This window comes from Stomoxys calcitrans, chromosome 1, assembly GCF_963082655.1.
Source record: "Stomoxys calcitrans chromosome 1, idStoCalc2.1, whole genome shotgun sequence".
Classification (NCBI taxonomy): domain Eukaryota; kingdom Metazoa; phylum Arthropoda; class Insecta; order Diptera; family Muscidae; genus Stomoxys; species Stomoxys calcitrans.
The window spans coordinates 241039848-241111936 of NC_081552.1; the positions used below are offsets into that span (position 1 = coordinate 241039848).

Genomic DNA, 72089 nt, shown 5'->3' on the forward strand with positions numbered 1-72089 from the left:
TTCATTGAAAATCCATTAACAATCGAAATTTGATTTGGAAAACTTAATATGGCTGTATCTCCTAAACTATGCGTCCTAGAGGGAAATGGGCCTTAATTCGTGACACCATCAAAAAATTTGAAATTTCATTGAAAATCCATTAAAAATCGAAATTTCACTTGGAAAACTTAAAATGTCTGTATCTCCTGAACTATGCGTCCTAGAAGGAAATGGGCCTTAATTCGTGACATCATCAAAAAATTGGAAATTTCATTGAAAATCCATTAAAAATCGAAATTTCATTTGGAAAACTTAAAATGGCTGTATCTCCTAAACTATGCGTCCTAGAGGGAAATGGGCCTTAATTCGTGACACCATCAAAAAATTTGAAATTTCATTAAAAATCGAAATTTCACTTGGAAAACTTAAAATGGCTGTATCTCCTAAACCATGCGTCCTAGAGGGAAATGGGCCGTAATTCGTGACACCATCAAAAATTTGCAAATTTCATTGAAAATCCATTTAAAATCTAAATTTCACTTGGAAAACTTAAAATGGCTGTATCTCCTAAACTATGCGTCCTAGAGGGAAATGGGCCTTAATTCGTGACACCATCAAAAAATTTGAAATTTCATTAAAAATCCATTAAAAATCGAAATTTCACTTGGAAAACTTAAAATGGCTGTATCTCCTAAACTATGCGTCCTGAAAGGAAAAGGGCCTTAATTCGTGACACCATCAAAAAATTGGAAATTTCATCGAAAATCCATTAAAAATCGAAATTTTACTTGGAAAACTTAAAATGGCTGTATCTCCTAAATCATGCGTCCTAGAGGGAAATTGGCCTTAATTCGTGACATCATCATCACATTGGAAATTGTCTTGAAAATCCATTAAAAATCGAAATTTCACTTGGAAAACTTAAAATGTCTGTATCTCCCAAACTATGCGTCTTAGAGGAAATAGGCCTTAATTCGTGACACCATCAAAAAATGGGAAATTTCATTGAAAATCTTTTAAAAATCGAAATTTTACTTGGAAAACTTAAAACGTCTGTATCTCCGAAACCATGCGTCCTAGAGGGAAATGGGCCTTAATTCGTGACACCATCAAAAAATTGGAAATTTCATTGAAAATCCATTTAAAATCGAACTTTCACTTGGAAAACTTAAAATGGCTGTATCTCCTAAACTATGCGTCCTTGAAGGAAATGGGCCTTAATTCGTGACACCATCAAAAAATGGGAAATTTCATTGAAAATCCATTAAAAATCGAAATTTCACTTGGAAAACTTAAAATGGCTGTATCTCCTAAACTATGCTTCCTAGAGCGAAATGGGCCTTAATTCGTGACACCATCAAAAAATTGGAAATTTCATTGAAAATCCATTAAAAATCGAAATTTCACTTGGAAAACTTAAAATGGCTGTATCTCCTAAACTATGCGTCCTAGAGGGAAATGGGCCTTAATTCGTGACACCATCAGAAAATTGAAAATTTCATTAGAAATCCAAATTTCACTTGGAAAACTGAAAATTGCTGTATCTCCTAAACTATGCGTCCTAGAGGGAAATGGGCCTTAATTCGTGACACCATCAAAAAATTGGAAATTTCATTAGAAATCCAAACTGAAAATTGCTGTATCTCCTAAACTATGCGTCCTAGAGGGAAATGGGCCTTAATTCGTGACACGATCAAAAAATTGGAAATTTCATTGAAAATCCATTAAAAATCGAAATTTCACTTGGAAAACTTAAAATGGCTGTATCTCCTAAACCATGCGTCCTAGAGGGAAATGGGCCTTAATTCGTGACACCATCAAAAAATTGGAAATTTCATTAGAAATCCAAACTGAAAATTGCTGTATCTCCTAAACTATGCGTCCTAGAGGGAAATGGGCCTTAATTCGTGACACGATCAAAAAATTGGAAATTTCATTGAAAATCCATTAAAAATCGAAATTTCACTTGGAAAACTTAAAATGGCTGTATCTCCTAAACCATGCGTCCTAGAGGGAAATGGGCCGTAATTCGTGACACCATCAAAAAATTCCAAATTTCATTGAAAATCCATTAAAAATCAAAATTTCACTTCGAAAACTTAAAATGGCTGTATCTCCTAAACCATGCGTCCTAGAGGGAAATGGGCCTTAATTCGTGACACCATCAGAAAATTGAAAATTTCATTAGAAATCCAAATTTCACTTGGAAAACTGAAAATTGCTGTATCTCCTAAACTATGCGTCCCAGAGGGAAATGGGCCTTAATTCGTGACACCATCAAAAAATTGGAAATTTCATTAGAAATCCAAACTGAAAATTGCTGTATCTCCTAAACTATGCGTCCTAGAGGGAAATGGGCCTTAATTCGTGACACGATCAAAAAATTGGAAATTTCATTGAAAATCCGTTAAAAATCGAAATTTCACTTGGAAAACTTAAAATGGCTGTATCTCCTAAACTATGCGTCCTAGAGGGAAATGGGCCTTAATTCGTGACACCATCAGAAAATTGAAAATTTCATTAGAAATCCAAATTTCACTTGGAAAACTGAAAATTGCTGTATCTCCTAAACTATGCGTCCTAGAGGGAAATGGGCCTTAATTCGTGACACGATCAAAAAATTGGAAATTTCATTGAAAATCCATTAAAAATCGAAATTTCACTTGGAAAACTTAAAATGGCTGTATCTCCTAAACCATGCGTCCTAGAGGGAAATGGGCCTTAATTCGTGACACCATCAAAAAATTCCAAATTTCATTGAAAATCCATTAAAAATCAAAATTTCACTTCGAAAACTTAAAATGGCTGTATCTCCTAAACCATGCGTCCTAGAGGGAAATGGGCCTTAATTCGTGACACCATCAAAAAATTGGAAATTTCATTAGAAATCCAAACTGAAAATTGCTGTATCTCCTAAACTATGCTTCCTAGAGCGAAATGGGCCTTAATTCGTGACACCATCAAAAAATTGGAAATTTCATTGAAAATCCATTAAAAATTGAAATTTCACTTGGAAAACTTAAAATGGCTGTATCTCCTAAACCATGCGTCCTAGAGGGAAATGGGCCTTAATTCGTGACACCATCAAAAAATTGGAAATTTCATTGAAAATCCATTAAAAATCGAAATTTCACTTGGAAAACTTAAAATGGCTGTATCTCCTAAACTATGCATCCTAGAGCGAAATGGGCCTTAATTCGTGACACCATTAAAAAAAATTGGAAATTTCATTGAAAATCCTTTAAAAATCGAAATTTCACTTGGAAAACTTAAAATGTCTGTTTCTCCTGAACTATGCGTCCTAGAAGGAAATGGGCCTTAATTCGTGACACCATTAAAAAATTGGAAATTTCATTGAAAATCCATTAAAAATCGAAATTTCACTTGGAAAGCTTAAAATGGCTGTATCTCCTAAACTATGCGTCCTAGAGCGAAATGGGCCTTAATTCGTAACACCATTAAAAAAAATTGGAAATTTCATTGAAAATCGATTAAACATCGAAATTTCACTTGGAAACTTAAAATGGCTGTATCTCCTAAACTATGTGTCCTAGAGGGAAACTGGCCTGAATTCGTGACACCATCAAAAAATTGGAATTTTCATTGAAAATCCATTTCCTAAATTATGCGTCCTAGAGGGAAACGGGCCTTAATTCGTGACACCATCAAAAAATTCCAAATTTCATTGAAAATCCATTAAAAATCAAAATTTCACTTCGAAAACTTAAAATGGCTGTATCTCCTAAACCATGCGTCCTAGAGGGAAATGGGCCTTAATTCGTGACGCCATCAAAAAATTGGAAATTTCATTGAAAATCCATTAAAAATCGAAATTTTACTTCGAAAATTTAAAATGTCTGTATCTCCTAAACTATGCGTCCTAGAGGGAAATGGGCCTTAATTCGTGACATCATCAACAAATTTGAAATTTCATTGAAAATCCATTAAAAATCGAAATTTCATTTGGAAAACTTAAAATGGCTGTATCTCCTAAACTATGCGTCCTAGAGGGAAATGGGCCTTAATTCGTGACACCATCAAAAAATTTGAAATTTCATTAAAAATCGAAATTTCACTTGGAAAACTTAAAATGGCTGTATCTCCTAAACTATGCGTCCTAGAGGGAAATGGGCCTTAATTCGTGACGCCATCAAAAAATGGGAAATTTCATTGAAAATCCATTAAACATCGAAATTTCACTTGGAAAATTTAAAATGGCTGTATCTCCTAAACTATGCGTCCTAGAGGGAATGGGCCTTAATTCGTGACACCATCAAAAAATTGCAAATTCCATTGAAAATCCATTAAAAATCGAAATTTTGGTTGGAAATCTAAAATGGTTGTATCTCCTAAACTATGCATCCTGGAGGGAAATGGGCCTTAATTCGTGACACCATCAAAAAATTTGAAATTTCATTGAAAATCCATTTAAAATCGAAATTTCACTTGGAAAACTTTAAATGGCTGTATCTCCTAAACTATGCGTCCTGGAGGGAAAAGGGCCTTAATTCGTGACACCATCAAAAAATTTGAAATTTCATTGAAAATCCTTTAAAAATCGAAATTTCACTTGGAAAACTTAAAATGGCTGTATCTCCTAAACCATGCGTCCTAGAGGGAAATGGGCCTTAATTCGTGACACCATCAAAAATTTGCAAATTTCATTGAAAATCCATTTAAAATCGAAATTTCACTTGGAAAACTTAAAATGGCTGTATCTCCTAAACTATGCGTCCTAGAGGGAAATGGGCCTGAATTCGTGACACCATCAAAAAATTGGAATTTTCATTGAAAATCCATTTCCTAAATTATGCGTCCTAGAGGGAAACGGGCCTTAATTCGTGACACCATCAAAAAATTCCAAATTTCATTGAAAATCCATTAAAAATCAAAATTTCACTTCGAAAACTTAAAATGGCTGTATCTCCTAAACCATGCGTCCTAGAGGGAAATGGGCCTTAATTCGTGACGCCATCAAAAAATTGGAAATTTCATTGAAAATCCATTAAAAATCGAAATTTTACTTCGAAAATTTAAAATGTCTGTATCTCCTAAACTATGCGTCCTAGAGGGAAATGGGCCTTAATTCGTGACATCATCAACAAATTTGAAATTTCATTGAAAATCCATTAAAAATCGAAATTTCATTTGGAAAACTTAAAATGGCTGTATCTCCTAAACTATGCGTCCTAGAGGGAAATGGGCCTTAATTCGTGACGCCATCAAAAAATGGGAAATTTCATTGAAAATCCATTAAACATCGAAATTTCACTTGGAAAACTTAAAATGGCTGTATCTCCTAAACTATGCGTCCTAGAGGGAATGGGCCTTAATTCGTGACACCATCAAAAAATTGCAAATTTCATTGAAAATCCATTAAAAATCGAAATTTTGGTTGGAAATCTAAAATGGTTGTATCTCCTAAACTATGCATCCTGGAGGGAAATGGGCCTTAATTCGTGACACCATCAAAAAATTGGAAATTTCATTGAAAATTCATTAAAAATCGAAATTTCACTTGGAAAATTTAAAATGGCTGTATCTCCTAAACCATGCGTCCTAGAGGGAAATGGGCCTTAATTCGTGACACCATCAAAAAATTGGAAAATTTCATTGAAAATCCATTAAAAATCGAAATTTCACTTGGAAAACTTAAAATGGCTGTATCTCCTAAACTATGCGTCCTAGAGGGAAATGGGCCTTAATTCGTGACACCATCAAAAAATTGGAAAATTTCATTGAAAATCCATTAAAAATCGAAATTTCACTTGGAAAACTTAAAATGGCTGTATCTCTTAAACCATGCGTCCTAGAGGGAAATGGGCCTTAAATTGTGCGCCAACAAAAAATGGGAGATTCCATTGAAAATTCATTAAAAATCGAAATTTCACTTGGAAAACTTAAAATGGCTGTATCTCCTAAACCATGCGTCCTAGAGGGAAATGGGCCTTAATTCGTGACAATATCAAAAAATTGGAAATTTCATTGAAAATCCATTAAAAACCGAAATTTCACTTGGAAAACTTAAAATGGCTGTATCTCCTTAACCATTAGTCCTAGAGGGAAATGGGCCTTAATTCGTGACACCATAAAAAAATGGGAAATTTCATTAAAAATCCATTCAAAATCGAAATTTCACTTGGAAAACTTAAAATGGCTGTATCTCCTAAACCATGCTTCCTAGAGGGAAATGGGCCTAAATTCGCTTTTATTTGTTTCCATTTGGATTCATTTTCACTTGCAGCCACTGTTCCAAGGCTATTGCATTGCAATTACATCGAACTACCCATGTTCTTGTCAATCCAGTCTAAGTCATCAACTAAACGATGGCTCCATAATGCAGTGAAACCAATTCACTTTTTTTTGCTGTAAGTCGAAATGGTAATTTTTTGCTGCTGTGAAATATCACATCACATTTGCTATGACTTTGCAGAACGCCTTCTGCTGTGTTGCATGTAGTCTCAAAAAAAAAAAGTGAAACAACCCCAAAGTCATACACAAATCTATAATAAAGACATTCTAACATTGATAGTTGGTTGCCGGTTATTTGCCTACTACTGTTGGTGCATGGTGTTGCATAGATTGCAATTTGTCCAATTAATATCAATAATTGGCAACAATTACAACTACAATATACGCCAAACCAAACAATTGGCATGGCAAGGCAACACCAGCAGTTTAGAACGAAGTTGTTCTGTGAAATCCCCATTGGGGTGGAGTGAAAAGTTTTTTTTTTTATACCCACCACCGAAGGATGGGGGTTTGCAACACATCGCAATATCCATTTCTGACCCTATAAAGTGTTTATATTTTTGATCGTCGTAAAAATCTAAGACCATTTAGCCATGTCCGTCCGACTGTCGGTTGAAATCACGCTACAGTTGTCAAAAATAGAGATATTGAGCTGAAATTTTGGGCAGATTCTTTTTTTTGTCCATATGCAGTTTAAGTTCGAAGATGAGCTATATCGGACTATATCTTGATATAGCCCCCATATAGACCGATCCGCCGATTTAGGGTCGTAGGCCTTTTAGGATTGTAAATGGGCCATATCTCGGGCCAAGGTTTGATATAGCTGTTATATAAACCGATCTCGTATCCTGTCTTTTTGAGCCTCTAGAGGGCGCAATTCTTATCCGATTTGGCTGAAACTTCGAACGAGGTGTTTCCTTTTGACTAATAGCTATGACAAGTTTAGCTTAAATCGATTTATAACCTGATATAGCTCCCTTATATAGCGATCTCCCGATTTAGTTTTGAGCCTCTAGAGGGCGCTATCTTTCTCTGTTTCGGTTGAAATTTCGAATGAGATATTTTCTTTTGAGTTTCCACTAATTGTACCAACAATGGTCTAAATTGGTTCATAACCTGATATATCTGCCATATAAACCGCCGATATCGGACCTTGACTTCTTGAGCCTTTAGAGGGGGCAATTCTCATGCGATTTGGCTGAATTTTTACATGCGGTATTTTGTTTTTCACTTCCATTAACTGCGCCAAAAATAGTCCAAATCTGTTCGTAATCTGATGTAGCTGTCATTTAAACCGAACTCGGATCTTGACTTCTTGAGCCACTAGAGGGCTAAATTTTTATCCTATTTCGCTGAAATTCGCAACAGTGGGTTATTTTAAACCTCCCGATATCTGCCTCAAATATGGTCCAGATAGGACTATATTTAGATATAGCTGTCATATAGACCGATTTGCCGATAATGGGTCTGAAGCCCATAAATGCTTTATTTTTTATCCAATTTCGCTAAAATTTGAAACAGTGAGTAGGTTAAGACCTCCCAACATTAGATCGGTCCAATTTTTTTTTCTGAAACCCATAAAAACTTCATTTTGTACCCGATTTAGCTGAAATTTGGAACAGTGCGGAGTTTGAAGCCTCCCAACATCTGACCTAAATATGGTTCAGATCGGACTATATTTAGATATAGCTGTCATATAGACCGATCTCCCGATAAAGGGCCTGAAACCCATAAAAGCTTCATTTTGTACCCGATTTCGCTGAAATTTGGAATAGTGTGGAGTTTTAAGCCTCCCAACATCCCACCTAAATATGGTACTGATCGGACTATATTTAGATATAGCTACGATATAGACCGATCTCCCGATAAAGGGTCTGAAGCCCATAAAAGCTCGATTTATTACCCGATTTCGCTTAAATTTGAAACAGTGGTTTATTTTATGCCTCCCTACATCTAACCCAAATATGGATTAGATCGGTCCAAATTTATATATAGCTGCCATATAGACCGATCTCCCGATTAAGGGTTTGCAGCCCATAAAAGCTTTAAATTTCAACCGATTTCACTGAAATTTGAGACAGTGGGTCATTTTGAACCTTTCGACATCTGACCCAAATATAGTTCAGATCGGCCTATATTAAGATATAGCTGCCATATAGACCGATCACCCGATTAAGGGTCTGCAGCCAAAAAAGCTTTAAATTGCAACCGCTTTCGCTGAAATTTGAAACAGTGGGTCATTTTAAGCCTCCCGAAATCTGACGTAGATATGGTTCAGATAGGACTATATTTAGATATAGCTGCCATATAGACCGATCTCCCGATTAAGGGTCCGAAGGCCATAAAAGCTTTATTTTCCATCCGATTTTGCTGAAATTTTAAAATATAGGTAGCTTAAGGCTTCCCGACAACTGACCCAAATATGGTTCAGATCGGACTATATTCAGATATAACTGCCATATAGACCTATCTCCAGATTAAGGGTCTGCAGCCCATAAAAGCTTTAAATTTCAACCGATTTCACTGAAATTTGAGACAGTGGGTCATTTTGAACCTTTCGACATCTGACCCAAATATGGTTCAGATCGGACTACATTAAGATATAGCTGCCATATAGACCGATCACCCGATTAAGGGTCTGCAGCCCATAAAAGTTTTAAATTTCAATCGATTTCGCTGAAATTTGAGACAGTGAGTCATTTTGAGCCTCCCGAAATCTGACGTAGATATGGTTCAGATAGGACTATATTTAGATATAGCTGCCATATAGACCGATCTCCCGATTAAGGGTCCGAAGGCCATAAAAGCTTTATTTTCCATCCGATTTTGCTGAAATTTTAAAATATAGGTAGCTTAAGGCTTCCCGACAACTGACCCAAATATGGTTCAGATCGGACTATATTCAGATATAACTGCCATATAGACCTATCTCCAGATTAAGGGTCTGCAGCCCATAAAAGCTTTAAATTTCAACCGATTTCACTGAAATTTGAAACAGTGGGTCATTTTAAGCCTCCCGAAATCTGACGTAGATATGGTTCAGATAGGACTATATTAAGATATAGCTGCCATATAGACCGATCTCCCGATTAAGGGTTTGCAGCCCATAAAAGCTTTAAATTTCAACCGATTTCACTGAAATTTGAGACAGTGGGTCATTTTCAACCTCCCGATATCCGACCCAAATATGGTTCAGATCGGACTATATTTAGATATAGCTGCCATATAGACCGATCTCCAGATAAAGGGTCTGAAGCCCATAAAAGCTTTAAATTTCAACCGATTTCGCTGAAATTTGAAACAGTGTGTCATTTTAAGCCTCCCGACATCTGACCTAAATATGGTTCAGATCGGACTATATTTAGATATAGCTGCCATATAGACCGATCTCCCGATAAAGGGTCTGAAGCCCATAAATGCTTTATTTTTTTTACCGATTTTGATTGGATTCCCTGTGATATCGTCCTCTTATGGGCTAAGCTCTTCGTTCCACCCCAATATTTCCTAGAATTCTTTAGCTACAATTAAAACACAGCACATAGAATCACGAGCTATCAAAATAAAGGTTGCAAAAATGTGGCTACCACAATTTTCACCAGGGTATTTATTACAATTGCCTGCCAAAAATCTATCATTAAGGCAACTATCATCGCGCGCAATTGCTTGCTGATAATTGCTGACAATAATAGGTGCTGCCGCTGGTGTAAATGCTAAGTCGGCAGTGTTTTGTTCAAGTTTTGCAGTGCGATTTCGAATGATAGTAATTGTCTGCAGTGGCGGTGCTAATTTGGCCACCGTTGTCTTGACATTTTATGTTGAGGTAATATCCGCTTTTTACTAAACTTTCAATCAATGAACTGGAAATGTCATCACCACCATTTGTCTGGCTGTGAGGCTGTGAGGCTGTGAGGCTATCGATTTGGTAAAAACCAATATGCCGGCAACTAAATCCAGTTTGAACTGTTACACTGCCCAATGTGAAGATGATGATAATGCGTTAAATACGTTTCTAATTGAAAGGTGTTGATTTGGCTTTTGATCAAGATGCGGCCTAATCAAGAAATTATGATCGAAATCAATAGCTGAAAAACAAGTAAACACGGGCTTCAACATAACGTCAGCAAAATTTTAGGAAACATGGTTTGAATTGCCGACTGCAAGATAAAGGCATCACAGTAAAAAAATCTTTGCTTTACATTGAAAAATGTTCAAGCAATTCAAACCCAACCCAACCCAAACCGAATTCAATTTCTGTATACAAGTAAAATTGTAAAAATATTTTCTAAAAAATAAAACAAGTAAGAGCGTGCTAAGTTCGGCCGGGCCGAATTTTATATACCCTTCACTATGGATCGCATTTATCGAGTTCTATGCGCGGTATCTCTTTTTAGGCAAACAAAGAATATTGAATTGAAAAACTGTTGCGCTATTGGAGCTATATCAAGTTACAGTCCGATTCGGATCAAAAATGAATGCCGAACATTGTAGAAGTCATTGTGTAATATTTCAGCTCATTCGGATAAGAATTGAGCCTTGTAGGGACTCAAAAAGCATAATTGGGAGATCGGTTTATATGGGAGCTGTATCAAGCTGTAGATCGATCCAGACCATATTAGACACGTGTATTGAAGGTAGTGAAAGAAGCCGTTGTACAAAATTTCTGCCAAATCGGATGAGAATTGCGCCCTCTAGTGGCTCAAGAAGTCAAGACCCAAGATCGGTTTATATGGCAGCTATATCAAGTTATGAACCGATTTACGCCATACTTATCACAGTTATTGGAAGTCATGACAAAACACCTCATGAAAAATTTCAGCCAAATCGGATGAGAATTGCGACCTCTAGAGGCTCAAAAAGTCAAGACCCAAGATCGGTTTATATGATAGCTATATCGAAACATGGACCGATTTGAACCAATCTTAGCACAGTTTGTGGAAGTGATACCAAAACACCACGTGCAAAATTTCAGTCAAATCGGACGAGAATTGGGCCCTCTAGAGGGTCAAAAAGTCAAGACCCAAGATCGGTTTATATGACAGCTATATCGAAACATGGACCGATTTGAACCAATCTTAGCACAGTTTGTGGAAGTGATACCAAAACACCACGTGCAAAATTTCATTCAAATCGGATGAGAATTGCGCCCTCTAGGGACTCAAGAAGTCAAGACCCAATATCGGTTTATATGACAGGTATATCAGATTGTGGACCGAATTGAATCGTACTTAGCGCAGTTGTTGGAAGTGATACCAAAACACCACGTGCAAAATTTCAGTCAAATCGGACGAGAATTGGGCCCTCTAGAGGCTCAAGAAGTCAAGACCCAAGATCGGTTTATAAGGCAGCTATATCAAAACCTGGACCAATTTGAACCATACTTAGCACAGTTGTTGAAAGTGATACCGAAACACTACGTGCAAAATTTCAGTCAAATCGGATGAGAATTGCGCCCTCTAGAGGCTCAAGAAGTCAAGACCGAAGATCGGTTTATATGGCAGCTATATCAAAACATGAACCAATTTGAATCATACTTAGCACAGTTGTTGAAAGTGATACCGAAACACTACGTGCAAAATTTCAGTCAAATCGGATGAGAATTACGCCCTCTAGAGGCTCAAGAAGTCAAGACCCAAGATCGGTTTATATGACAGGTATACCAGTTTATGAACCGAATTGAATCATACTTAGCACAGTTGTTGGGAGTGTTATCAAAACACTACGTGCAAAATTTCAGTCAAATCGGATGAGAATTGCGCCCTCTAGGGTCTCAAGAAGTCAAGACCCAAGATCGGTTTATATGACAGCTGTATTAAAACATTGACCGATTTGAACCATACTTAACGCAGTTGTTGGAAATGATATTAAAACATTACGTGCAAAATTTCAGTCACATCGGACGAGAATTGCGCCCTCTAGAGGCTCAAAAAGTCAAGACCCAAGATCGGTTTATATGGCAGCTATATCAAAACCTGGACCAATTTGAACCATACTTAGCACAGTTGTTGAAAGTGATACCAGAACACCACGTGCAAAATTTCAGTCAGATCGGACGAGAATTGCCCCCTTTAGAGGCTCAAGAAGTCAAGACCCAAGCTCGGTTTATATGATAGCTATTCCAGATTATGAACCGATTTGAATCTTACTTGGCGCAGTTGTTGGAAGTGATGCCAAAACACTATATATATACTTTGTAGGGTCGGATATTGTGTTGCAAATGGAATGACTAAATGAATATACCCCCCAATCCTACTGTGGTGGGTATAAAAAAATTCCGAACCAATCGCCTTAGCAATCTCCGAGATCTGGTATTTTTGAAAATTAGGTTGCTTTTTAGGGAAGACATTTCGATAGCAAAAATGGATAGCAAATTCGTGCTCCACTCCCATATTCTTTTATTTTGAGCCCCATATTGCCATGGTCGGTAGGTAAGAGCCGCTTGAAGGGTGTTTTGGGGCTGGGGCGGCCACCGGCACTTTCCCCTGAAAATAGATATCAAATGCGTTCTTTATTTCCTAATACCCTTGATTTGAGCTCCATATTGCTATAGTCGGAAATGAATTTCTGTTTAGAGGGTGATTTAGGCCATACTCCCATACACTTGGCTCCAAAATTGGATATCAAATTCGTTTTCTACCCTCACTTTCATTGAGTCCCATATTGTCATAATGGGTCATTTAACTTATCCGACTTTTTTTTGGAGGAAAATCCTCACCTAGATTTAAAAGCAAATTTTAATGTCATATTTGTAATGTACACCCAAATATCTTTCATTTGAATCCCATATAGCCATGGTGGGCTGATATGCCCATTTGCCCATTTTTATGCCATATTTGTAATCTACTGCGGAATACTTTTTCATTTAAGTCCCATATTGATAGGAACGTCGAGTATATCTGTTTGGAGGAGTTTACGGGTTGGGGAGGCCCGCTCAGGACTTGGCCCCAAAATTTAATACGATATTCGTTTTGTAGTCTCCAATACCCAACATTTGATACCCATATTGTGCCTATCAGTCCACTTTTGACTTTGGGTGGCGTTTTTTTGGGTAAAGGGGAGGGTCCGCCACCGATCCGATATCTAAAAATTATATAACCTATGTTTAGACAATCTGTGAAAGTTTAAGACAATCGATTCAGTCGTTTTTGATTCTATGGAACAAATTAACAAACCGAGTCTCATATAGTCATGATCAGTTCTAAGCCCACATTGGAGCATTTATGATGGGTGGCGTGACCCCCAACACTTCGATCTGATTTTGTATGGCAGATTCGTAATCTATTTGATCCCCATATAGATATGAACATTCAATTTGTCTGCTTTTAGAAGTATTCTACTCTTCAATACCTTTCACTTGATATCCATATTGCCTTTATCGGTCCAATTTTGATTTTGGGTGGTGTCTTTAGGATAACGGGGGAGGGCCCTAGAGGATCCCCCTTACGGCAACAAATTGTGAAGCCCATTATTCCATCTTTCTAACTTTATTCGTAATCTACTCCCGAGTAGCTTTCATTTGAGTTCCATTTTGTCATACTCGTCCAATAAACCTATTTTGGGTTTGGGGCGGCCCCCCACTCTACTCCTGTATCAAATTTTCCCTTTAGTTGCACAATGGTAACCTTGGCCTTAAGCATTCCAAACCTAATCATCAAGTGTTTTATCGCTACAATTGCATAAAAATATCTACATATTGTTTTTTTTTTCTTAATATTGGGTTGCCCAAAAAGTAATTGCGGATTTTTCATATAGTCGGCGTTGACAAATTTTTTTCACAGCTTGTGACTCTGTAATTGCATTCTTTCTTCTGTCAGTTGCTGTCAGCTGTTACTTTTAGCTTGCCTTAGAGAAAAAAAGTGTAAAAAAAGTATATTTGATAAAAGTTCATTTTAAGTTTTATTAAAAATGCATTTACTTTCTTTTAAAAAATCCGCAATTACTTTTTGGGCAAGCCAGTAAATAATAAAAACCAGCAAAATGTGAACCACTTGTTTAATTAAAACAAACCTCAACTTGGAATGTGTGCCAAAAGGCCTAGCAAGCATTGTTTTGTTGTTTTGCTTCGACATGCACTCGCACATCGGTGCCTACTGTTTATGCTTATCTTAGAATATGAGCTAAATATAGCAACGAAAAGGTTTGCTCATGCTTTGTTTATGCCTTAGCCCATCGAAAGCATGACGAGGTGGCCGAGTGGTTAAGGCGTTGGACTGCTAATCCAATGTGCTCTGCACGCGTGGGTTCGAATCCCATCCTCGTCGGCAAAAAAAAAGTTTTTATAAATGAAGTTGAACAGCAAAGAGTGTTAACAAATAAAGGAGAAATTATAATGGGCGGGGGTGGGTGGTGGGGGGTGTCATAAGAGAATCCCTTTCAAATCATTTGGGAAGAAAGATAAATGTGACAAATCGCTTGGGTTTGTGTTATGGTGGTTACTCAAGGTTACTCAAGAACAAAAGAAGCATTTTAACAAACTACTTAAGGAACAGTTATGACAGAGTTTGAAATTTTAACAGAACATTTTTCCTAAGTTAAATTTTTTTATCTATTTACACATACAGAGCTCATAAAAAATAAGTCCACACATAATAAAAACAACAAATTTTGACTTATTTTATTATTAAAATTTATTTGTGACCCCCTTGGGCCATCTTTTTGATGACAGTATATATGACGAGGTGGCCGAGTGGTTAAGGCGTTGGACTGCTAATCCAATGTGCTCTGCACGCGTGGGTTCGAATCCCATCCTCGTCGAATTATTTTAATGCTACATAAATAGCAAAAACTTTCACTAAGGTCAAAGGTTACTGTATATGAAGTTTCAGCTTAGCTTTACATAATCAATGGTCCAGCCAAGATACATGGTAATTAAGACTGACAACTATTGGGTTGCGCAAAAAGTAATTGCGGATTTTTTAAAAGAAAGTAAATGCATTTTTAATAAAACTTAGAATGAACTTTAATCAAATATACTTTTTTTTACACTTTTTTCTAAAAAAAGTTAAAAGTAACAGCTGATAACTGACAGAAGAAAGAATGCAATTACAGAGTCACAAGCTGTGAAAAAATTTGTCAACGCCGACTATATGAAAAATCCCCAATTACTTTTTGGGCAACCCAATATTTCCATAGAATTGATTAACTCCGTTTTTTACGGACTTTATTTTTGGACTCAAATATCTCGTGTTTTACTCTCAACTAGCACTGATTTCAGAGATCAAAATAAAGTTTTAATGACGAGGTGGCCGAGTGGTTAAGGCGTTGGACTGCTAATCCAATGTGCTCTGCACGCGTGGGTTCGAATCCCATCCTCGTCGATCAACTTTTTTGTAGGCCATAACATAGAAATATTGAAGCTAAAGTAAAGTAAAGTATGCTGAAACAATGCAGTGATCGGAGTTACCAAGAGGTGCAAGAGTATTAACTTCATACTTTCCAGCGTGTGAAGGTAAAAACAAGTAAAAGCATGCAAAGTTCGGCCGGCCCGAATCTTATATACCCTCCACAATGGATCGCATTTGTCGAGTTCTTTTCCCGGCGTCTCTTTTAAGGCAAACAAAGGAAAGGAAAGGATAAAGGAAAATAATTGCTATGCCATTGAGGCTATATCAAGTTTTGGTCCGATTCGGATAATAATGGAATGCATGTTGAAGGCCAGAGTAGACATAGTTGTGCAAAATTTCAGCCAAATCGAATAAGGATTTCGCCCTTTGGGGCCTCAAGAAGTAAAATATAGAGACCGGTTTATAAGGTAGCTGTATTAGGTTGTAAACCAATTCAGATCATATTTGATACGTATGTTGCAGGTCATGGGAGAAGGGGTTGTACAAAATTTCACCCAAATCAGATAATAATTACGCCCTATAGAGGCTCATGAAGTGAAAATCCCAGATCGGTTTATATGGCAGCTATATCAGGTTATACACCAATGTGAAACATACTTAGCACAGTTGTTGAAAGGCATGACGAAACACGTCGTGCAAAATGTCAGCTAAATCGGATGAGAATTGCGGCCTCTAAAGGCTCAAGAAGTCAAGACCCCAGATCGGTTTATATGGCAGCTATATCAGGTTATAGACCGATTTAAGCCATACTTAGCACAATTGTCGAAAGACATGACGAAACATGTCGTGCAAATTTTAAGCCAAATCGAACGACAATTCCGCCCTCTAGTGGCTCAAGAATTCAAGACCCCAGATCGGTTTATATGGCAGCTTTATCAGGTTATGGACCAATTTGAACCATACTTAGCACAGTTGTTAAAAGACATGCTGAAACACGTCATGCCAAATGTCAGCCAGATTGGAAAGAAATTGCGGCCTCTAAAGGCTCGAGAAGTCAAGACCCAAGATCGGTTTATATGACAGCTATATCAGGCTATGGACCAATTTCAACTATACTTAGCACAGTTGTTGAAAGACATGACGAAACACGTCGTGCCAAATGTCAGCCAGATTGGTTAGAAATAGCGGCCTCTAAAGGCTTAAGAAGTCAAGACCCCTAATCGGTTTATATGGCAGCTATATCAGGTTATGCATCGATTTCACCCGTACTTGACACACTTGTTGGAAATCATAACAAAACATCTCATGCAAAATTTCAGCCAATTCGGATAGGAATTGCGCCCTCTAGAGGCTCAAGAGTTCAAGACCCCAGATCCGTTTATATGACAGCTATATCAGGTTATGGACTGATTTGAACCATATTTGGTACAGTTGTTGGAAAACACCTCGTGCAAAATTTCAGCCGAATCGGATAAGAATTGTGTCCTCTAGTGGCTCAAGAAGTCAAGACCTAAGATCGGTTTATTTGGCAGCTATATCAGGTTATGGACTGATTGGAACCATACTTGGTACAGTTGTTGAAAGACATGACGAAACACTTCGTGCAAAATGTCAAATCGGACGAGAATTGCACCCTCTAAAGGCTCAAGAAGTCAAGACCCTAGATCGGTTTATATGACAGCTATATCAGGTTATGGACCAATTTCAACTATACTTTGCATAGTTGTTCAAAGACATGACAAAACACGTCGTGCAAAATTTCAGCCAGATTGGATAGAAATTATGCCCTCTAAAGGCTTAAGAAGTCAAGACCCTAGATCGGTTTATATGGCAGCTATATCAGGTTATGAACCGATTGGAAGCATACTTTTCGCAGTCGTTGGAAGACATGACGAAACATGTCGTGTAAAATTTCAGCCATATCGGACGAGAATTGCGCCCTCTAGAGGCTCGAGAAGTCAAGACCCAAGATCGGTTTATATGACAGCTATATCAGGTTATGGACCAATTTCAACTATACTTAGCACAGTTGTTGAAAGACATGACGAAACACGTCGTGCCAAATGTCAGCCAGATTGGATAGAAATTGCGCCCTCTAAAGGCTCATGAAGTCAAAACCCCAGATCGGTTTATATGGCAGCTAAATAAGGTTATGAATCGATTTCACCCGTACTTGGCACACTTGTTGGAAATCATAACAATACATCTCATGCAAAATTTCAGTCAATTCGGATAGGAATTGCGCCCTCTAGAGGCTCAAGAGTTCAAGACCCCAGATCCGCTTATATGACAGCTATATCAGGTTATGGACTGATTTGAACCATATTTGGTACAATTGTTGGAAATCATGACGAAACATGTCATGCAAAATTTCAGCCAAATCGGATGCGAATTGCGCCCTCTAGAGGCTCGAGAAGTCAAGACCCAAGATCGGTTTACATGGCAGCTATATCAGGTTATGGACCGATTTGAACCATACTTTGCAGAGTAGTAGAAAGACATGATGAAACACGTCGTGGAAAATGTCAGCCAGATTGGTTAGAAATTGCGCCATCTAAAGGCTTAAGAAATCAAGACCCTTGATCGGTTTATATGGCAGTCATATCAGGTTATGAACCGATTGGAACCATATTTTGCGCAGTTGTTAGAAGACGTGACGAAACACGTCGTGCAAAATTTCAGCCAAATCGGACGAGAATTGCGCTCTCTAGAGGCTCGAGAAGTCAAGACCCAAGATCGGTTTATATGGCCGCTATATCAGGTTATAGACCAATTTGAACCATACTTAGCAGAGTAGTTGATTGACATGACGAAACACGTCGTGCAAAAATTACAGCCAAATCGGACGACAATTCCGCCCTCTAGAGGCTCGAGAAGTCAAGACCCAAGATTGGTTTATATGACAGCTATATCAGGTTATGGACCAATTTGAACCTTACCTAGCACAGTTGTTGAAAGACATGACGAAACACGTCGTGCAAAATTTCAGCCAAATCGGATAAGAATTACGTCCTCTAATGGCTCAAGAAGTCAAGACCCAAGATCGGTTTATATGGCAGCTAAATAAGTTTACGCATCGATTTTACCCGTACTTGGCACACTTGTTGTAAATCATAACAAAACACCTCATGCAAAATTTCAGCCAAATCGGATAAGAATTGCGCCCTCTAGAGGCTAAAGAATTCAAGACCTCAGATCGGTTTATATGGCAGCTATATCAAAACATGGTGCGATATGGTCCATTTACAATCCCAACCGACCTACACCAATAAGAAGTATTTGTGCAAAATTTCAAGCTTTACTCCTTCGAAAGTTAGCGTGCTTTCGACAGACTGACAAACAGACGAACGGACATGGGTAGGGATACCTTATGGGGTCTGAGACGAATATTTCGAGGAGTTACAAACAGAATGACGAAATTAGTATACCCCCATCCTATGATGGAGGGTATAATAAAGTTATTTGGAAGTCAAGTCTGAAGCTGATATGAAAATCTGTTATCTAGTCTGCAATCCACACAGAATACACAGGAGAATATGGGGCTGAAGTTTAAGTAAGGGAGTAGAGTTTATATTTTAAATCCACTTTTCCGGGCAAATGACAGCATTCTTAAATTCCTTGCCCCACGGCTAGCTTAATGCGTTCGACCGCTATCGTGATTTTGACAGACGGACGGACGGACATGGCTAGATCGTCTCAGTACGTCGAGACGATCAAGAATATATATACATCATGGGGTCTTAGACGAATATTTCGAGGTGTAACCAACGCAATGACTAGATTAGTATACCCCCATCCTATGGTGGTGGGTATAAAAATAGAAAAACGACGTGTATACCGCTGCGCATTTTCATGCGTTGCTGTATCAACAACGACTGAAACAGTGACTTGCCATCAAAGCTACCGTAAAGGGCTGGCTATCGCTGGGAAGGTATAAAGTTAGGTTAGGTTAGGTTGAAAAGAGGGTCCCCATGCCACTATGGACATGTACTATCGGCTTGTTGTGGGCTCTAAAACTTAAAAAGTTACCTTGGAAAAAGAAAATTTTAATTAAGGAATTCATGGCTACTTTCAAAATCCTTAATTGTTTTCCATACCACTCCCCTAGGTTGGTTCATGTCTGGTCTGGCACCGGTGTCTGTTAGCCGCGAAAGCCGGGCAATGACATAGGAAATGCTCGAACGTCTCATCATCTTCCCCACATGCCCTATACCTGCTATCACTTGCCGCACCGATTTTGCTTAAGTGAGCTCGTCCTCTGTGTCCCGTTATGACAACAAAAGCTATACTGACCTCCTTCTTATTTCCTTTTAATAACAGCCTCGTCCTCTCACGATCCGGTTCACCCCATAGGATTTTCTGAAACATTTAGATCTAATCTGTATGGTGTTCATTGCTGTCACGAGAAGGGCTCGTCCACAGGTTGTGGATAGTGGAATGCTCCATACGGAGTAGCTGCAACGGCATTCGCGGACAATCAGCGGAGAGTCTCAGTGAGAAGTCGGGCGGCACCGGCTCTTGCACAAATACTGAGTGCCTGTGATGCTCGATATGACAAGGCGAATTAATGGTGCCTTTAAATAGCCAATGGCCAACCTGTTCCCACGGCGATCGGTCCTTTGGACCTTGACTAGGATCCTTACCTTCACATGAAATGTAGCTACAACAACAACGACGAAGCTCATTTCTGGCTCAATGGGTACGTAAATAAACAGAATTGTCGTTTTTGGAGTGAAGATCAGTCAGAAGCATTGCAAGAGCTACAAATGCATGCAGAAAATGTCACAATTTGGTGCGGTTTATGGGCTGGTGGCATCATTGGACCGTACTTCTTCAAAGATTATGCGCAACGTAACTGTGAATGGTGAGCGTTGCCGTGAGATGATATCCAACTTTTTTTGCCCAAAATGCAAGAGTTGGCATGACGTGTGATATCAACAAGACGGTGCCATACGCCACACAGCACACGTAACACTGGACCTATTGAGAGGCGAGTTCGATGAACATTTTATTTCACATTCGGCACCGGTCAATTGGCCGCCTCGATCGTGCGATTTAACGCCTTTAGACTATTTTTTGTGGGGCTATGTCAAAGCTCATGCCTATACAGACAAGCCCACTTTACCCACTTTTTTCAAAAAAATTGTTTTCGAAACTATTATGAAATTCAAATTAAAAGCGCACAAATCTGTGTTCTGACTACTAACTGACAATTTCGACCGATTACTTAGTGTTTATTTATTTACATTTATATCAGCTCCCGCTGTTAACAATCATCGTATGTATGTATGTATGTGCACATACATAAATAATTATGTATCTCTTCTCAACCCATTCTCAGCTTCCTTAACTAAAAAGATGGGTGGGTATGTTGTTGATGGTGGTTGGCTATACTGTTTTCCTCTCCCCTCTCATCATCAACATCAACTACTGCGATATGTGTGTGTATGTATTGCAAGATTGGCAATGTGCAATGCCAATTGGTACCAGGGCAACAGAATTCTCAGCTGGCCGACAGCAAATACGAGTTTCTAAAATAACGACTGAACTGGATACGAACAGCCTGCCAGCCAGCCAACCAACCTGCCAAGCCTGGCGAACTAAATGAATGAGCGCGCGTAAAAGCAAATCTGCCGCACAGCATAAGAAAAAGAAAACGAGACTCATTCACACTCCATACAGCCACCGCCATTCACTAACATCCACCATCCATACATCCACTGTCAAATGAATGATTCAAAACTATTTTTGCACTAAAACAATTTTGTTTTTGTTATGGAGAATATGGAATACAAAAACAAATCTATTACTAAGTACCGTTAACTTTCCAACTTGCTAAATGATGGTGATGATGATGATGATGATGACTGTCATTGTTAGGTCGACTGCGAGTGTGTATGAATATTTTTTGTTGGACTCATTCGTTATTAGGTCTCGTGTCGTTGTCGAGTGGGGTGTGTTGAGTTTTGATGGTGAGTTTTTGCGTTTGTTTTTATTTTGTTTTTTTTTTTTCAAAACCCCACATTTTAAGCTTCCCCCGTTGATTATGTTACGAGCATAACAAGCTGATGCTGCTGCCTGATTGTTTGCTTGACAAACCCGACTTAGTCACTGTGATAGCAGTGAGTGTGGCTGTGTGTGTTTGTGTGTTTTTGTTTGTGCTTCATCGATGGATGGCTGGCTGGCTGGCTGGCTGACTGTGCTTTGTTGTGATTGCGTTGCCACTCTTTTTAAGTATGCCCATTGGCAATATGTATGTATGTGACGAGGTGGCCGAGTGGTTAAGGCGTTGGACTGCTAATCCAATGTGCTCTGCACGCGTGGGTTCGAATCCCATCCTCGTCGTCTTGTCAATTGATGCTTTAATTAGCTCAACACCTATATTTTATTGTATTTTTTATTTTAAATATAATTTTAAGAGATTTGTTGAATCATTTGTCGCACAATTATCAACTCCTGGTAATTATTGTTGGTATAAATACATATTGGAATACACACACATACATACAAAAATACATGCTTCGTTGTTTTATTTATATTTTAGTTGATTGTGGGTGTGCGTTATCATGTGTTGTTGTGCTTTTGAAAATGTACTGCACTTTTGGCGTAGTGGTTAAATGTCTGGCCGCTGTTTTTTATGGGCGCTGGTTCAAGCCTCGTTTTGAGTGTTCTTTTTCTGCAATATTTCCAAAAAACCAAAATAAATAATAAAAACACATTAAATACTGGCAAAATGTTATTTATAGAATAATTGGCAATGCTGATGACTTTGTAAAGTCGATAAGAAATTGAAGAAACAATAAGCAGATCAAAAAGCAACAACTTAAACACTAGGGGTGTTAGCACTGTATGCCATGTCCGTCCGTCTGTCTGTCGAAAATATGCAAACTTTCAAATGGGGGCCTGAAATTTTGCCCAAATACTTTCTTTTAGTGTAGGTCGCTTGGAGTTTGAAATGGGCTATATCGATCCCTGTCTTGATAGGGCTGTCATTAACCGTTCCCGGATCTCCAGAGGGTGCAATTCTCTTCCGACTTGGCAGAAATTTCGCGTGAGGTGTTCTGTCCCTACTATCAATAACTGTGCCAAGAATGGTCTAAATCGGTTCATAAACTGATATAGGTGCCATACCGACCCGATAACGGAACTTGAATTCTTGAGCTTCTATATGGTGCAATTCTTTTTCGAAATTTTGCACAGGGAGCGAAGATAATCGCTTATGTGGACGACGTTGTGTTGCTGGTCCGAGGTAGGTTTCTGACGACGACCTTCTCGCTGATGAAGGGTCACTGAGAAGATTGTCGCAATGGGCTACCAGAATTCGGTTGAGGACCAACCCAAGGAACACAAAGCTGGTGCCCTTCACACGCAGAGACAAGATACTGGAGTTCAGACTCCCGTCCTTGGACGCGGTCACCCTGCAGCTGTGCCAAGAATGGTCTAAATTGGTTCATAAACTGATATAGATGCCATACCGACCCGATAACGGAACTTGAATTCTTGTGCTTTTAAAGGGTGCAATACTTTTTCGAAATCTTGAACGAGGCGCAAAGATAATCGCTTTTACGGACGACGTGTTGCTGGTCCGAGGCAGATTTCTGACGACGACCTTCTCGCTGATGAAGGGTCACTGAGGATATTGTCACGATGGGATACCAGAATTCAATTGAGGGCCAACCCAAGGAACACAAAGCTGGTGCTCTTCACACGCAGAGACAAGATACAGGAGTTCAGACTCCCGCTCTTGGACGCGGTCACCCTGCAGCTGTCGAAGAAGGCAAAGTCCTCGATTCCAAGCTGTCCTGGAAGAGGAATAGAGGAATGAGAGCTTTTTACTCCTGCAGGAGAATGTTCGGTTGGAAGTGGGAAGGTAACGCCCAAGGTGATTAATTGGATATATACGGCCATTGTAGCACAGAGGTTAGCATGTCCGCTTATGACGCTGAAACATGGGTTCGAATCCTAGCGAGAACAGCAGAAAACGAGTACAAAGGCATTAAGTTTGGCAGGGCCAAACTTTGGATACCCACCACTTCGAGTATATATGTAAACCCCCTTTCCTTACAATCCGGTGAAAATTGGAGAACTTATGTACCCAAATTGTGTGGTCTTATAAACATAAGTCACTGTTGAATTTTGTCTTTCAAATTTCAACAAAATTGGGTAATAAATAAAGCTTTTATGAGCTTCAGACCCTTAAGCGGTATATCGGTCTATATATACAGTCCGATCTTTACCATATTTGGGTCGGATGGCTTAAAACTACTCACTGTTTCAAATTTCAGCGAAATTGGATAAAAAACGAAGCTTTTATGGGGTTCAGACCCTTTATCGGGAGATCGGTCTGTATGGCAGCTATATCTAAATATAGTCCGATCCGAACCATATTTGGGAAGAATGTCGGGACACCTAACACTAACCACCGTATCAAATTTCAGCGAAATCGGTTAAAAAATACAGCTTTTATGGGCTTCGGACCCTTTATCTGGAGACCAGTCTACATGGCAGCGATATCCAAATATAGTCCGATCTGAACCATATTTGGGTCAGTTGTCGGAAAGCTTTAAATTACTCGCTGTTTTAAATTTCAACAAAATCTGAGGAAAAATAAAGTTTTTATGGGCATTAGACCCTTTATCGGGAGATCGGTCTATATGGCAGCTATATCTAAATATAGTCCGATCAGAACCATATTTACGTATGTTGGGAGGCGTAAAACTACTCTCTGTTTCAAATTTCAGCGAAATCGGATAAAAAATAAAGCAGTTATGGGCATTAGACCCTTTATCGGCCGATCGATCTATATAGCAGTTATATCATGTAAAAACTTCTCTTCAGTTATATCATGTAAAAACTTCTCCCCGAAAGATGTCGCCCTGCGGCACGCCGTTTGGACTCGACTATCAAAAGAAGAGTCCTTGTCATTGAGCTTACACTTGGATAGAACAGCACTCCAGCGACTCGCTAATGTCGGGGTCGCAGGGGCACTAAGATCAGCACCGCAAGATCGTCTGGAAGCTATGCTGGATATGCTGTCCGTTGGGACCTATTCTCGGAAACTGTGAGTACCAGGTATGTGGCAGATTATTTGGAGTCCCAAGTCCACGATGTGACGCTGACTTGGCTTCCCGGACATTAGGGGATTCCAGGAAATGGAGGGCAGGTGAAAACGCCGGGAGGAGTACGTCGGCGACGGGTAAACCAGTCACCGGTTTTGCCTAGATACCATTTGTCGAACTACTAAACAAAGTAGAAAAGATGGTCAGAACGACGTCGGTGGCAAGATGGGACTCAACGAGGGGTTGCAGAATAGCTGGGACGTTCTGGCTTGTCGTCGACCGGAAGAGGACGAGAGAGTTTCTGGCGTTCGATAATAGGTCGAGAATAGTTTAACAGGGATCATAACCTACACAGAGCCATAGGCCGCATGGCGGCGCGCAGGGGAATCCCGCACAATGACTTCTGTAGGAGTTGTCTAAATGAGGATGAGACTTTCGAGCACTTTTTCTGTGCATGGCCGGGCCGGAAGGTACGCAGGTCCTTTTTTTCTGGGGAGGCGGATTTTCCGTAATCTGGGTGATCTTGCAAATGTACTTCTGGGAGGTGTGCTGAGATTTTTTGACGGGCCCTTGTTGGCCCTTCGGCACCATCCCGTCCCTAGGCCTAGGTCTGTCGATAGATTTAAGATCTTGGGCCCATAAAAGACGCATTTATTGTCCAATCTTGTTGAAATTTGGAACCGTAAGTTAAGTCAGACCCCTCGACATCCTCGATTCAAATTTGGATATAGCTTGGGTCCATAATAGACACACTTATTGTCTGATTTCTCAGATATTTTTTATAGCGGGTTGTGTTAGGCTCCTTGACATCGCTGTTCAATATGGTCCGGATCGGTCCAAATACATACGGATTTGAGACCAGATTTGAGGTTTGATGCCCATAAAAGGTAAATTTATAAACAGATGTCTCTGAAATCAGGTACAACGAGTTGCGTTAGGCCTTTCGCCATTCGCATTGAGTGTGGTTAAGATCGGTCCATATTTCGATATAATTGTACTATAGATTGATCCCTCAATTTAGAGTATTGGGCTCATTATGGGCATATTTATTGTCCGATTTCGTTGAAATTTGCTATGGCAAGTTGTGTTATCCTCCTCGACATCTTTGTTCGATGTCACCATAGGATAGGGGTATACTAATTTCGTCATTCTGTTTGTAACCCCTCAAAATATTCGTCTAAAACCCCATAAAGTATCCATATTCTTGATCGTCATGACATTTTAAGTCGATCTAGCCATGTCCCTCCGTCTGTTTGTCCGTCCGTCTTTCTGTCGAAAGCTCGTTAACCTTTGAAGGAGTAAAGCTAGCCGCTAGAAATTTTGCACAAATACCTCTTATTACTTTAGGTCGGTTGGGATTGTAATTGGGCTATATCGGTCCATGTTTTGATATAGCTGCCACATAAAGCGATCTTGGATCTTGATTTCTTGAGCCAATGGAGGGCGCAAAATTTGTCCGATTTGGCTGAAATGTTGCATGAGGTGTTTTAATATGATTTCCAATAACTGTGCGGAGTATGGTTGAAATCGGTCCATAACCTGATATAGCTGTCATATAAACCGAACTGGGATCTTGACTTCTTGAGCCTCTAGAGGGCGCAATTCTCGTCCGATATGACTGAAATTTTGCATAGGGTGTTTTGTTATGACTTCTAGCAACTGTACGGAGTATGGTTGAAATCGGTCCACAACCTGATATAGCTGCCATTTAAATCGATCTGGGATTTTGACTTCTTGAGCGTCTAGAGGGCGCAATTCCTATCCGATTTGGCTGAAGTTTTGAACGACATGTTAGGTTATGACTTCCAACAACTGTGCTGAGTATGGTTGAAATCGGTCCATAACCTGATATAGCTGTCATATAAACCTATCTGGGGTTTTGACTTCTTGAGCCACTAAAAGGCACAATTCTCGTCCGATTTGGCTGAAATTTTGCATAGGGTGTTTTGTTATGACTTCTAACAACTGTACGGAGTATGGTTGAAATCGGTCCACAACCTGATATAGCTGCCATTTAAACCGATCTGGGATTTTGACTTCTTGAGCGTCTAGAGGGCGCAATTCCTATCCGATTTGGCTGAAATTTTGAACGACATGTTAGGTTATGACTTCCAACAACTGTGCTGAGTATGGTTGAAATCGGTCCATAACCTGATATAGCTGTCATATACCTATCTGGGGTTTTGAATTCTTGAGCCACTAGATGGCGCACTTCTTATCCGATTGGGCTGAAATTTCGCATGAGGTGTTTTATTATGACTTCCAATAACTGTGCTGAGTATGGTTGAAATCGGTCCATAACCTGATATAACTGTCATATAAACCAATCTGGAGTCTTGACTTCTTGAGCCTCTAGAGGGCGCAATTCTCGTCCGATATGACTGAAATTGTGCATGAGGTGTTTTATTATGACTTCCAACAACTGTGCTGAGTATGGTCCAAATCGGTTCATAACCTGGTATAGGTGCCATATAAACCTATCTGGGATCTTGACTTCTTGAGCGTCTAGAGGGCGCAATTCCTATCCAATTTGGCTGAAATTTTGAACGACGTGTTAGGTTATGACTTCCAACAACTGTGCTGAGTATGGTTCAAATCAGCTCGTAGCCTTATATAGCTGCCATATAAACCGATCTGGGATCTTGACTTCTGGAGCCTCCAGAGGCTGTAATTATTATCCGATTTGGCTGAAATTTTGTACAACGGCTTCTCCCATTACCTTCAACATACGTGTTTAATATGTTCCAAATCGGTCTATAGCCTGATACAGTTCCCATAAAAACCGATCTCTCTATTATGCTTCTTGAGCCCCTAAAGGTCGCAATTCTTATTCGATATGGCTGAAATTTTACACATGTACTTCTACTGTGGTCTCCAACATTCAATTCAATTATGATCCGAATCAGACCATAACTTGATATAGCTCCAATATTAAATCAATTCTTTCTTTTTTTATCCTTTGTTTATCTTAAAAGAGATATCGGGAAAAGAACTCGACAAATGCGATCTATGGTTGAGGGTATCCTAGCTAGAACCTAGCACGCTTTTACTTGTTAATATTTCAAAATCCCCACCCCAACTCTGACTGTATACTGCCTTAGAACTGACATCATTCAATGGAATGATTCTTTTTATCATCTTGTCCGTACACACTGTATGAAGTGGAATGTCACTCCTAACCATAAATTACAATAGACGATGCAATACTAATGCAAAACCACTTGGTATTTTATTACTGTTCGCAGTTACTTGACATTTCTGGAAAAATTCTTGGAAAAAAACAATCCAAATGTGTCGTTTTCGTCGCTGAAGCTGCGATCGTGATGATCTGTTTCGATAAAAATATCTCAAACATGTCATGCGGTTGTAGATTACAAAGAAATGTTGTCATGAAGCACCAGCATCAAAATCACCACACCACCACCACCATCAGCATCATCATCATCATCATCATCATCGAGACCACAAATAATTCGCACTAAAATTGGAGATGTCGCCTATTGTCACCGCTCGCACATTGTGACTGCCTTTATAAAAAAAAAAAAACGGTTCGCCATAGAATGCCCAGGAAGGGAAGGCACCGACGCGTCGGGGAAAGACTTGGCGTACAGATTTAAGTTATGATCGCAGCGCAAAATATCTCGATGCGTTGTGCCACAACAATGGTTAATTGGGTTGATGAAGTATTTACATATCGCACTCACTGATTCGATCCACTCACACCCACAAAGCAAGGGGAGACCCCGCCCCCTGGTATTATGATTTATTAGCAAATAAATACTTGCGAATACAACACCCAGACGCAAAATATTAAAATCATATGATGGTGATGGCATGACCGGGCACACATATGTTTGTGAGTGAGACCTGTTGGGGCATCACCCGTGGTGGGATGGGCGATGACAAATGCTCCAAACAAGTGTCAATGACTGCTCCAACCAATTCGGTTTCAAAATATTTGCTGTGTGTGTGTTTTTTTTTTTGGCTTCTTGTAGGCTTGACATATTGTCATTAATTGCTGACAAAACACCTCCAGTTTATGCGTGTTCAGATGGTCTAATGTATCGTTCGACACCAAATTAAATCGCAAGACACTGTTAGAATTATTTTTCATATTTGATTGAGAACAAGATAATGGTTTAATAGAGGAGAATACAAAAGATGGCGTTGCAATGAAAATTGGATTGGATTTTAAACGTTTAGAATGGTTAGCTCCAATATTTCAGTTAATTCGGATAAGAATTGCGCCTTGTAGGGGCTCAAAAAGCAAAATCAGTAGATCGGTTTATATGGGAGCTGTATCAAGCTATAGATCGATTCAGACCATATTGGACACATATGTTGAAAGTCATGGGAGAAGTCGTTGTACAAAATTTCTGCCAAATCGGATGAGAATTGCGCGCTCTAGAGTCTCAAGAAGTCAAGATCCCAGATCGGCTTACATGGCAGTTATATTAGGATATTAACTGATTTGCGCCATACTTAGCACAGTTGTTGGAAGTCTTAACAAAACACCTCATGTAAAATTTCAGCCAAATCGGGTGAGAATTGCGCGCTCTAGACGCTCAAGAAGTCAAGATCCAAAATCGGTTTATATGCAAGCTATACCAGTTTATGAACCGATTTGCGCCATACTTAACACAGTTGTTGAAAATCATAACCAAACACCTCATGCGAAATTTCAGTCAAATCGGATGAGAATTGCGCGCTATAGAGGCTCAAGAAGTCAAGATCCAAGATCAGTTTATATGACAGCTATACCAGATTATGAACCGATTTGGACCATAATTGGAGCAGTTGTTGGAAATCATAACAAAACAGTTCATGCGAAATTTCAGCCAAATCGGATGAGAATTGCGATCTATAGAGGCTCAAGAAGTCAAGATCCAAGATCGGTTTATATGACAGCTATACCAGATTATGAACCTATTTGAACCATACTTAGCTCAATTGTTGGAAGTGCTACCAAAACACTTCATGCGAAATTTCAGCCAAATCGGATGAGAATTGCACCCGCTGGAGGCTCAAGAAGTCAAGACCCAAGATCGGCTTATATGACAGCTATACCAGATTATGAACCGATTTGGAGCATCATTCGCGCAGTTGGTGGAAATCATAACAAAACACCTCATGCGAAATTTCAGCCAAATCGGATGAGAATTGCGCGCTCTAGAGGCTCAAGATGTCAAGATCCCAGATCGGTTTATATGCAAGTTATATCAGGTTATGTACCGATTTGCGCCATACTTAGCACAGTTGTTGGAAATCATAACCAAACACCTCATGCGAAATTTCAACCAAATCGGATGAGAACTGCGAGCTATAGAGGCTCAAGAAGTCAAGATATAAGATCGGTTTATATGGCAACTATACCAGATTATGAACCGATTTGGACCATAATTGGCGCAGTTATTGGAAATTATAACAAAACACATCATGCGAAATTTCAGCCAAATCGGATGAGAATTGCGAGCTATAGAGGCTCAAGAAGTCAAGATCCAAGATCGGTTTATATGCAAGCTATACCAGATTATGATCCGATTAGGGCCATAATTGGCGCAGTTGTTGTAAATCATAACAAAATAGCTCATGCGAAATTTCAGCCAAATCGGATGAGAATTGCGCGCTCTAGTGGTTCAAGAAGTCAAGATCCAAGATCGGTTTATATGCAAGCTATATCAGGTTATGTACCGATTTGCGCCATACTTAGCACAGTTGTTGGAAATCATAACCAAACACCTCATGCAAAATTTCAGCCAAATCGGATGAGAAATGCGCGCTCTAGAGGCTCATGAAGTCAAGACCCATGATCGGTTTATATGACAGCTATACCAGATTATGAACCGATTTCGACCATCATTCGCGCAGTTGGTGAAAATCATAACAAAACACCTCATGCGAAATTTCAGCCAAATCGGATGAGAATTGCGCGCTCTAGAGGCTCAAGAAGTCAAGATCCCAGATCGGTTTATATGCAAGCTATATCAGGTTATGTACCGATTTGCGCCATACTTGGCACAGTTGTTGGAAATCATAACAAAACACCTCATGCGAAATTTCAGCCAAATCAGACGAGAATTGCGCCCTCTAGAGGCTCAAGAAGTCAAGATCCAAGATCGGTTTATATGACAACTATACCAGATTATGAACCGATTTGGACCATCATTGGCACAGTTGTTGAAAATCATAACGAAACACCTCATGCGAAATTTGAGCCAAATCGGATGAGAATTGCGCGCTCTAGAGGCTCAAGAAGTCAAGATTCCCGAAAGAGGTGTCGCACTGCTAGACGCCGTTCAGACTCGACTCGTTTAAACTTGAAACTGGAAAGCACTCATTGCTATATGAGTATTTGCCCCTTCACGGTTCCTGGTGGTAATGTTCTTCCTTATGGCAAGGTTCTCATTAGGGGAGGGATGGCACCTTAGACATTTCGACTCAAATATGGATATCAAATTCGTGCTGCACTTCTAAATTCCTTTAATTTGAGCTCCATATTGCCATGGCCGGTAAATATGAACCGTTTGAAGAGAGTTTTGGGGCTGGGGCGGCCGCCGCCACTGCAAATAGATATAAAATACGTTCTTTATTCCCAACGGAAATGAAGTCCATTTTAGGGGTGCTTTAGGGCGTACCCCAAAACATTTGGCTCTACTTTTGGTCTTCTACTCTCAACTACCTTTCATTTGAGTCCCATATTGTCATAATGGGTCAAACAACCCACTTGACGTATCTTAAGGAGGAAAAGCGCCACCTAGACTTAAACGCAAATTTGAATATCCTATTCGTAATCTACTCCCTAACAAATTTCATTTGAGTCCTATATAGCCATGGTCGGCTAATATGCCCATTTGGGGGTGGGCGACCTCCCATTACTTGGACCTAATGTTTTATGCCATAGTTGTACTAGATTACAAATAATAATACTTACCTAATACTTTCATTTGAGTCCCATATTGACAAGAACTTCGAATGTATCTGTTTTGAGTAGTTTTGGGTTTGGGGGGTCCGCTGGGTACTTGGACCCAAATTTTAATACCATATTCCTTTTCTGGTTTCCAATACCTTTCATTTGATAGGCTTATTGTGCCCATCGAAACACTTTCGGATATGGGTGACGTTTTTAGTGGTTAGGGTGAGGGTCCGCCTCCAACCGATACCTAAAAATGATATGGGCTATGTTTCCTTCCAGACAAACGTACACAATCTATGAAAATTTTAAGAAAATTTGGTTCAGCCAAGTATCATATAGCCATAATGGGTCTAAAGATGATTTTGAGCGGTGACATGCCCCCCTATACTACGATTTGATTTTGTATGCCAGATTCGAAATCTACTCCAAAATAGCTTACAATTGAGCCCCATATTGAATGAATGAATGGGTCCAAACGATTTTGAGCGGTGACATGACCCCCTATACTTCGATCCGATTTTGTATGCCAGATTCGAAATCTACTCCCGAATACCTTTCATTTGAGCCTCATATTGAAATGAACGTCCAATATATCTGTTTCGGAGAGTTTTGGGGTTGAGGCGGTCCGATGTGTACTTAGACCCAAATTTTAAAACCATATTCGTATTCTACTCTCGAATACCTTTCATTTGATACCTATATTGTCTCGGTCGGTTCACTTTTGATTTTGGGTTGTGTTTTTGGCATAAGGGGGAGGGTCCTATCCTAGCCTATGTTTCCAGACTAACCTACCCAATATGCGAATATTTAGAGAAAATCGGTTCTGCCGTTTTTCAGTCTATACGGAACAAACAAACCGAGTACCATATATCCGTGATTGGCTAAAGTGGGCATTTTGGGCGCTTTTGTAGGGATAGGGTGACCCCCTATACTTCGTCATGACTTTGTATGCCAGATTTGTTATCGACACGCGCATTCATTTCATTTGATACCCATATTGTCCTAATCGGTCAACTTTTGATTACAGGTGGTGTTTTTGGAGTAACGGTGGAGGGTCCGCCCCCCTTCCGTTATCAATAAATTATAAAGCCTATTCCTGCTTCCTGACCATATTCGTAATCTACTCCCGAATACCTTTCCCATATTGTCATGATCGTCAAATAAACCTATTTTAAGGTGTTTTGGGGCCGGGGCGGCCCCCCAAGTACTTGGACCCATCTTTTATTATAAAATTCGTGCTCCACTCTTGAATACCTTTCATTTGAATCCCATATTGTCCCAATCGGTGCACTTTTATTTTTGGGTGGTACTTTTGGAGTAAGGGGATGGTCCTTCCCCCTTCCGATACCCAAAAGTTATATTGCCTATGTTTCCTTCCAGACCAACCTACACAATTTGAGAACATTTCAAGGTAATCGGTTCAGCCGTTTTTGAGTCTCTACGGAACAAACAAACAAACAAACAAACACAAATTGAATTTTATATACAAGAAAGATTTCTGTACATGTGTCATGATGATATCAAAAAATTATATAGCCTATATTTCCTTCCAGACTAACCTACACAATCTGTGAAAATTTCAAGGTAATTGGTTCAGCCGTTTTGAGTCTATATGGAACAAACAAACATACAAATAATCACAAATTGAATTTTATATATAGGAAGATTTCTGTACATGTGTCATGATGATATCAAAAAATTATATAGCCTATGTTTCCTTCCAGTCCAACCTACACAATCTGTGAAAATTTCAAGGTAATCGGTTCAGCCGTTTTGAGTCTATACGGAACAAACCGACAAACAAATAAAACTTTTGGTTGATTGTTCTCTTGCTTCAGAATCTCCACATCGTTGAGATTCGGTTTATGTCCTGTTACCATGCAATGAGCTACAAGTGCCGTTTTCTGTTCCAAGGGTCTTCCAATGGCATTCTGGTCAGATTTGTGTCTCGTGAGTCTTGTTCTTAATTCGGTTTTTGTAGGTCGTCATATACCTTTTGGCATATGTCGGATATGTCCCCATTACATGTTATTTTGTAGACTACGTTTGACTTATCTTCCTTCCTTATTTTGGATTTTGTTTTCCTGTTTATTATCACACACCGGGGATGTTGATGAGACCATCGGTTTTCGATGCCAATTCATCTTCAGGTATCTGCCGTATCTGTGGATAATCCTATCCAAGTATGTATCCCACTATTCATATCTGTTTGGTTGTCTACTCTCAAAGACTTTCCATTTGAGTCCTTAAATCTCCTGAATGCCATATTCACACCTATATCCTATTCGGAAGTTTTGAGGGTTAGGCGGTCCCCCAGATACTGGGTCCCTACCATTAAAACAATATTCAGGCCCTACTATCAGAGACTCCTCATTTGCTTTTAATATATTTTTTCAACCAATTTGGACATACAGATACGCGTCACAATGGTCCCCAAATTAATATGCCCCATCTATTATTTCCTTACAATAAAAGGTAAAAATAATATTTTTTCATGTAAAATCGTCATGGTTCGTTGAACCTTTTACTTGAGTTTTTATTTACTTGCAAATAATTGCCCCCTTTAGTTGGCATGTCCCACGAGCCTTAGTTGAGCACACAAAGTTTTGTGACGCGTGTTTTCGGAGTAAATTACGATAAATGGCAAATATTTGCATTTGGCCCCCATAAGCTGGCCGCCAATTAGTATCGAATTCAAATAATTTGGACTATGCAAATTTTCCATAGATGCAAGCAAATTTACAAATAACTTCCGAACTTTGGCAGGGCAAAGCAGGTATTCTAGCCACACTAAAGCACCTCACCAAAAAAAAAAAACACCGAAAAAAGAGCAGAGGAAAAAAACTTCACTACTCTCTGCATGTGCGCCACAGCCATAACAAGCCGGTCGCCACCTAACCGACCAACCAACCAACCAACCAACCATCCTAGAGTAAAGCTTAAAATTATTTAATTTCTTTGTTGTGGCGCCACACAACACATTTCTCGCCTTTAACACACAACACAACAACATAGAGACAGAGACAGTCAGAGAGACTTGGCTACGGACTGAATTGCTTTCGTTTGCATTTTGTTCTGTGTTGCAAAAGACCATGACGTGGCCGCATATTTGCACATCGGTCTGATGCTCCCCACACTCATACTAACAACAATTGGTGTTATGCTTATGATTCTTCTTCTTCGTCTTCTTCGTCTTCTTCGTCTTCAACTTGCATGACACCAGGTGATGGGCAAAGTGAGAGACAGACATTTATTAAGGCAAACAAGCACCGAGTGTGTGTGTGTGAGGGGGTGTGAGAGAGTGAGAGAGAGATGGGTAGGGAGGCATGGAAACTGAAATGTATAATTATTACCTTTAACGGTAAATAATACTGCCACTAACGATAGCAATTACAAAACTGCACTTCTTTCGCGACGCCTTTCTCATCTCTTTGGGACTCTGGCGCTCAGCTCTAGTAAACAAAACAAAGAATCCAACAAACGTATCAACAGCAACAACAACAACATTTAGACGACTCAATTAAAGTAAGCACTGTGGATTGTGGGGGTTCAGAGAGCGCCAAAAGTTGAGGGCATGGGAAAACTTGCAAAATTCATTGATCTAATTAAGGAGAGTAATAAATGTGTGAAAGTTGAAAGACAAAAGAACTTAAATGCCAAATTATTTTTAATAGAGTAGCTACCAAATGTTTAAAAAATAGAAGAAGGTAAATAATTAACTTAATGGAAAGAATTTATCTAGGGGAAGCTTAAGTGGTAGACTCCACCACTCCAATGGATATACATATGCTGAGACTAGCACTAGGCACAAATCCATATTTTCCTGTTTTGGGCTACCTAAAACCTTATTTGGGAACCTCTGCCCATACTATTTCTTGGCTAACCCTAATTTAACAATCCCTTTTAAACAATAGAACGAACAATCAGACAACAACCAGACCATGGAACCATTGCACCACACAACAAAAGTAGGAGAAAATCGTTGAAGAAACCTGCCTGAAGCTTAAAAATATGTGCATAAAATTTTGCCCCCTTGCCAGCCAGTCAGTCAGTCAGCCAGCCAGCGCATGCAATGTATCCATGATATCTCTCTGACACATTATCCCGTAACTAGCGTCACTCCTGCCCACCCCACCTGCGCCGGCCGCCACCATTGCTGTCTAATAAATAGAACTACCACAGAGGCTACCGCGAACTTTATCCACGAAGGTGCTAAACCATATTTCGACGATGTTGGCATTTCGCTTGCCTTGGTCGGTGCGACCGAGCGACAGTCACTTAAATTTACCATTTAAAGCGCCAAGTCATCAGTCCCACTTAGCAGATCCCCTGGCTCAATGTGGGCGGTCGGTATATGACAGCGGCGGCATTGGGCTCATTGAAATGGATACAGGGTTCCAGCCAATGTACCACTGGCGCCAGCTATAAAAATAAACTCTCTCGATTACAACCATTATTATAACACAATCACTTTTCCGGCAAGCGCAGAGGTTTGAGCTGAAATTAAGAAGTAGCAAAAGGCAAAAAAAAAAACAAATACACCCAAGCGAATGGGAAAGAGCCAAGGAAATGGTTACGTTAGCAATCCGGCCAAAATAAAATAATTAGCAAAGCCACGAGTTAAGGTATCCACTTACATTTCATCTCCGTGGAAAATTGGATGTGGCGAAAGAAAATGGTTGGTCAAAGAAAATTTTTCTTAGAAAAAAAAAAAATCAGAATTAAATTTTGGAAATTTGATTATAACAAAATTTTGGAAAATTTAATGTTGACTCAAGATGTTATGAAAATTATATGGAACATTTAAAAAAAAAACCCATCAGGGGCCTGGTCTGTGGCTAATGTGATATCACAACAGGCTTATTTGCCTGTTTAGAAAATAGACTGCCACTCTATGACAACCCACAAACATGACTTTTAAACCTGTAAAAAGGCATTAAGTTCGGCTGGGCCGAACTTTGGATACCCACCACCTCGGGTATATATGAAAACCCCCTTTCGGCACAATCCGGTGAAAATTGGATAACTTATGCACCCAAATTCGACACGGATATTGAAAGGGCTAATAAATATAAGTCACTGTTGAAGTTTTTTATTTCAAATTTCACCAAAATCGGGTAATAAATAAAGCTTTGATGAGCTTCAGACCCTTAATTGTAACATGGGTCTATACGACAGCTATATCTAAATATAGTCCGATGTGAACCATATTTAAGTCGGATGTTGGGAAGCGTAAAACTACTCACTGTTTCAAGTTTCTGGAAAATCGGATGAACAATTAAGCATTTATGAGCATTAGACCCTTTATCGGGAGATCGGTCTATAGGGCAGCTATATCTTAATATAGTCCGATCTGAACCATATTTACGTCCGATGTCGGGAGGCTTTAAATAACCCATTGTTTCCAATTTCAACGAAATCGGTTAAAAAACTAAAGCTTTTATGGCCTTCAGACCCTTTATCGGGAGATCGGTCTATATGACAGCTATATCTAAATATGAACCAATCCATATTCCATATTAGGGTCATATATCAAGAGGCTTGAGATAACCCTCTGTTTCAAAACGGGTAATAAATAAAGCTTTTATGGGCTTCAGACCCTTTATCGGCAGATCGGTCTATATGACACCTATTTCTAAATATGGACCGATCTAATCCATTTTTACGCCAGATGTGCGGAGGCTTTAAATAACCCACTGTTTCAAATTTCAGCGAAATCGGCTAAAAAAATAAAGCTTTTGTGTGTTGCAGACCCTCAATCGAGAGATCGGTCTATATGACGGCTATATCTTAATATAGTCCGATCTCAACCATATTTGGGTCCTATGTTAGGAGGCGTAAAGCTACTCACTGTTTCAAGTTTCAGGGAAATCGGATGATAAAAGTAAGCATTTATGGGCATTAGACCCTTTATCGGAAAATCAGTCTATATATAGCAGCTATATATTGGGTGTAGAGTACTACTTTAAACAAGTAAAAGTGTATTATATTCGCTCGGCTCAAAATTTCAGTCGAATCGGATAAGAAGTGAGCCATCTAGAAGCTCAAGAAGTCAAGACGGGAGATCGGTTTATATGGGAGCTATATCAGATTTAAGACCAATTTGTACCGTACTTTGCGCAGATGTTGGAAGTCATAACAGATCGCTATATACCAAATTTAAACCAAATCGGCCAAAATTGCGGCTTCAAGGGGTTCAAGAAGTCAATTCGGGAGATCGGTTTATATAGAAGCTATATCAGGTTATAGGCCGATTTGGACCGTACTTGGCCCAGTTGTTGAAAGTCATTACGGAACACTGCGTGCGAAATTTCAGCCAAATCGGATAGAAGTTGCGGCTTGTAAGGACTCAAGAAGTGAATTCGGGAGATCGGTTTATATGGGAGCTATATCAGGTTATGGACCGATTCGGACCGTACTTGACCCAGTTGTTGGAAGTCATAACAGAACGCTATCTGCCAAATTTTAGCCAAATCGGAAAAAAGTTGTGGCTTCAAGTGGCTCAAGAAGTCAAATCGTCAGATCGGTTTATATGGGAGCTATATCAGGTTATCTACCGATTTGGACCGTAGATCGTACAGCTGTTGAAAGTCACAAGCGAATTCTTTCTGCAAAAGTTTAGACAAATCGAACAAAAATTGGGGCTTCCAGGGGCTTAAGAAGTCAAATCGGGAGATCGGTTTATATGGGAGCTATATTCAGCCAAATCGGACAAAAATTGCGACTTGTATGGGGTCAAGAAGTCTAATCGGGAGATCGGTTTATATGGGAGCTATATCAGGTTCTTCACCGATTTGAACCGTACTTGGCCCAGTTATTGCAAGTCATAACAGAACGCTATCTGCAAAAATTTAGTCCAATCAGTCAAAAGTTGTGGCTTCAAGTGGCTCAAGAAGTCAAATCGTCAGATCGGTTTATATGGGAGCTATATCAGGTTATATACCGATTTGGACCGTGGATCGTACAGCTGTTGAAAGTCACAAGCGAACTCTTTCTGCAGAAGTTTTGCCAAATCGGACAAAAACTGCGGCTTCCAGGGGCTCAAGAAGTCAATTTGGGAAATCGGTTTATATTGGAGCTATATCAGGTTATAAACCGATTTGAACCGTACTTGGCCCAGTTGTTGGAAGTCATAACAGAACGCTATCTGCGAATTTAGCCAAATCGGACAAAAGTTGTGTCTTCCAGGGGTTTAAGAAGTCAAATCGGGAGATCGTTTTATAAGGGAGCTATATCTAAATCTGAACCATTTGCATTCCCCAACGACCTACATAGTAAGTATCGGTCAAATAGCCGTGGGGGATGCCCTATCTTAATATCAATATCTATATCAAGGGAGAGGTAATTGGAAGTAAAATACGAAACTTATATAAACATTTGGGGTCAAGTCCCAAGGAAGCTACCGCACCCTTAAAGCCATTTCTATACGGTTATGTAGGCCGATCGGGACAAAATGGGATACATGGGAAAGGTACATGAGAGTCGAATATGAAATTTATATAAAATTTTTGGGATCTATTCTCAGGCGGGTCGTCCCAACTCAAAACTGAATGCCTAGGTTCATCAGAAAAGTTTTCAGCGGTGATTATCCCCTTACTAATGCTGGCAACGTTTGTGAGGTATCCTGCCATGTTAAAACTTCTCTACTAAGTGGTGTCGCTATGCGGCACGCCATTCGGACTTGACATTAAAAAGGAGGCCCCTTATCAATGAGCTTAAACTTTAATCGGACTGCACCCATTGATAAGAGAGATGTATCCCCTATTTCTTAATGGAATGTTGATGGGATATTTAGTAAAAGGGGACCACAAACACTTATGGGTGTAGCAAAGCACATTGGCCCAGCTAGTATTCTATGACATCCAGTTGTATAAAAATTTTCTAAGAAGATCAAATTTCATCTCACGATAGCGCTTACCATTCACAGTTATGTTACAATTCGCATCATCTTTGAAGAAGTACGGTCCAATGATGCCACCAGCCCATAAACCGCACTAAATTGAGACTTTTTCTGGATGCATTGGTAGCTTTTGCATTGCATCTGGCTGATCTTTACTCCAAAATCGACAATTCTGGTTATTGACGTACCCATTGATCCAGTTATGAAGTTCGTCGCAAAATGGAAGAAGCGCGCGATGGACTTTCTTGCCAGAGCACTCATTTTTATACCCACCACCGAAGGATGGGGGTATATTCATTTTGTCATTCCGTTTGCAACACATTGAAATATCCATTCCCGACCCTATAAAGTATATATATTCTTGATCAGCGTAAAAATCTAAGACGATCTAGACATGTTCGTCCGACTGTCTGTTGAAATCACGGTACAATCTTTAAAAATAGAGCTATTGAGCTGAAACTTTGCACAAATTCTTTTTTTGTCCATAAGCAGGTCAAGTTCGAAGATGGGCTATATCGGACTACAACTTGCTACAGCCCCCATATAGACCGATCCGCCGATTTAGGGTCTTAGGCCCATAAAAGTCACATTTATTATTCGATTTTGCTGAATCTTTGGACAGTGAGTTGTGTTAGGCCCTTCGACTTCCTTTGTCAATTTGGCTCAGATCGATTCAGATTTGGATATAGCTGCCATAAGACCGACCTCTCGCTATAAGGTTTTGGGGCCATAAAATGCGCATTTATTGTCCGATGGCGCCGAAATTTGGGACAGTGAGCTGTGTTGGACCCTTCGACATCCTTCTTCAATTTGCCGCAGATCGGTCCAGATTTGAATATTGCTGCCATATAGACCGATCTCTCGATTTAGGGTCTTAGGCCCATAAGAGCCACATTTATTATCCGATTTTGTTGAAAATTTGGACAGAGAGTTGTGTTAGGCCCGTCGACATTTTTCTTTAATTTGGCCCAGATCGGTCCAGATTTGGATGTAGCTGCCATATAGACCGATCTCTCGATTTAAGGCTTTGAGCCCTTAAAAGGCTTATTTATTGTTAGATTTTGCTAAAAATTTGGGACGGAGATTTGTGTTAGGCCCTTCGACATTCTTCTTCAATTTGGCACAAATCGGTTCAGATTTGGATATAGCTGCCATATAGACCGATCTCTCGATTTAGGGTCTTAGGCCCATAAGAGCCACATTTATTATCCGATTTTGTTGAAAATTTGGACAGAGAGTTGTGTTAGGCCCGTCGACATTTTTCTTTTATTTGGCCCAGATCGGTCCAGATTTGGATGTAGCTGCCATATAGACCGATCTCTCGATTTTAGGTTTTGGGGCCATAAAAGGCGCGTTTATTGTCCGATTTTGCTGAAATTTGGGACAGTGAGTTGTGTTAGGCCCTTCGACACTCTTCTTTAATTTGGCACAAATCGGTCCAGATTTGGATATAGCTGCCATATAGACCGATCTCTCGATTTAGGGTCTTAGGCCCATGGAAGCCACATTTATTATCCGATTTTGTTGAAAACTTGGACCGAGAGTTGTGTTACGCCCTTCGACATCCTTCTTTAATTTGGTCAAGATCGGTTCAGATTTGAATATAGCTGCCATATAGACCGATCTCTCGATTTTAGGTTTTGGGGCCATAAAAGGCGCGTTTATTGTCCGATTTTGCTGAAATTTGGGACAGTGAGTTGTGTTGGACCCTTCGACATCCTTCTTCAATTTGGCGCTGATCGGTCCAGAGCTGGATATAGCTCCCATATAGACCGATCCTCCGATTTAGGGTCTTAGGCCCATGAACGGCGCATTTATTGTCCGATTTTGTTGAAAACTTGGACCGAGAGTTGTGTTACGCCCTTCGACATCCTTCTTTAATTTGGTAAAGATCGGTTCAGCTTTGGATATAGCTGCCATATAGACCGATATCTCGATTTAAAGTTTTGGACCCATAAAAGACGCATTTATTGTCCGATTTTGCTGAAATTTGCGACAGTGAGTTGAGTTAAACCCTTCGTCGTCCTTCTTCAATTTGGTCAAGATCGGTTCAGATTTGAATATAGCTGCCATATAGACCGATATCTCGATTTAAGGTTTTGGATCCATAAAAGGCGCATTTTTTGTACGATTTTGCTGAAATTTACGACAGTGAGTTGAGTTAAGCCCTTCGACATCCTTCGTCAATTTAGCCCAGATCGGTCCCGATTTGAATATAGCTGCCATATAGACTGATCTCTTGATTTAAGGTTCTGGACCCATAAAAGGCGCATTTATTGTCCGATTTTGCTGAAATTTGCGACAGTGAGTTGAGTTAAACCCTTCGTCGTCCTTCTTCAATTTGGTCAAGGTCGGTTCAGCTTTGGATATAGCTGCCATATACACCGATATCTCGATTTAAGGTTCTGGACCCATAAAAAGAAAAGGCGCATTTATTGTCCGATTTTGATGAAATTTGCGACAGTGAGTTGAGTTAAACCCTTCGTCATCCTTCTTCAATTTGGTCAAGATCGGTTCAGATTTGAATATAGCTGCCATATAGACCGATCTCTCGATTTTAGGTTTTGGGGCCATAAAAGGCGAGTTTATTGTCCGATTTCGCCGGAATTTGGGACAGTGAGTTGTGTTAGGCCTTTCGACATCTGTGTCGTATATGGTTCAGATCGGTCTTTATTTGGATATGGCTGGCAAAAAGACCGAAACCGAACAATGACTTGTACTTGTACTTGTACTCATGAACTAAAGTCTAATTTGGTCCAAATCAGACCATATTTCAATAAAGCTGCTATGGCAGCATAAATAAAGCATTTTTCACCGGATTATGACGAATGGTGGTTTACATATATACCCGAGGTGGTGGGTATCCAAAGTTCGTCACGGCCGAGCTTAACGACTTTTTACTGGTTTATTAATGTTTCGCCAAGAAAAACAGCCACCTAAATACAAGTTCTATTGACCTATACAAGGATGATATATGAGAATATGTTTTAGAATTTTTACTTGTCGCTGGGTAAGATGATAATTTGCGTTTTGTTTAAAAAAAATTCCTAAAGCACTTTTCAGGGCCGCCGCCAAATTCATTTCTTAATTAATTTTTGTGTTTTTTTTGACAATGTGTTCTCGAAAATGTCTCGTCCACAAAACGTTTTTGTAAATTTAGCGTAATAAAGCAAAACATCTTCCTTCTTCTCCGCCCTGACTTTGGGGCCCTAATTTTGTTGTTTTGGTTTCTTTGTGATTTTGCTTATCACACTCAACGGAATTTATTTTTATTTAATTCCAATAATATGTAATTTATTACCCGTTGTGTTTTTGTTGTTGTTTTTTTTTGGTGTGTTTATCGCCTTGGGTTGTGTGTAAAATGAAAATGTAAACAATTCATTGAACCTCCACAACAATGTGGTCGGGCAACAAACATTCAAAACAAACAAAAAAAAACAACAAAAACAAATGTATGGTAATTTTTTGGCAACAAAATATGGGACAATTCTAAATTGATGATACACTTTTTAGACCCACCACCATAGAATGGGGGGGTATACTAATGTAGTCATGGCGTTTGTAACACCTCGAAATATTGATCTGAGACCGCATAAGTGAAAACAAGAGATCGGTTTATATGGGAGCTATATCAGGTTATAGACCGATTTAGACCGTACTTGGCGCAGTTGTTGAGAGTCACAACAGAAGACCATGTGCAAAATTTCAACCAAATCGGATAAAAATTGAGGCTTCCAGGGGCTCAAGAAGCCAAATCGGGAGATCGGTTTATATGGGAGCTATATCATGTTCTCGACCGATTTAAACCTACTTGGCACAGTTCTTGGGAGTTATAACGGAACACCATGTACAAAATTTCAGCCAAATCGGATGAAAATTTCAGCTTCCAGGGGCTCAGGAAGTCAAATCGGGAGATCGGTTTATATAGGAGCTATATCAGGTTATAGACCGATTTAGACCGTACTTGGCACAGTTGTTGAGAGTCACAACAGAAGACCATGTGCAAAATTTCAGCCAAATCGGATAAAAATTGAGGCTTCCAGGGGCTCAAGAATCCAAATCGGGAGATCGTTTTATATGGGAGCTATATCATGTTCTCGACCGATTTAAACCTTACTTGGCGCAGTTCTTGGGAGTCATAACGGAACACTATGTACAAAATTTCAGCCAATTCGGATGAAAATTTCAGCTTCCAGGGGCTCAAGAAGTCAAATCGGGAGATCGGTTTATATAGGAGCTATATCAGGTTATAGACCGATTTAGACCGTACTTGGCGCAGTTGTTGAGAGTCACAATAGAAGACCATGTGCAAAATTTCAGCCAAATCGGATAAAAATTGAGGCTTCCAGGGGCTCAAGAAGCCAAATCGGGAAATCGGTTTATATGGGAGCTATATCATGTTCTCGACCGATTTAAACCTTACTTGGCACAGTTGCTGGAAGTAATAACAGAAGACTATATGCAAAATTTTAACCAAATCGGATGAAAATTTCAGCTTCCAGGGGCTCAAGAAGCCAAATCGGGAGATCGGTTTATATGGGAGCTATATCATGTTCTCGACCGATTTAAACCGTACTTGGCGCAGTTATTGGGAGTCATAACAGAACACCACATGCGAAATTTCAGCCAAATCGGATGAAAATTTCAGCTTCCAGGGGCTCAGGAAGTCAAATCGGGAGATCGGTTTATATGGGAGCTATATCATGTTCTCGACCGATTTAAACCGTACTTGGCGCAGTTATTGGTAGTCATAACAGAACATCACGTGCAAAATTTCAGCCAAATCGGATGAAAATTTCGGCTTCCAGGGGCTCAAGAAATCAAATCGGGAGATCGGTTTATATAGGAGCAATATCATGTTCTCGACCGATTTAAACCGTACTTGGCGTAGTTATTGGAAGTCATAACAGAACACCACGTGCAAAATTTCAGCCAAATCGGATGAAAATTTCGGCTTCCAGGGGCTCAAGAAGTCATAGCGGGAGTTCGGTTTATATGGGAGCTATGCCTAAATCTGAACCGATATGGTCCAGTTGCAATCCCCAAGGACCTACATCAATATTAAGTACTTGTGCAAAATTTCAAGCGGCTCGCTTTACGCATTCCACAGCTATCATGATTTCGATGGACCGACATGGCTAGATCGACTTGGAGCGTCGAGACGATCAAGAATATATATACTCTATAGGGTCTTTGATGAATTTTTCGAATTGTTACAAACGAAATAACTAGGTTAGTATACCCCCATCCTATGGTGGTGAGTATAAAACAAGTGAAAATTCATTAAGTTCGGTCGGGTCGAACTTTGGATACCCACCACCTCGGGTATATATGAAAACCCCCTTTCGGCATAATCCGGTGAAACTTGGAAAACTTATGCACCCAAATTCGACACGGATATTGAGTGGGCTAATAAATATAAGTCACTGTTGAATTTTGTTTTTCGAATTTAAACAAAATCGGGTAATAAATAAAGCTTTTATAGGCTTCAGACCCTTAATCGGGAGATCGGTCTATATAACAGCTATATCTAAATATAGTCCGATTTGAACCATATTTGGGTCATATATAAGGAGGCGTTAAACTACTTACTGTGCCAAATTTCAACGAAATCGGTTAAAAAATAAAGCTTTTATAGGCTTCAGACCCTTAATCGGGAGATCGGTCTATATGACAGCTATATCTAAATATAGTCCGATTTGATCCATATTTGGGTGGGATATTAGGAGGCTTAAGATAACCCTCTGTTTCAAATTTCAGCAAAATCGGGTAATATATAAAGTTTTTATTGGCTTCAGACCTTTAATCGGGAGATCGGTCTATATGGCAGCTATATCTAAATATAGTCCGATCTGAACCACATTTGGGTCCTATGTTAGGGGGCGTAAAACTACTCAAAGCTTCAAATTTCAGCGAAATCAGTTAAAAAATAAAGCTTTTATGGGCATTAGACCCTTTATCGGGAGACTGGTCTATATGATAGCTCTATCTAAATGGATTCCAATCTGAACCATATTTAGGGCAGATGTCGGGAGGCTTAAAATAACGCACTGTTCCAAATTTCAGCAAAATCGGGCCATAAATAAAGCTTTTATAGGCTTCAGACCCTTTATCTGGAGATCGGTCCATATGGCAGCTATATATAAATATAGTCCGATATGGACCATATTCGGGACAGATGTCGGGAGGCCTAAAACTACTCACTGTTTCAAATTTCAGCAAAATCAGGTGAAAAATTAAGCATATCTGGGCATTAGACCCTTTATCGCCCGATCAGTCTATATAGCAGCTATATCCAAATATGGTCCGATTTGGCCCGTTCAAGAACTTCACCAGCGTGCATCAAAAAGACGTATCTGTGCCAAATTTCAGCTCAATATCTCAATTTTTGAAGGCTGAGGGAGTGATTACAACAGACGGACGGACAGACAGATAGACGGCCAGACCGACGGACGGACAGACACACAGACATCGTTAAATCTTCCTAGAATTTTACGCCGATCCGAAATATATATACCTTGTAGGGTCGGAAATCTATATTTCGATGTATTGCAAACGCAATGACTAAATGAATATACCCCCTATCCTACGGTGGAGGGTATAAAAAATAGCAAGTTTGGTGATGGCTCGGGGCCTATTCTTATAAACCGATCAATTATCCTTGTTCGGCTCCTAGAAGCTTGAATTTTTGGCTGGTTTGAGAGAAATTTAGCACCTAGACCAAAATTCTCCCCTTTAACTAAATTTATTTTATGTACATATTTAGCAAAATCCATGGTAGTGGAATCCCAAGATTCGGCCTGACCGAACTGTCGTCAGAGAGGTTAGTGTCGGCATTTCAAATGAGGAATAGTGGTTTGTGGTAATGGGAACTTAATTTTCTTAAAAACATTTTTAAATAACTACGTCTTCGAAATCATGACTTTGAAGGAAATTTTTGAAGGAAAATTTTGGATTTTTATAAACAATGTTGTTGACATTTTAGTTTACGGAATAATTTGTGAAAATTGTATTTTCATTTATATTTGTTTATACCCACCACCATAGGATGGGGGTATACTACTCTGGTCAATCTGTTTGTAACACCACGAAATATTCATCTAAGACCCCATAACGTATCGACGTTCTGAGTCGATCTGCCCATGTCGGTCCGTCCGTCTGTAGAAATCACGATAGCAGTCGAATGCGTAAAGGTAGCCGCTTGAAATTTTCCACGGATACTTAATATTGATGTAGGTCGTTGGGGATTGTAAATGGACCATATCGGTTGAGATTTAGATATAGCTCCCATATAAATCGATCTCCCGATTTTACTTCTTGAGCCTTACAAGTCGCAATTTTTATCAGATTTTGCTCAAATTTTGCATGTAGTGTTCTGTTATGACTTCCAACAACTATGCTTAGTACGTCCAAATCGGTGAAGAACCCGATACAGATCGGGCCAGATTTGAATATAGCTGCCATGTTGACCAATCTCTCGATTTAAGGTATTGGGCCCATAAGAGGCGCATTTATTGTTTGATGTCGCCGAAATTTGGGACCGTGAGTTATGTTGGGCCCTTTGACATTTTTCTTCAATTTGGCTCAGATCGGTCTAGATTTGGATGTAGTCGCCATATAGACCTATCTGCCGATAAAGGGTCTGAAGCCCATGAAAGCTTTTTTATACCCTCCACCATAGGATGGGGGGTATACTAATTTCGTCATTCTGTTTGTAACTACTCGAAATATTCGCCTGAGACTCCATAAAGTATATATATTCTTGATCGTCGTGACATTTTATGTTGATCTAGCCATGTCCCTCCGTCCGGCCGTCCGTCTGTCTGTCCGTCCGTCCGTCCGTCTGTCTGTCGAAAGCACGCTAACTTCCGAAGGAGTAAAGCTAGCCGCTTAAAATTTTGCACAAATACTTCTTATTAGTGTAGGTCGGTTGGTACTGTAAATGGACCATATCGGTCCATGTTTTGTTATAGCTGCCATATAAACCGATCTTGGGTCTTGACTTCTTGAGCCTCTAGAGTGTGCAATTCTTATCAGATTGGGATGGAATTTTGCACGACATGTTTTGTTATGATATCCAACAACTGTGTCAAGTATGGTTCAAATCGGTCCATAACCTGATATAGCTGTCATATAAACCGATCTTGGGTCTTGACTTCTTGAGCCTCTAGAGTGCGCGATACTTATCCGATTGGAATGAAATTTTGCACGACGTGTTTTGCTATAGTATCCAATAACTGTGCCAAGTATGGTTTAAATCGGATGATAACCTGATATAGCTGCCATATAAACCGATCTTGGGTCTTGACTTCTTGAGCCTCTAGAGTGCCGAATTCTTATCAGATAGGGATGGAATTTTGCACGACGTGTTTTGTTATGATGTCCAATAACTGTGCCAAGTATGGTTCAAATCGGATGATAACCTGATATAGCTGTCATATAAACCGATCTTGGGTCTTGACTTCTTGAGCCTCTAGAGTGCCCAATTCTTATCCGATTTGGCTGAAATTTTGCACGACGTATTTTGTTATGATATCCAACAACTGTGTCAAGTATGGTTCAAATCGCTTGATAACCTGATATAGCTGCCATATAAACCGATCTTGGGTCTTGACTTCTTGAGCCTCTAGAGTGCCCAATTCTTATCAGATAGGGATGGAATTTTGCACGACGTGTTTTGTTATGATATCCAACAACTGTGCCAAGTATGGTTCAAATCGGTGTATAACCTGATATAGCTGCCATATAAACCGATCTTGGGTCTTGACTTCTTGAGCCTCTAGAGGTCGCAATTATTATCCGATTTGCCTGAAATTTTGTACGACGGATCCTCTCATGACCATCAACATACGTGTTTAGTATATTCTGAATCAGTTTTTTGTCAAATTTTCTTCTTCCCCATGTTTGCCTAAGGCCAAAAAGCTTTTCGCACTGCCGCCCTTGGTTTCCAGAGACCCTTATTTTCCTTGTGAATTACCTTTTTTTTTAAATTGGCTAAATTATTGGCTCAATCAATGGCTCAATTATCATAATAAATAGCATCTCTTTGAAATGATAGGTGATTGTAAATTCACTTAACCTTGAGAGTTTTTCAATTACCAATCAAGAAGAAGAAGAGGGAAAAAAGTCATCGCAAATTCTGCCATAGAAAAAAAGGCCTTAATACGCGATGGCAAATTTAAATGTCACCAGTCATATTGGCGCTTTTCCTTTTAGCTCTTAGCGGAATAAAGCCATTGATGGCTATGGCATGCAAGGGCCATATCCTATTTGCCTCTCTCAACAGTAATGACATAGTGATTCAATTTATCCCAGCTAGCCAAGGAAAAAGGGTGAAGAAACACCAGACGAAAAGGAAAATACAATCAACATGCAACGTATTGGAGCAATTTACTATGCTTTCTTCCCCTTTCAAACCCCTCGTCGATTTTGTCATGGTCTATTTTTGTTTTTTCACCCCAACTCATTGAACCATTCAGTCACTGGGTTTAGGAAAAAATTTATTTATTTACTTAAACCCAAATCGTTGTGTGGTGACAGTCATCTTCAATTCTTACTGCCATCGTGCCGAGTTAATGGCAGTAAAAATTATTTGATTTAAAGGCCAGAAGTCAAAACGGAGCTCCTCCAATGTAGCCAAACCATTTCACATGCATTGCAGCCAATGGCAGCCACTGCGTTGGCTGATTCAGCCTTTTTGACCATAAACGGCCAACGAAGGCCGTTTGCAGCTCACAATGAGGTCCCCCATGGGAAGGCACTAAAAATGAAGAAGAAGAAGAAGAAGAGGAAGAAAAAAACGCAGTCATGTTATGCTAAATAAATAATGGTCAAAATGCAAAGAAATCAACAGAAAATTGTTATAAAATATTTGTGCTTTTATACGAGAAACTTTGCAAAGTAACAGCATGAGAAAATATTTACTTAGCAGCCATGAATGCACAACAATTTTTAGAGAGAAATTTTTTTCCACTAATACTGGTATTAGGGGTAGGAAAAAATCACTTTAATAAAATTTGAAGTTAAAAAAATAAGTTTTGCCGGGCCTTATCTTGGACTGATTAAGTACGGTACTTGACACCGTTGCTGGAAGTCACAAAAGAACTACACGTGCAAAATTTCAACCAAATCGGACAAAAATTGAGGCTTCCAGGGGCTCAAGAAGTCAAATCGGGAGATCGGTTTATATGGGAGCTATAACAGGTTATAGACCGATTTGGACTGTATTTGGCACAGTTGTTGGAAGTCATAACGGAACACTTTGTGCAAAATTTCAGCCAAATCGGATGAAAATTTCGGCATCCAGGGGCTCAAGAAATAAAATCGGGAGATCGGTTTATATGGGAGCTATATCAGGTTATACACCGATTTGAACCATATTCGACACAGTTTTTGGGAGTCACAGCAGAACACCACATACAAAATTTCAGCCAAATCGGACAAAAATTGCGGCTTCCGGGGGCTCAAAAATCAAATCGGGAGATCGGTTTTTATAGGAGCGATATAAGATTATGGACCGATTTAGACCGTACTTGTCACAGTTGTTGGAAGTCATAACAGAACACTATGTGCAAAATTTCAGCCAAATCGGATGATAAATATGCCCTTTAGAAGCTCAAGAAGTTAAATCAGGAGATCGCTTTATATGGGAGCTATATCAAGTTATAGACCGATTTCGATCCTACTTAACGCAGTTGTTAAGAGTCATAACAGAACACTACCTGCAAAATTTTAGCCAAATCGGATAAAAATTGCGGCTTCCAAGGGCTCAAGAAATCAAATCGGGAGATCGGTTTATATGGGAGCTATATCATGTTCTTGACCGATTTGAACCGTACTTGACACAGTTCGTGGGAGTCATAGCAGAAGACCATGTACAAAATTTCATAGGAGCGATATAAGGTTATGGACCGATTTAGACCGTACTTGTCACAGTTCTTGAAAGTCATAACAGAACACTATGTGCAAAATTTCAGCCAAATCGGATGATAAATATGCCCCTTAGAAGCTCAAGAAGTCAAATCAGGAGATCGCTTTATATGGGAGCTATATCAAGTTATAGACCGATTTCGATCCTACTTAACGCAGTTGTTAAGAGTCATAACAGAACACTACCTGCAAAATTTTAGCCAAATCGGATGAAACTTTCGGCTTCCAGGGGCTCAAGAAGTCAAATCGGGAGATCGGTTTATATGGGAGCTATATCATGTTCTTGACCGATTTCGACTAAATTCGACACAGATGTTAGAAGTTATAACGGAACACCACGTGCAAAATTTCAGCTAAATGGGATGAAAATTGCGGCTTCCAGGGGCTCAAGAAGTCAAATCGGGAGATCAGTTTATATGGGAGCTATATCTAAATCTGAACCGATGTGTCCCATTTGCAATCCCCAACGACTTACATCGATATGTAGTATGCGTGCAAAATTTTAAGCGGCTAGCTTTATGCGTTCGACCTCTATCGTGATTTCGACAGGCGATCGGAAGGACAAGATTTCCAACAACTGTGCCAAGTACGATCTGAATCGGTCTAAAACCTGATTTAGCACCCATATAAACCGATCTCCCGATTTCAGTTCTTGAGACCTTACAAGTCGCAAGTTTGGTCTGTTGTGACTTCCCACAACTGTACAGCTCCCATATAAACCGATTTCCCGATTTTTCCCGTTTTTGTGTAGCTTTTCGTTATGATTTCTAACCACTGTGCCAAGTACGGTTTGAATAGGTCATTAACCTGATATAGCTCCCATGTAAACCGACCTCCCGATTTGACTTCTTGAGTCCTTACAAGCCGCAATTTTTTTACAATTTGGCTGAAATTTTGCATGCGGTGTTCTGTTACGACTTTCAACAACTGTGCCAATTATTGTCCAAATTTTTAAAATATTTGTAGATTTTTAAAATATTTGCACGCATGGTAGTTGCTCTTTTTAGCTTTCTGGACTAGTTCGTTTAGTTAGTTCACTAGTTCGTTGAGTTAGTTCACTAGTTCGATCAGTTAGTTCACTAAATCGTTCATTTAATTAGTTCACTAGTTCGTTAATTTATTAAGTAAATATTTCGATTATTAGCATTAGTTCGTTTAGTTAGTTCACTTGTGCGCTTAGTTAGTACACCAGTTCTTTCAAATAGTTCACTAGATAAGTTCGTTTAAAGACATGTTTTGTCTTTCATTGTCTTAAATGGTAATTCGGATGTTCTCATTTGTTTGTTCAGTAAGATCATTAGTTCGTTCACTAGTTCATTTAGTTAGTTAACTAGTTCAAATAGTTAGTTCACTAGTTCAATTTGCACCATGAGCTATGGCCTACGGCAGAGTAGATTTTTAAAATATTTGCACGCATTGTTGTTGCTCTTTTTAGCTTATTGAACTAGTTCGTTTAGTGAGTTCACTAGTTCGTTAAATTAGTTCACTAGTTTGATCAGTTAGAACAATAGTTCGTTCAGTTAGATCACTAGTTCGTTCATTTAATTCAGTACTTTTTTAAGTTAAATATTTCGATTATTATCATTGGTTCGTTTAGTTAGTTCACTTGTTCGTTTAGCTAGTTTACCAGTTCGTTTAAATAGTTCACTAAGTTCGTTTCAAAAACTGTTTTGTCTTTCATTGTCTTAAATGGTAATTGGGATGCTCTCATTTGTTTGTTCAGTAAGATCATTAGTTCGTTCACTAGTTCATTTAGTTAGTTAACTAGTTCATATAGTTAGTTGACTAGTTCAATTTGTACCATGAGCTATGGCCTACGGCAGAGTAGATTTTTAAAATATTTGCACGCATGATTGTTGCTCTTTTTAGCTTATTGAACTAGTTCGTTTTGTGAGTTCACTAGTTCGATCAGTTTGCTTAATTGTTCGATCAGTTAGTTCAATAGTTCGATCAGTTAGTTCATTAGTTCGTTAATTTATTAGGTAAATATTTCGATTAATTTATTATTAGTTCGTTTAGTTAGTTTACTAGTTCGTTTAGTTAGTTCACCAGTTCGTTTAAATAGTTCACTAAGTTCGTTTCAACACTAGTTTTGTCTTTCATTAATTGGTAGTTCGGATGTTCTCATTTGTTTGTTCAGTTAGTTAGTTCACTAGTTCATATAGTTAGTTCACTAGTTCAATTTGCACCATGAGCTATGGCCTCCGGCAGAGTAGATTTTCAAAATATTTGCACGCATGGTTGTTGCTCTTTTAAGCTTACTGAACTAGTTCGTTTAGTTAGTTCACTAGTTCATTAAGCTAGTTCACTAGTTCGATCAGTTAGTTCACTAAATCGTTCATTTAATTAGTTCACTAGTTCGTTAATTTATTTAGTAAATATTTCTATTATTATTATTAGTTCGTTTAGTTAGTTCACTAGTTCGTTTAGTTAGTTCACTAGTTTTTTTAAAGTTCTTTAGATTAGTTCGTTTTGTCTTTCGTCACTTTAAATGGCAATCATTGGTTTGGTCAGTTAGCTCATTAGTTAGTTCACTAGTTCATTTAGTTAGTTCACTGGCTCAATATGCACCATGAGCTTTTGTTTTCTTTCATCGGATGATTTTGCTGTTAGTTATTCGGTAAAAAAATATCTCCCACGTGGTTTTGCTTTGTGGATAACCGTTTTTTAGTTTGAAAAATTAAGTCACCGTAAGGCAGTGTTTCTTTGTCGAAATGATTCCATTGACCCCAGGTTCCTTAAGCCTCTACATTGTGGCAAAACTCTTACTTCTCGCGGACGAAATGGGCACCATTAAATGCGTTGTATTTTCTCTTGGCCCTAATACACATCATTTACCATTGGAATCCTTAGTTCGACCCATTGGCGTCTAATGCCCGCCATGCACTTTAATAGTGGCTACCACTACTGCAGTTATGCAATCCATTGTAATTTTGTGTGTGTGTGTGTGTGTTTTTTTTTCTTCTCAATTCAGTCAATTGTTGGCGGACTTCATAACTAGCAAATCGCCATTCTTCTGTTAAATTACAATAAACTAAGGCAGCATGATTTTCATGAAAGTCATCATGATGGTAATCGGCATATCTGGGCTCACAAATCATTTGCCAGAAAAATGAAAAATGCCATATTACTTACATATGAAATTTCCAAGTAAATCATTTTTAAATAACTTCATACATGAATTTATGACTTCCCTTTTAGGAAAAGGAGTCGAAGCCATTCAAGGCATTTGGAAATTGCATTTTTTGAACTCATTTCGCCTTATTGGCTATGGCCACATCAGAGTCCGTCCTTCGCTCACAATACTCTGACCCGACTAGCTTTGGGCCATTTACTGCCATTTTGTAGCTCACTCGGTGATTAATTAACACGTTTAAATGATTGAACGCAGCGTATGGCTAATAATGTTGCCAACGAAACCACACAAAACACGGTGAGCGAACAAATCCAAATGGAACAGGAAAAAAAAAATTACAAATTAGTTTTGCAACATTGAGTGGTTAATAACAAATAAGAAATTGTTAACATTGAACAAAAACCAAACCAAGCTGCGATGATTATGCATAATAACACAGGGGAGGACAACATTTCGAAGACTGTGTAAAGACGAATGTAAGGAGCACTAAGGGGGAATATGTAAAGGAATTTTTCCAAATGAAATAAAACCAATTTTCCCCAATTACATGTTAGCAGACAATTTTTTTTCTCTATAAAAATTTCCAAAAAAAAAAATTTCCACAAAAAATTTCAGCCAAATCGGATAAAATCGCGGCTTATAAGAGCTCAAGAAGCCAAAGACCGGTTTATATGGGAGCTATATCATGTTCTTGACCGATTTGGACCGTACTTGGCTTCGTTGTTGGAAATCATAACAGAACACCATATACAAGATTTCAGCCAAATCGGATGAAATTTATGGCTTCCAGGGGCTCAAGAAGTCAAATCGGTAGATCGGTTTATATGGGAGCTATATCATGTTCTTGATCGATTTGGACCGTACTTGGCACAGTTGTTAGGAGTCATGACAGAACACCATGTACAAAATTTCAGCCAAATCGGATGAAATTTACGGCTTCCAGGGGCTCGAGATATCAAATCGGTAGATCGGTTTATATGGAAGCTATATCATGTTCTTGATCGATTTGGACCGTACTTGACATAGTTGTTGGGAATCATGATAGAACACTGTGTGCAAAATTTCAGCCAAATCGGGTGACATTTACGGGTTCCACAGGCTCAAGAAATCAAATCGGGAGATCGGTTTATATGGGAGCTATATCAGGTTATAGACCGATTTGGACCGTACTGAACACAGTTCTTGGGAGTCATGACAGAACACCATGTGCAAAGTTTCAGCCAAATCGGATGAAATTTAGGGCTTCCAGGGACTCAAGAAGTCAAATCGGGAGATCGGTTTATATGGGAGCTATATCATGTTCTTGATCGATTTGAACCGTACTTGCCACAGTTATTAGAAGTCAAGACAGAACAGTGTGTACAAAATTTCAACCAAATCGGATGAAATTTACGGCTTCCACGGGCTCAAGAAGTCAAATCGGGAGATCGGTTTATATGAGAGCTATATCAGGTTATAGACCGATTTGGACCTTGCTTGGTACAGTTGCTGAGAGTCGTAACACAGCACTAAGTGCAAAATGGCAGCCTAATCGGACAAAAATTTATGGCTTCCAGGGGCTCAAGAAGTCAAATCGAGAGATCAGTTTATATGGGAGCTATATCAAGTTATAGACCCATTTGGACCGCACTTGGTTCCGTTATTGTTCTGGAAGAACAGAACACCATGTACAAAATTTCAGCCAAGTCGGACAAAAACTGCGGCTTCCAGGGGCTCAAGAAGTCAAATCGGTTAGTATACCACCACCATAGGATGGGGCCATAACAGTTCAGATTTGGATATAGCTGTCATATAGACAGATCCGCCGATTTAGAGTCTTATGCCCATAAAAGCCACATTTATTATCCGATTTGTCTGATATTTGGGACAGTGAGTTGTGTTGGGACCTTCGATATCTCACTCCAATTTGGCCTAAATCGGTTCAGATTTGGATATAGCTGCCATATAGACCGATCCGCCGATTTAGGGTCTTAGGCCAATAAAAGCCACATTTATTATCCGATTTTGTTGCAATTTGGGACAATGAGTTGTGTTAGGCGCTTTAAAATTCTTTCACAATTTGACTCAGATCGGTCTAGATTTGGATATAGCTGTCATATAGACCGATCCGCCGATTTAGGGTATTATGCCCATAAAAGCCACATTTATTACCCGATATCTGATATCTGATCCAAATATGCTTCCTGATATCTGATCCAAATATGCTTCAGATCAGACTATGTTTAGATATAGCTGTAATATAAACCGATCTGCCGATAAAGGGTCTAAAGCCCATAAATGCTTTTTTTTTACCGATTTCGCTGAAATTTTAAATAGTGGGTGGTCTTAGTTCTCCTGACATCTGTCCCAAATATAGTTCGGATCGGACTATATTTAGATATAGCTGCCATACAAACCGACCGCTTTTTATGTCTTTTTTGTAATTCATTCGCTCGTCAGGTGGTAAGTCGATGATATACAACATCTCGAGAGTGAATCTTTGTCTATAGTTGGTCTCTTGAGCTAAGATGTCCATGTCGTTGAAGTTTGGCCTATGACCAGTGAATACACAGTGTGCTGCTATAGCAGTTTTTTTGCTCGATTGATTTATCCTTGGCTTTTTGGTGAGATTTTTGTGCAGATAACCTTGTTTTTAATTTCGTCATGGTAGTGCCAATATGTGCCATAGAGCATATATTGGACTTGTCGCCATTACATTTAATTTGATGTACCACGTTTGATTTTTCCTCATTTTTATACCCTCCACCATAGGATGGGGGTATACTAATTTCGTCATTCTGTTTGTAACACCTCGAAATATGAGTCTAAGACCCCTTAAGGTATATATATTCTTGATCGTCGTGACATTTTAAGTCGATCTAGCCATGTCCGTCCGTCCGTCCTTTCGTCCGTCTTCCCGTTCCATCGTCTGTCTGTCGAAATCACGCTAACTTTCGAAGGAGTAAAGCTAGGCGCTTGAAATTTTTCACAAATACCTTTTATTAGTGTAGGTCGGTTGGTATTGTTAATGGGCCAAATCGGTCCATGTTTTGATATAGGTGCCATATAAACCGATCTTGGGTCTAAACTTCGTGAGCCTCTAGAGGGCACAATTCTTATCCGATTTGGCTGAAATTTTGCACCTGGTGTTTTGGTATCACTTTCAACAACTGTGTTAAGAATGGTTCAAATCGGTCCATAACCTGATATAGCTGCCATATAAACCGATCTTGGGTCTTAACTTCGTGAGCCTTTAGAGGGCGCAATTCTTATCCGATTTGGCTGAAATTTTGCACCTGGTGTTTTGGTATCACTTTCAACAACTGTATTAAGAATGGTTCAAATCGGTCCATAACCTGATATAGCTGCCATATAAACCGATCTAGGGTCTTGACTTCTTAAGCCTCTAGAGGACGCAATTATTATCCGATTTGGCTGAAATTTTGCATGAGGTAGTTTGTTATGATTTCCAATTACTGTGCTAAGTATGATACAAATCGGTTCATAATCTGATATAGCTGCCATATAAACTGATCTGGGGTCTTGACTTCCTCAGCTTTTAGAGGACGCAATTATTATCCAATTTGGCTGAAATTTTGCATGAGGTGGTTTGTTATGTCTTCCAATAACTGTGCTAAGTATGACGCAAATCAGTCTATAACCTGATATAGCTGCCATATAAACCGATCTGGGGTCTTGACTTCTTGAGCCTTTAGAGGACGCAATTATTATCCGATTTGGCTGAAATTTTGCATGAGATATTTTGTTATGACTTTCAACAACTATGCTAAGAGTAGTGAAAATCGGTCCATAACCTGATATAGCTGCCATATAAACCGATCTGGGATCTTGACATCTTGAGCCGCTGGAGGGCGCAATTCTTATCCAATTTGTCTGAAATTTTGCATGAGGTGTTTTGTTATGACTTCCAATTACTGTGCTAAGTATGACGCAAATCGGTCTATAACCTGATATAGCTTCCATATAAACCGATCTGGGGTCTTGACTTCTTGAGCCTCTAGAGGGCGCAATTCTCATCCGATTTGGCTGAAATTTTGCATGAGGTAGTTTGTTATGACTTCCAATTACTGTGCCAAGTATGACGCAAATCGGTTCATAACCTGATATAGCTGCCATATAAACTGATCTGGGGTCTTGACTTCCTCAGCTTTTAGAGGACGCAATTATTATCCAATTTGGCTGAAATTTTGCATGAGGTGGTTTGTTATGTCTTCCAATAACTGTGCTAAGTATGACGCAAATCAGTCTATAACCTGATATAGCTGCCATATAAACCGATCTTGGATCTTGACTTCTTGAGCCTCTAGAGGGCGTAATTCTCATCCGATTTGGCAGAAATTTCATACAATGGCTGCTCCCATTACCTTCAATATACGTGTCTAATATGGCCTGAATCGATCAATAGCTTGATACAGCTCCCATATAAACCGATCTCCCGATTTTGCTTCTTGAGCCCCTACAAGGCGCAATTCTTATCCAATTGGGCTAAAATATTACCCAATAACTTCTACTACAGTCTTTAACATTCATTTTATTATAGGTCCGAATCAGACTATGACTTGGAAAATATCATAACAACTCTGATCCATTATTCTTTGTTCGCCTAAAAAGAGATACCGTGGCGAGAGCTCGACAAATGCGATCCATGGTGGAGGGTATAAAAGATTCGGCCCGACCGAACTTAGCACGATGGAGGGTATATAAGATTCGGCCCGGCCGAACCTAGCACGCTCTTACTTGTTAATTTTACATTTTGTCTGGCTGAATAATTCAATCACAGTTCTACTTGGTCTCAATGCGAGTTGGTATTGGGTTGCCCAAAAAGTAATTGCGGATTTTTTAAAAGAAAGTAAATGCATTTTTAATAAAACTTAGAATGAACTTTAATCAAATATACTTTTTTTTACACTTTTTTTCTAAAGAAAGCTGAAAGTAACAGCTGATAAGTGACAGAAGAAAAAATGCAATTACAGAGTCACAAGCTGTGAAAAAAATTTTCAACGCCGACTATATGAAAAATCCGCAATTACTTTTTGGGCAACCCAATATTTGCCCTTGTCGTATGGATTTGATTTGCCAAATCTTTCGGAGAATCCTTGTATGTAAAAAATGTTCCTTCTGTATTGTGCTTTCCTTCACTTATTTTCCCAGGACCTTCCTTAGCTTTGCTTAATAGTGTATTAATTGTCCAAATGGGGAAGTCGTTAACTCTAAGAATTTCCTTTATTTTTCTCTCGTTCTCAGGATAAAAGTCTGGATCACTAATATTAAATACTCTTCTAATAAAATTGGTGGCCGTGGTTTTTCAATCTTCCAGAAGCCGTGGATTTGTGATACCAATCTACTTTCAGCTCGTTGCCATGTCTAACTGAGGTACTTTGCCATCATATTCCTCTTCCTTTGTAAATTGGATGAATTTGTTGAAGGAGTTCAGAGTATCTGCCACGTCTGATTTTTTCACAATCGTGAAAATGTAGTCCACAATTTTTTTCAATATCCTTGGTTTTACCATTTTGTCAAATGTGTCATTCAGAAGTTCCTCCATTACGAGTCATTCAGAAGTTCCTCCATTACGAGTCATTCAGAAGTTCCTCCATTTAAAGACAAAATTTTTACAATTTTGTTTTAAGACAACCGCCTATAACATTTTCCCTTTGTCCCTTAACGCAGTTTGATGCTTATTATATACAAATCGAAGGTTTTCCATCACGAATGCTGCCGAATATATCGCTGTAGTTAATTCTTCACATCCATGGATTAGCACAGGTGGTATACGCGTCTTGCCTAAGTGTCTCGGCTAAGTGTCTTGGCTAAGCGTCTTGGCTAAGTCTCTAAGCTACTCTCCGTTACTTAATTCATATCAAGCTGTTTTTATACCCACCACCGAAGGATGGGGGTATATTCATTTTGTCATTCCGTTTGCAACACATCGAAATATCCATTTCCGACCCTATAAAGTATATATATTCTTGATCAGCGTGAAAATCTAAGACGATCTAGACATGTCCGTCCGTCTGTCCGTCTGTCTGTTGAAATCACGCTACAGCCTTTAAAAATAGAGATATTGAGCTGAAATTTTGCACAGGTTCTTTTTTTGTCCATAAGCAGGTTAAGTTCGAAGATGGGCTATATCGGACTATATCTTGATATAGCCCCCATATAGACCGATCCGCCGATTTGGGGTCTTAGGCCCATAAAAGCCACATTTATTATCCGATTTTGCTGAAATTTGGGACGGTGAGTTGTGTTAGGCCCCTCGACATCTTTCGTCAATTTGGCTCCGATCGGTCCAGATTTGGATATAGCTGCCATAAAGACCGATCCACCGGTTTAGGGTCTTAGGCCCACAAAAGCCACATTTATGGTTCAATATCGCTGAAATTTGGGACAGTGAGTTGTGTTAGGCCCTTTGACATATTTCTTCAATTTGGTCCAGATCGGTTCAGATTTGGATATAGCTGCCATATAGACCGATCCACCGGTTTAGGGTCTTAGGCCCACAAAAGCCACATTTATTATCCGATTTTGATGAAATTTGGGACAGTGAATTATGTAAGGCCCATCGACATCCTTCGTTAATTTGGCTCAGATCGGTCCAGATTTGGATATAGCTGACATATAGATCGATCCTCCGATTTATGGTGTAAGGCCCGTAATAGCCACATTCATTATCCGATTTTGCTGAAATTTAGGACAGTGAGTTGTGTTAGGCCCTTTGACATATTTCTTCAATTTGGTCCAGATCGGTTCAAATTTGGATATAGCTGCCATATTGACCGATTTCTTGATTTATGGTTTTGGGCCCATAAAATGCTCATTTATTGCCCGATGTCGCCGAAATTTAAAACAGTGAGTTAAGTTAAGCCCCTTGACATACTTCTGCAATATCGCACAGATCGATCCAGATTTGGATATAGCTGCCATAAGACCGATATCTAGGTTTTAAGTTTTGGGGCCATAAAAGACGCATTTATTGTCCGATGTCGCTGAAATTTGAGACAGTGAGTTTGGTTAGGCTTTTCGACGTCCTTCTTCAATTTTGCCCAGATCGGTCCAGATTTGAATATAGCTGCCATATAGACCGATCTCTGGATTTAAGGTTTAGAACCCATAAAAGAGGCATTTATTGTCCGATTTCGCCAAAATTTGGGACAGTGCTTAGTGTTAGGCTCTTCGACATGTTTATGCAACTTGGCCCAAATCGGTCCAGATTTGGATATAGCTGCCATGTAGACCGATATCTCGATTGAAAGTCTTGGCCCCATAAAAGTCGCATTTATATTCCGATTACACTGAAATTTGACACAGGGACTTATGTTCGGCTTCTCGACATCCGTGTCGTATATAGTTCAGATCGGTATGAGGTATATGAGTATAAGGTATGAAATTTTCACCGAATTTTGATGAAAGGTGGTTTACATATATACCCGAGGTGGTGGGTATCCAAAGTTCGGCCCGGCCGAACTTAACGCCTTTTTACTTGTTTTTCTTGCAAAGGCCTTCTATCAACCAATGCATGCTCCTTTATTTGTAGCCAAAATTGTTGCAATTCTACATGAAATGAAGGAAAATCTAAGATTTATCCAATCCAAAAGGTATGACCTCATAATAATGAAAATTTCGCCCACCCATTGCCATGCGGCATGACTTCAACGTTTTGTCTAAGGTGCCCCTTAGCTTTTCGACATATGTATGCTGCAGCATATGTGGGCTTTTAGTTACCTTGGTGTCACAGATGTGTCACAACTGCAATGTCGTTAGCGTTGTCCCATTATATGCGCGCTGTGCTGGCTGCTTGAGTGGCTGAGTGGCTGAATGGCTGACGACTGCTGGCTGCTGGCTACCCATATACCTTCTAAAACTTAGCCTCTGAGCCTTGCTAATGACTAAAAATGCTATAACGATTCGTTGTTTTTGTTTTTTGCTTCCATTCAGTTACAATGGCGTCAACTTGCCTGACGCCACAGCGTCATCGTAGCAGTCATCATCGTCATCATTATCTGCAGCAGCGTCCATGGCAGTTATCACTGCATTAGCTGTTGATATTTTGTTGTTTTTGTTTCATTTTTTTCTTTTGCTATTTTAGGACGGCGCTACCAAGACTAGCGTTGTAACACTGCTAAGGAACCATAAACAACAAAAAAATCACCCAATGCTAAAGTATTATAAACTAAAAAAAAAATTATATACATATATAATGTTTGAGTAAAAGTTAAATATGAAAGGGTTATTCAATTTGGATCTAGAATTTGGAACTTTTTTTGGGGTCCGAAGAGATATTTGAATTTAAAAAGTCGATTTTTAAGGTTATTGCTTGCTTCTGCTTTTTTTTTTAAGCTCAATGAACTAGTTCGTAGGGACCATACTAGGGCAGAGATTAGCATGTCCGCTTATGACACAAAACACCTGGGATTGAGCCCTGGCAAGAACATCAGAAAAAATTATCAGCGATGGTTATCCCCTCCTAAAACTGTAAGGAGTAAAACTTCTCCTCGAAGAGGTGTCGCTCTGCGGCGCGCCTTTCGAAAGAGGCTTTAACAAGTAGGTCCCATATCGTTGAGCTTAAACTTGAATCGGACAGTACTGGTCAATATGTGAAAAGTTTGCCCCTGTACCTTAAAGGAATGTTCATGGGCAAATTTGCATTTGAACTAGTTCTTTTAGTTATGTCACTAGTTAGTTCAATTATTGGGTTGCCCAAAAAGTAATTGCGGATTTTCCATACAGTCGGCGTTGACAAATTTTTTCACACCTTGTGACTCTGTAATTGCATTCTTTTTGTTCTGTCAGTTATCAGCTGTTACTTTTAGCTTGCTTTAGAAAAAAAAGTGTAAAAAAAGTATATTTGATTAAAGTTCATTCTAAGTTTTATTAAAAATGCATTTACTTTCTTTAAAAAAAATCTGCAATTACTTTTTGGGCAACCAATATTTTAATAGTTAATAGGATGTTCGTTCTTTAGTTCGTTCAGTTAATTCACTTTTTCATTCAGTTAGTTCTCTAGTTCTTTCAGTTAGTTCACAAGTTCTTTCAGTTATGTACCATTTACCAGGGGAAAGGGTAATTTTGTTACCTCTTCCCAAAGGAAAGGGGTAGTTTTATAACCATTTCCCAAGGGAAAAGGCTTTCATACCTTTTCCTAAGGGCAATGATAGTTTTATTACCATTTACCAAGGGAAAAAGGTAGTTTTATTAGCCTTTCTCAAGGGAAGGGGTAGTTTTATTACCATTTCCCAAGGAAAAGCGTAAATTTATTACACTTTCCCAAGGAAAAGGGTAGCTTTATTACCCTTTCCCAAGGAAGAGGGTAGTTTTATTACCATTTCCCAAGGAAAAGGGTAGTTTTATTACCCTTTCCCAAGGAAGAGAGTAGTTTTATTACCCTTTCCCAAGAAAGAGGGTAGTTTTATTACCCTTTCCCAAGGAAGAGGGTAGTTTTATTACCCTTTCCCAAGGAAGAGAGTAGTTTTATTACCCTTTCCCAAGAAAGAGGGTAGTTTTATTACCCTTTCCCAAGGAAGAGGGTAGTTTTATTACCCTTTCCCAAGGAAGAGGGTACTTTTATTACCCTTTCCCAAGGAAGAGGGTAGTTTTATTACTCTTTCCCAAGGAAGAGAGTAGTTTTATTACCCTTTCCCAAGAAAGAGGGTAGTTTTATTACCCTTTCCCAAGGAAGAGGGTAGTTTTATTACCCTTTCCCAAGGAAGAGGGTACTTTTATTACCCTTTCCCAAGGAAGAGGGTAGTTTTATTACTCTTTCCCAAAGTTGAGGGAAGTTTTATTACCCTTTCCCAAGGAAGAGGGTAGTTTCATTATCGTTTCCCAAGGAAAGCGTTAATTTATTATACTATCCCAAGGAAGAGGGTAGCTTTATTACCCTTTCCCAAGGAAGAGGATAGTTTTATTACCCTTTCCCAAGGAAAGGGGTAGTTTTATTACCCTTTCCCAAGGAAGAGGGTAGTTTTATTACCCTTTCCCAAGGAAGAGAGTAGTTTTATTACCCTTTCCCAAGAAAGAGGGTAGTTTTATTACCCTTTCCCAAAGTTGAGGGTAGTTTTATTACCCTTTCCCAAGGAAGAGGGTAGTTTCATTACCGTTTCCCAAGGAAAGCGTTAATTTATTATACTATCCCAAGGAAGAGGGTAGCTTTATTACCCTTTCCCAAGGAAGAGGGTAGTTTTATTACCCTTTCCCTAGGAAGAGAGTAGTTTTATTACCCTTTCCCAAAGTTGAGGGTAGTTTTATTACCCTTTCTCAAGGAAAAGGGGGTAGCTTTATTACCCTTTCCCAAGGAAGAGGGTAGTTTTATTACCCTTTCCCAAGAAAGAGGGTAGTTTTATTACCCTTTCCCAAAGTTGAGGGTAGTTTTATTACCCTTTTCCAAGGGAAAGGGTAGTTTTATTACCGTTTCCCAAGGAAGAGGGTAGTTTTATTACCCTTTCCCAAGGAAGAGGGTAGTTTTATTACCCTTTCCCAAGGAAGAGAGTAGTTTTATTACCCTTTCCCAAAGTTGAGGGTAGTTTTATTACCCTTTCTCAAGGAAAAGGGGGTAGCTTTATTACCCTTTCCCAAGGAAGAGGGTAGTTTTATTACCCTTTTTCAAGGAAGAGAGTAGTTTTATTACCCTTTCCCAAGAAAGAGGGTAGTTTTATTACCCTTTCCCAAAGTTGAGGGTAGTTTTATTACCCTTTTCCAAGGGAAAGGGTAGTTTTATTACCGTTTCCCAAGGAATAGGGTAGTTTTATTACCCTTTCCCAAGGAAGAGGGTAGTTTTATTACCCTTTCCCAAGGAAGAGGGTAGCTTTATTACCCTTTCCCAAGGAGAAGGGTGGTTTTATTACCCTTTCCTAAGGAAGAGAGTAGGTTTATGACCCTTTCGCAAAAAAGAGGATAGTTTTATTACAATTTCCCAAAGTTGAGGGTAGTTTTATTACCCTTTCCCAAGGAAGAGGGTAGTTTTATTACCCTTTCCTAGGTGAATGGGTTTTATTTCCCTAACAGAATGGTTTTATTTACCCTTTCCCAAGGAAAGGGTAGTTTTATTACCCTTTCTAAAGGGAAAGGGTAGTTTCATTACCCTTTCTCAAGGTAAAATGTAGTTTTAGTAACCTTTCCAAAGGAAAAGGTTAATTTTATTATCCTTTCCTAAGGGAAATGGTGGTTATTTACCCTTTTCCAAGGCAAATGATTATTTTATTACCCTTTCCCAAGGGAAATGGTAGTTTTGTTACACTTTCCTCGGGGAAATGGTTGTTTTATTACCCTGTCGCAAAGGAAAGGGTATTTTGTTACCTTTTTCCAAGGGAGAGGGTAGTTTTATTAAACTGTCGCAAGTAAAAGGGTAGTTTTATTACTGTTTCCCAAGGGGAAGGGTAGTTTAATTACCCTGTCCAATGGGAAAGGGTAGTTTAATTACCCTTTCCCAAAGGGAATGGGTAGTTTTATTACCATTTCCCAAGGGAAAGCGTGGTTTTATTATCCAAGAGATAGGGAAGTTTTATTACCGTTTCTTAAGGAAAAGCGTAAATTTACTACCATTTCCCAAGGTAGAGGGTTGGTTTATTACCCTTTCCCAAGGAAGAGGGTAGATACCCTTTCCTTTCCCAAAGAAGAGAGTAGTTTTATTACCCTTTCCTAGCTGAAAGGGTTTTATTTCCCAAAGAGAATGGTTTTAGTTACCCTTTCCCAAAGAAAAGGGTAGTTTTATTACCCTTTCCAAAGGGAAAGGGTAATTTCATTACCGTTTCCCAAGGATAAATGTAGTTTTAGTAACCGCTCCCAAGGAAAAGGGTAGTTTTATTACCCTTTCCAAAGGGAAAGGACAGTTTCATTACCCTTTCCCAAGGAAAAATTTAGTTTTAGTAACCGTTCCCAAGAAAAAGGTTAGTTTTATTATCCTTTCCTAAGGGAAATTGTGGTTTATTACCCTTTTCCACGGCAAATGATTATTTTATTACCCTTTCCCAAGGGAAATGGTAGTTTTGTTACACTTTCCTCAGGGAAATGGTTGATTTATTACCCTGTCGCAAAGAAAAGGGTATTTTTGTTAACTTTTCCCAAGGAAAAGGGTAGTTTTATTACCCTGTCGCAAGGAAAAGGGTAGTTTTATTACCCTTTACCGAAGGAGAGGGTAGTTTATGAGTCTTTCCCAAGGGTAAGGGTAGTTTTATCACCCTTTCCTAAGAAAAAGGGTAGTTTAATTACCCTTTCCCAAGCGAAAGGAAAGTTTTATTACTGTTTCCCAAGGGAAAGGATAGTTTAATTACCCTGTCCAATTGGAAAGGGAAGTTTTATTTCTGCTTCCCAAGGAAAAGCGTAAATTTATTACCCTTTCCCAAGGAGGCGGATAGTTTTATTACCCTTTCCCATGGGAAGAGGTAGTTTTATTAACCTTTCCCAAGAATGGGGATAGTCTTATTGCCCTTTCCCAAGGATGGGGATAGTTTTATTACCCTTTCCCAAGAGAAAGGGTAGTTTTATTACCCCTTCCCAACGAAAGGGGTAGTTTTATTACCCTTTCCTAGGTGAACGGGTTTTTTCCCAACTAGAATGGTTTTATTTACCCTTTCCCAAAGGAAAGGGTACTCTTATTATCCTTTTCAAAGGGAAAGGGTAGTTTTAGTACCATTTCCCAGAGAAAAGGGTGGATTAGTTACCCTTTCCCAAAGGAAAGGGAAGTTTTGTTACCCTTTCCCAAGGGAAAATGTAGTTTTAGTAACCTTTTGCAAGGGAGAGAGTAGTTTTATTACCTTTTCCCAATGCAAAGGGTAGTTTTATTACCCTTTTCGAGAGAGGGGGTAGTTTTGTTACCCTTTTCCAAGGAAGAGGGTAGTTTTATTACCCTTTCCCAGGTGAAAGGATTTTATTTCCCAAAGAGAAGGGTTTTATTTACCCTCTCCCAAAGAAAAGGGTAGTTTTATTACCTATTACCAAGTGAAAGGGTAGTTTTATTGCCATTTGCCAAAGGAAAGCGTAGTTTTTTACCTCTTTCCAAGTGAATGGGTAGTTTTATTACCCTGTCACAAGTAAAAGGGTAGTTTTATTACCCTTTCCCAAGGGAAATGGTATTTTTATTACCCCATTTCCCATGAGAAATTGTAGTTTTATTATCCCATTGCACTTGCTTCCATTTCGCCTGAGAAAGGGTTAGGTTGAAAAGAGGGTGTAGATATTAATCCCCCCCCATGCTACTATGGATATACACCTAAGCCAGTTATCGGCTTGTTGTGCGCTCCAAAAACTGTAAAGTAACCTCAAAAAAGAAAATTTTGAGTTAGGAATTCCGTGCTACTTACAAAATTCTTAATTGTTTTCGAAACCACTCCCCTAAATTGGTTCATGTCTGATATTGTGTCTCCACCTAAGTACCGGTATCTGTTGGACGCAAAAGCCGGGCAATGACAAAGGAAATGCTCCAACGTTTCATTATCTCCCCCGCATGCCCTACCATTTCGCCACTTACCCTTTTCCTTGAGAAAGGGTAGTTTTTTTTTGTTTTTATTGGGTTGCCCAAAAAGTAATTGCGGATTTTTTAAAGAAAGTAAATGCATTTTTAATAAAACTTAGAATGAACTTTAATCAAATATACTTTTTTACACCTTTTTTCTCTAAGGCAAGCTAAAAGTAACAGCTGATAACTGACAGAAGAAAGAATGCAATTACAGAGTCACAAGCTGTGAAAAAAATTTGTCAACGCCGACTATATGAAAAATCCGCAATTACTTTTTGGGCAATCCAATACCACGATTCTACGTTAAGTATTACCCAAATCGGTCTAAATCCTGGTATATGCCTGATTTGATACACATTTGATATTTTTAAGCTATTATCACACACCATGGTGGTAGGTTATTGAGATTCAAGCACTTAGGTTCTTGCGTCACATAGAGGTTTACATCGCCTTTTTTATACCCACCACCGAAGGATGGGGGTATATTCATTTTGTCATTCCGTTTGCAACACATCGAAATATCCATTTCCGACCCTATAAAGTATATATATTCTTGATCAGCGTAAAACTCTAAGACGATCTAGCCATGTCCGTCCGTCTGTCCGTCTATCTGTTGAAATCACGCTACAATCTTTAAAAATAGATATGTTGAGCTGAAATTTTGCACAGATTATTTTTTTGTCCATAAGCAGGTTAAGTTCGAAGATGGGCTATATCGGACTATATCTTGATATAGCCCCCATATAGACCGATCCGCCGATTTTGGGTCTTAGGCCCATAAAAGCCACATTTATTATCCGATTTTGTTGAAATTTGGGGTAGTGAGTTGCCTTAGGCCCTTCGACTTCCTTCGTTAAATTGGCCCAGATCGGTTCAGATTTGGATATAGCTGCCATATAGACCGATCCTCCGGTTAAGGGTCTTAGGCCCACAAAAGCCACATTTATTATCCGATTTCGCTGAAATTTGGGACAGTGAGTTGTGTAAGGCCCTTCGACTTCCTTCGTTAAATTGGCCCAGATCGGTTCAGATTTGGATATAGCTGCCATATAGACCGATCCTCCGGTTAAGGGTCTTAGGCCCACCAAAGACACATTTATTATCCGATTTAGCTGAAATTTGGGACAGTGAGTTGTCTTAGGCCTTTCGACACCCTTAGGCCCATAAAAGCCACATTTATTATCCGATTTTGCTGAAATTTGGAACAGAGAGTTGTGTTAGGCCCTTCGACATCCTTTGTCAATTTAGCTCAGATCGGTCTAGATTTGGATATATCTGTCATATAGACCGATCCTCCGATTTAGGGTCTAAGGCCCATAAAAGCCACATTTATGGTCCGATTTCGCTGAAATTTGGGACAGTGAGTTGTCTTAGGCCCTTCGACATTTTTGTTGAATTTGATCATGATCGGTTCAGATTTGGATATAGCTACCATATAGACCGATCTTCCGATTTGGGGTCTTAGGCCCATAAAAGCCATATTTATTATCCGATTTTGCTGAAATTTGGGACAGGGAGTTGTGTTAGACCCTTTGATATCCCTCATCAATTTGGTGCAGATCGGACCAATTTTGGATATAGCTGCCATATAGACCGATCTCTCGATTTCAGGTTTTGGGCCCATAAAATGCTCATTTATTGTCCGATGCTGCCGAAATTTGGAACAGTGAGTTAAGTTAAGCCCCTCGACATAATCCTGCAATATGGCACAGATCGGTTAAGATTTGGATATAGCTTTCATATAGACCGATCTCTCTTTTTAAGGTTTTGGGCCCATAAAAGGTGCATTTATTATCCGATGTCGCCGAAATTCAGGTACACAATTTTCACCGGATTTTGATGAAAGGTGGTTTACGTATATTCCCGAGGTGGTGGGTATCCAAAGTTCGGCCCGGCCGAACTTAACGCCTTTTTACTTGTTCTGCTAAGCCTTAGTCACGTGTCATTTGAACATCTTGACTGTCACATAGGTCATACAGCCAGTTCTTTAGTTTCTCCAGTTAAATCACTTTTTCTTTTAGTTAGTTCACTATTTCGTGCAGTTAGTACATTCAGTTAGTTCACTAGTTCGTCCAGTCATTTCAATAACTAAACTTTGTTTATTCCCGTTTTCGTTTAGTTAGCTCACCAGTTCCCTATCGGTTTGACCCCATGGAGTCCTTCATTGGCCAGGGCTGCCGCCTCAGTGTACGAGTTCGTCCCTTTTTCGTCATGGGCGAGGTACATCCCGCATTGCCTCCTCAGTACGATTCTGTTTCGTGTTGGGGTTGAAAAGAACGGACCCGGATTCTGGTTCTGCTCAGTTTGCTGGAAACGCCAACATCATCGGTCGGTATGGGTGAGTACACCTCACCCACTCTTTACACCAGTGCATAGACTGGGTGCATTTCCGATCTTCACTATCGTTCTATATACTGATACGGCCCCCATATAAACCGTTCCCCGCTTTTGACTTCATGAGTTCCTAGAGGCCTATATTTTTGCCTGATTTTGATGAAATTTGGCACAAAGACTTCTTTCCAGCGTGTGTGCCACGAGTGATCTGAATTGGTCTATGTATTGGTATAGGTCCCTTAAATATCGATTCCCCGATATGACTACCTGAGACCACAGCAGCAGCAACCAATTTTCGATTTGATTGTTGTAAAATAATTCAAATACGAACTGAGCTAATGTAGGCAAATTTTTAGCGAAATCCAAGGTGGTTGATACCCAAGATGCGGCTCGGCCGATCGTAGCAGGTTTTTAATGATGATTCCCAAGTGATAACCCTTTGACAAACTGTCAAACATACTAAACATGACCATTTGAAGGATACAGCAATAATAACGACATCATCAATTATTGGACCACCCCCCCCCCCCCCCCACACCTCCTTGTTGTCCCTCTTCGTTTCGTTTGGCTATTGGGGTAAGTGATGCACATGTTTGTTGAGTTGGCTGCCTTTAAGAGATGTGGCTGTCTGATTCTGCCACGGGGCAATGGCGGCGCTGCCATTGCAACAATGTTGCCACAACAATTCACACATGCATGCAATAAAATGAGTTTGCAACGCCAATTGTATGGCGTTGTTGTTATTTTATTGCTGCCGTTGTACAACATACCAACATACCAGAATTGTGACCATGTCACACACAAGGCTCCTGCCACAAGCACAAGCCTTGGCTTAAATGGTCGCTTGGTCGACAATGTCGTCTTCTTCTTCCTTATGCACAAGTGTAACGGTCTTGATAAGCCCGTTCCTATGTCCGTCCTCTTTGTTGTGGTGGTTTTTTTTTTTGGTTTGTTAGCTGCCTGCCTTCAACTTTTCATTGTTGCAAGGCATTTTTTGGGTAGAAAGATTTTTATTTGGGATTTCCCTAGGGGCAAGGGTGGCCGTTGTTCTTGTTGTTGTTGTTGCTGTTATTCCAACAACCACAATTGAGTTGTTTTTGTTGGTCAACTATTTAAACGCCATAAACGATTTAAGTATCGTCTTTTGGGGAGTTTCATTTTCGTTGTTGGCATTGTGGCCATTTTCTACCTTTGGCGTAGTTGACTCTGGCAGTTTGAGGTTATCACAAAGGTCGGTCAGTTTTTGGCCAAACAAAAAGTTTGTTTGTGTCCCTAGGACTTGCTGAGTTGCTTAAGCACTGCCTGAGAAATTAAAAAAAAAAAAAAATTTTTTTGAGGCCTTACAAATTTGTTTAGATATGGTCTTGCACAGAAAGCTTAACTAAACTTTTGGTTTAATACGACCAAAATTTTTTAAAGTGGACATGTGATAAGCTAATTTAAGCTAATTTTCATGAAACTTTTGCTTTAAAAACAAGTAAAAAGGCGTTAAGTTCGGCCGGGCCGAACTTTGGATACCCACCACCTCGGGTATATATGTAAACAACCTTTCATTCCGAATCTCGATTGATCTGGACCAAATTTATGAAGGAAGTCGAAGGGCTTTACACAGCTCACTGTCCCAAATTTCAGCAAAATCGAAGAATAAATGTGGCTCTTTTGGGCCTAAGACCCTAAATCGGAGGATCGGTCTATATGGCAGCTATATCCAAATCTAGACCGATCTGAGCCAAATTGACGAAGGATATCGAAGGGCCTAACACAACTCACTGTCCCAAATTTCAGCAAAATCGGATAATAAATGTGGCTATTATGGGCCTAAGACTCTATCGGAGGATCGGTTTATATGGCAGCTATATCCAAATCCGGGCCGATCTGAGCCAAATTGACGAAGGATGTCGAAGGGCTTTACACAACTCACTGTCCCAAATTTCATCAAAATCGAAGAATAAATGTGGCTCTTTTGGGCCTAAGACCCTAAATCGGAAGATCGCTCTATATGGCAGCTATATCCAAATCTGGACCGATCTGGGCCAAATTGACGAATAATGTCGGAGGGCCTAACGCAACTCACAGTCCCAAATTTCAGCAAAATCGAATAATAAATGTGGCTTTTATGGGCCTAAGACCCTAAATCGGAGGATCGCTCTATATGGCAGCTATATCCAAATCTGGACCGATCTGGGCCAAATTGAAAAAGAATGTCGAAGGGCCTAACACAACTCACAGTCCCAAATTTCAGCAAAATCGGATAATAAATGTGGCTTTTATGGGCCTAAGACCCTAAATCGGCGGATCGGTCTATATGGGGGCTATATCAAGATATACTCCGATTTAGCCCATCTTCGAACTTAACCTGCTTATGGACAAAAAAAGAATCTGTGCAAAGCTTCAGCTCAATATCTCTATTTTTGAAGACTGTAGCGTGATTTCAACAGACAGACGGACGGACATGTCTAGATCGTCTTAGATTTTTACGCTTATCAAGAATATATATACTTTATAGGGTCGGAAATGGATATTTCGATGTGTTGCAAACGGAATGACAAAATGAATATACCCCCATCCTTCGGTGGTGGGTATAAAAACTGGGCTGAATGTTGATATGCATGGAATGGTACAGTATCTGATTTATTCCCTATGTAACACCTCTAGATGTTGCTCGTAGATCCTGTATAGTGCTTATACCGCCGATGAACTACATGGCTACCGTTTCGCTGTCAAATCCATTCTACCGTTCTATAGGTGGGTGTCAAAAATTAAGACTGCAGCCCCCCTCTGAGCCAATACTCTCTGCGTAATTTTGGCTTGAAACCTAAACAAGGTCCTGGCAAATGGCCAGACAGGATTCTGAAG

At 39.5% G+C, this 72089-nt stretch overlaps 1 long non-coding RNA gene and 4 other non-coding genes across 5 annotated transcripts; all 5 read left to right on the top strand.

Moving 5' to 3' along the window:
* Positions 1 to 14407: 14407 nt before the first annotated feature.
* Positions 14408 to 14489, top strand: Trnas-gcu (transfer RNA serine (anticodon GCU)). Its single transcript has one exon. It is a non-coding gene; the product is annotated as a tRNA-Ser (tRNA).
* Positions 14490 to 14900: 411 nt separating this feature from the next.
* Positions 14901 to 14982, top strand: Trnas-gcu (transfer RNA serine (anticodon GCU)). The gene has a single exon. It is a non-coding gene; the product is annotated as a tRNA-Ser (tRNA).
* Positions 14983 to 15463: 481 nt separating this feature from the next.
* Trnas-gcu (transfer RNA serine (anticodon GCU)) lies at positions 15464 to 15545 on the top strand. The gene has a single exon. It is a non-coding gene; the product is annotated as a tRNA-Ser (tRNA).
* Positions 15546 to 21448: 5903 nt separating this feature from the next.
* Positions 21449 to 22027, top strand: LOC106094601 (uncharacterized). Its single transcript, XR_001222589.2, has 2 exons — positions 21449 to 21484; positions 21544 to 22027. It is a non-coding gene; the product is annotated as an uncharacterized LOC106094601 (long non-coding RNA).
* Positions 21776 to 21857, top strand: Trnas-gcu (transfer RNA serine (anticodon GCU)). The gene has a single exon. It is a non-coding gene; the product is annotated as a tRNA-Ser (tRNA).
* Positions 22028 to 72089: the final 50062 nt, after the last annotated feature.